The 65,450-nt window shown below is 37.4% G+C and overlaps 4 protein-coding genes across 5 annotated transcripts; 3 read left to right on the forward strand and 1 right to left on the reverse strand.

The window, feature by feature from the left end:
• The first annotated feature begins 32,638 nt into the window (after nucleotides 1-32,638).
• LOC109101688 (TNFAIP3-interacting protein 1-like) lies at nucleotides 32,639-44,016 on the forward strand. Its single transcript, XM_042769792.1, has 7 exons — nucleotides 32,639-32,885; nucleotides 34,641-34,791; nucleotides 35,780-35,923; nucleotides 40,586-40,717; nucleotides 40,804-41,010; nucleotides 41,973-42,098; nucleotides 43,143-44,016. Exons 1-7 carry the CDS (start codon nucleotides 32,794-32,796, stop codon nucleotides 43,368-43,370), a joined length of 1,080 nt encoding a protein of 359 aa, XP_042625726.1. The 5' UTR covers nucleotides 32,639-32,793; the 3' UTR covers nucleotides 43,371-44,016.
• A 1,252-nt stretch (nucleotides 44,017-45,268) lies between these two features.
• Nucleotides 45,269-47,544, forward strand: LOC109102062 (L-proline trans-4-hydroxylase-like). The gene is made up of 8 exons (XM_019102163.2): nucleotides 45,269-45,351; nucleotides 45,432-45,478; nucleotides 45,831-46,059; nucleotides 46,141-46,414; nucleotides 46,498-46,589; nucleotides 46,672-46,811; nucleotides 46,927-47,031; nucleotides 47,136-47,544. Exons 3-8 carry the CDS (start codon nucleotides 45,939-45,941, stop codon nucleotides 47,226-47,228), a joined length of 825 nt encoding a protein of 274 aa, XP_018957708.1. The 5' UTR covers nucleotides 45,269-45,351; nucleotides 45,432-45,478; nucleotides 45,831-45,938; the 3' UTR covers nucleotides 47,229-47,544.
• A 2,728-nt stretch (nucleotides 47,545-50,272) lies between these two features.
• On the reverse strand, nucleotides 50,273-52,704 carry si:ch211-153b23.5 (uncharacterized protein LOC321177 homolog). Of its 2 annotated transcripts, none has more exons than XM_042769794.1 (5): nucleotides 52,552-52,704; nucleotides 51,971-52,088; nucleotides 51,597-51,768; nucleotides 50,808-51,009; nucleotides 50,273-50,695 (listed from the first exon to the last, which is right to left on the reverse strand). In XM_042769794.1, the coding sequence occupies exons 1-5, from the start codon at nucleotides 52,665-52,667 to the stop codon at nucleotides 50,503-50,505; spliced, it is 801 nt and encodes a 266-aa protein (XP_042625728.1). In that variant the 5' UTR covers nucleotides 52,668-52,704; the 3' UTR covers nucleotides 50,273-50,502. The 2 variants fall into 2 exon arrangements, with proteins under 2 accessions (XP_042625728.1, XP_042625729.1); XM_042769795.1 differs by having other exon boundaries at nucleotides 51,971-52,083; nucleotides 52,552-52,669.
• Nucleotides 52,705-55,170: 2,466 nt separating this feature from the next.
• LOC109087984 lies at nucleotides 55,171-60,510 on the forward strand. Its single transcript, XM_042769796.1, has 9 exons — nucleotides 55,171-55,245; nucleotides 55,655-55,768; nucleotides 56,129-57,805; nucleotides 57,897-57,996; nucleotides 58,319-58,467; nucleotides 58,543-58,655; nucleotides 58,742-58,831; nucleotides 58,920-59,042; nucleotides 59,141-60,510. Exons 1-9 carry the CDS (start codon nucleotides 55,185-55,187, stop codon nucleotides 59,366-59,368), a joined length of 2,655 nt encoding a protein of 884 aa, XP_042625730.1. The 5' UTR covers nucleotides 55,171-55,184; the 3' UTR covers nucleotides 59,369-60,510.
• The last annotated feature ends 4,940 nt before the right edge of the window (nucleotides 60,511-65,450 follow it).

Below are 65,450 nucleotides of genomic sequence, written 5' to 3' on the forward strand. Positions count from 1 at the left end.
TCAGTTTCAGTGATTGAGGCAGGGAAAAGATCTCACTCTGAAGAAATCGTTAGAAACAGACTGACCTCCCCTTGAACCGCTCAAGCTAAATCTTTTTCAACATCAAGGGAACTGCTGACACCCTACCTGTATTTGTGTGTCAATCAGGAACATGCAGGTTATGCAGTTCAGTACTTTTTCTTCTACTTCAAGCACTGAGTGTACTGATAATAAGGGTTCACAAAATCTCTCTTGAAACTAACATGTCAAACCATTAAAAGTAGCAGTTTTTCTGACATAACTAGCAGTCTAAATTGCCAAAATAAATCAATTAAAGAGTATCCTTGAGCCAAGATGAAGCTGCACATCTTGTCGTGGGACTGGGCCACTTAAACATTACCCAGTCCTATCCACCCATATGTCAAATGAACCCTGTCAGCACCAAATGACAATGTCATGGATGATTCATAGATCAATAAGGATTTACCTCCTCAGGTTATTAAATATTCCACATTACCTGCTGATTTTATTTTTGCTGAGAACAAAGGTAGATGACTCAGGCCTTGGTTATATTCATTTTAGGTGCAAATTCCTGTAGGAGATCATTGCAAGACTGCTTGTGTTACAAATTCTTGCTGCTATGAATTTATGCCACAGGAGTAATAAGTCAATAGGCTGGCAATAAGCTGTCTAAGATCTGAGCCTTCAGCAGCGAGATGCTGAGGGATAATGATGACATATAGAGTACACAGCATCTGCTCTGAACAAAAAGATATATTTCACTTTCTTAATGTTCACTATTACTTTCCATTGGAAGATGATGACGAAATTTAAATGGAATTCAGCAGCTATTATATTGATGAAATTTAAATGTATTAAACATACACTGTATATATATATATATATATATATTAAACACAATTAAACACAAGGCTGTTTGTTTGGCAATAACTCTGGAAAAATAAATCGTAATCCAATCAGGACTGCAGTCAGGCATCAGGATGGAGGATGAACTGATGGATGAATTGAGGGACACTACTGATGCAGACACACAGACACAGCATTCCCTTTCCTGTGAATTTGTCTCCATATACTATGTGTGCATTAAAGAGACAATATGTGTTTTAGCCGGGAGAAAGATTATTTGCATCAATTTATTCTTTCGACCATGAATTAATAGTCGCCATATGGAAAGCAAATTATGTTGGCTCATTGGAAAAAAGTTAACTTATAGACATTGGGGGTGAAGCAGCAAAAGCCAGCTGAACCTAGTTAACATAAAACAAAATCATATTTGGCTGAATTTATTTCTTAAAGCATGTTCTTGGTTTTACTGTGCACAATCCATCAGTAAACACTATTTCAATGGAAGAAAAATACTTGCCTTTGTAATCTTATATCTAATTTTAATAACTGCATCACATTACGGAAGAAAAGTGTGTTACAAAGTCATTTTATGTTCATTTTAACAAGCTACTTGTTATGTTTGTATTATAAAATTAAAGGCTTAGTTGACATAAAAATGAAATGAAATAGATGGCTAACAATCACTCTGTTTTAGTTTAATTTTATGTTCAATTTAATTATGGAGCAAAAGTGAGAGCAAGAGCAAGAAGGATGAATGAAAGAGAGACAGCATGAGACAAGGGTGCAGGTTTGGTTTAACATATTTGTAAATTACTTTTAACACAAACCATACTTGTAAGTTACTTTTTGGACACTAAATAAACATATTCAAATAATACACATTAAAAGGGTCATATGATGCGATTTCAAGTTTTCCTTTTATCTTGCATAAAGAAGATCTGTAAAGTTGCAAAGACTACAGTCTCAAACCCAAATAGATATTCTTTATAAAGGTTAACCCCTTAGCATTCCTGTAAAATAAGCCTAAAATTGAAAAAAAAAGGCATTCCCAAAAGTAAATTACATGCTGTTCTTGAACCATTTGGAGAACATGCATGGCCTTGGTCTCTTTTGAAAGGTGACACTCTGACACTGTAAGTTTTACTGGTATTAACTAATTATTTTTTTTTTTTAGTAAACAAATGTCTGCAGAGAACTATAGCTGGAAAACACAATGGGATCACAGCATGAAGCCTTGTTGGCGGTCTGACAAAGACACTGATTGTACCTGCTGTGTGGATTGTATCTTAAAATGGTTTGCATCATTCGAATCCCAAGAATCATCTCAGTTACATATGTAACCCTCGTTCCCTGAAGGAGGGAACAGAGACATCACGTCGGTGACCAACAAATTGGGATCTACTTCGAGTGAAAACTAAATGAGCCAATGCACATTGGCATGCAATTATTGCATCTAGCTGCAGCTTATCACAGCGTGAGCATAAAAAGGCAGCAGGTGCAATGCATACCAGGTTTTCACCGAGGAGCCGAGCTGGTGACCCGGCTCCTCAGAGGTGGTACAGCAGCCATGGCAATGGGACACGTAGTCTTTGTTTATTCAGGGAACCACACAAGGGTTACATACAAAACTGAGACATTCCCTTTCAGTAGGTCACTCTCAACGTCACATTCTCACACTCTCACAAATTGGCATCCTCTACCAAAGTGCCATGGATGCTGGGGCTGGGGCTCACAACAGTAGCAATACCCATTCAGTAAGATTGGATAACACTGGGAAAACGTACCCATTCCATTTGGGACAGGGATGCTGCGGAAGCTCCATCCTTTCCGAAGGAAGTTTCGGAAGCAAATACGCATATGAACCTCCGTTTAGGTGCATATGGAAAATCTGAGGTGATTGTAACCCTCTTGAAAATAGCAGAAGTCTGCCAGGGAAACACGGGCTCTGAGGCTATACCATGGACTTTACACATATGGGATCCACTTAGTTTTCACATATGGAACCCAGCCTACTACCGCTTCTCAAGGATTTATCGGTTTATAGTTTTGGGCCCAAAAAATCTGTCACAACTGTCATCTCTGGATCCGATTCAGGCATTGCCACTGTCCCGGAGGGCGACAGTGCAGCAGAATCATCCTCAGAGAGCTCTTCCTCCGATGCAGCGATCGTGACCACGACCCGTCGCCATGTAACGACCGCATCCAGAAACACACTGGTGAAACAGCATATTTAAAAAGACGCTCCGTCATCTTTACAAAGACGCACCCGTGAAGCTCTTTTAGCGAAATTGCTTTTTCAGGGAAATGCTCTTTTAGTGCTGAGGCACACAGGGGAAATAGCCGCTTGCAGCACAACAGGGGGTAGTGCAACCTGAAGTGCCCAACCCACTCAACAAAGGAACGACCACCACTGAAGCGCCGTGCCGCCAACACCAGAAGCTTCCAAGAGCGTGTTGAACTCGTAGCTCACTGAAGATACTGGGCGGAGCAGAATGATATTGTTGCTCGGCTCTGAAGCGAAAAGCTGGTATGCATTGCACCTGCTGCCTTATGCTCACACTGTGATCAGCTGCAGCTGGATGCAATAATTGTTTAGTTTACACTCAAAGTAGACTGGTCTCTCGAAGCGAGATCCCAATTTGTGGGTCACTGACGTGACGTCGAGAGTGCTACAATAGAATCCTAACAGGTTCCATACAGTAAGTCCCATATTCAGTTTTGATTTTGATTAATTTATTCAACTAGGCTCTGATTTCAGAGTTGCAATGATATAAGAGCCTTCACGACATCTCCCTCCACAGATTTAATTCATGTTTTCAGAGTTGAGTCACTCTCATACTCTTTACCGTGAAAGTCATATTTATTATATTTATTTATCTGAAGGACCCACCCCTCCACCCCCGGAATACAATTTTAAATGTGGAAAGCAATCTAAACCGAACGCCATTTCAACCTAGCGCCACCCCTTAGATCTGGCTTATGCCACCACAGATTCAATTTGACCCCCTCCAACATGCCAAAATGCATCAATTTTAATCATTCAATGCGGACCATCAACAGATGTCTTTAGAACATTAAATGAATTACTAGCAGAAAAGACATTTTTTAAATACACAGTCATGTTTGTGAGTTTGTTAAATACACTGGTGTCTAGGGAAAGCGCCAATAATAATCCTTTCAATTAAAATCTTACATGTATTTTATTCATATAGGAACACGTTATGTAGGTAACTATAAAGTTCACTCTGCTAGTTAAACGGTGAATTACTTATGTATTTTGGGAGAAATGCGTGAATTTACATGTTGCAATGTTAAGCAGGAGAATCCAACTCTTTCCAGAGAACCCCCCCCCTACCCCAGACTTTTGTTTTGTAATGATTTTGCTTCTATTGTTTTTGTGTTCACTTTCTTTGTTCAGTTCCTGTTTGCCTGCGGTGACCAAAAGCACGATGGGAAACGACTTGCTGACGACACAGCTTAATGCTCATTGGTTCAAACGACTGTGATGTTGCGTCCTCTTCTAAAATGTTTTATTTTATATCTGATATCATGTGATTATGTGTTTAAATTATGCATGACTAAAGACTAAGACTATGCGATCTATGTGTGAGATATGTGATTGTTGTCATATTTCTAAAAAATTCTAAAATACAAGTTTGTATTAAAGTAAAAAATAGATGATAAAAATGTCTTTCGAATGGAATATAATATCAAGTATTTTGAGTGTGTTGTTCATCATATTTATTTTCAGAACTGACAGAACTGAAATTATATCCTGTTTATCAGCAATCACTTTCATGGTGAAATGTCCAGCGAGTGGCATTAAAGTTTTATCCAAGAATGAGAACCAGGTAAAGTTTTATGTCAGTTGTTGTATGTATCACACAGTTCAGAAATCATATGTCCATTAAGTGGGATAAAAAGGTTAATGCTGTATCACATTTGGCAATAATCTACCTCCCACACTAAATCTGACCCTAAACCTAACAAATATCGTTAACAGAAGCAAACGAGATAAAACAACAAATCTGACATAAAAATGACAAATTTGCTGAAGCAAATATGCTGTTTTAGCTTTTATCAGATCTTGTGTTTCACTACATCAGAAGTATTTGAGGTCATCACGGTACTGTGCAAGAAACCACACAAAAGACAGTCTTTATTAATATATAATCTCCCTTTATAGTCAGAATTTTGTGAAAAGGAAGGAACATTGTTAGTGTTTTACTGCCACTAGTTTTATTTCTAGCTGGAAACTGAAGTGAATTATATGTATAGGTACATTTTTTATAGTTTTGCAAAAATGTAGGTAGATGCATGCTTCCAATGAGCCTGGGTTGTCTTCCTCACTATAGAGCAATTGCGTTACAGGGATCAGGAAAAAATCTAGTATTGCTGGGCAAACACTAAGTAAACATCTGCAATGAGCCTCCCAAGGCCATTTGTTGGTAAATCAATTCCCTTCACCTGCCTCTGTGTGGAATGGGATTTGCTGTGGCATCCAGTCAGCTTATTAAAAGCATCGACTGGGCTGTCAGATGCACAGAGTGAGATAGCAGACATCTGCCGTATGAGATGCACGCCCATGCCTTTGAAGAAGGCTGGGATAAAACCAGTGGAAAATTCACAGAGCTGTACATGCATCCTTAATCTTATCTGATCTGATTAACAATCAAGAATTTAAATTGATCAAATGATTTTAACTTCCTCATCTTTCCTGGTGCTGGTGGGCTTATTGGTTTATGGTTCAAAAAAAGTTGCTGGTTGAATCCTAGGAAGAAATAAGCCATAAACTGTTACCATTGACCGAGAGCAATACTGATCAACATGCTGTTGATCCTAGAAGATGTCTTAATTGGCATGTGAGCTGATAAATAAAGATAGTATTCTCACTCAATATTTGTCATTTTAATTTCTCAAATTCAGAAAAACCCATAGACACTAAACAAAAGTGATCCTGAAAAGATCATATTGAAAACGATATCCACATAGTGAATGTCTAGCAATGAAATAAACATTCACAATGAAATGACTAAGAGGGACTGTCCTATGACATCATTGTGGAAAGACACCCTCGCAATATTTTACTAAAAGGTTAAGTCCAGAATCTCTCTTGACAGCACATTCAGTCAAAAAAGTGAAGTGGAACTGACACGGTGTGTTTCATTTGACTATTTCTATGCACTCACTACAGAATTGAAAACAGAGGCAAAAATTGTTAGAATGTGAATTTCTTCAAATTTTTTTTTTTTTTTTTTTTTTTTTACATGTATCTAGAAAACTGATTGGTAGTCGACCAAATCAAACATGTAATAATGTAATAAAGATGTAAGCAATGATAGGCATGATGCAAAGCTCAAAACCCCTAGAACTCATGTTGTGAGTATACTGTTCGGTTTCAAGCACACTCTACATGATTTATTTTGTATAAATTTAGTTATTGATTTTTTTTTTTTTTTTTTTTTTTTTTTTTATAGATTGAATTTAAATGTTATACTAAAAATTAGTTATATGATCAATAGACATTGAAATTTGAACAACTGGAGAATGCAAACCACTCATTATTCCACTCAACCACACAGTTCAGACCTAAAGACACTTAAAGAGATAGTTCAGCCAAAAATAAAAATGTTCTGTTGATTAACTTGCCCTCAGGCTATATAATATAGGTGACCTTTTTTTTTTTTTCAGTAGAAGAGTAAAGAAGATTTTTAGCTGAAACTGTTGTTAGTGCTGATTCATAAAATGTAAGTCAGCGGCTGCCCGTCTTTGAGAATTAAAAAAGCATATCAAGGAACACAAAATTAATATCTGTGGCTCTTATAAAATGAAACGATTGGTCTCTGTAAGAAAATGAACATTATTTACAACATTTTTACCTGTAATCCAGAGCCTCAGGGGAACGGGGAAATATAATATAATATATTTTTCGAGATATATAATTATATAAATATAATTTTTCGAGAGTTCACACCAAGGACCACGTTTTCAGCTAAAAATCTTTTCTACTGTTCTACTTAAGAAAAAAATTCACCTACATCATGGATTGCCTGAGGGTGAGTAAATTAACAGCAACTTTTCATTTTTGGGTGAATTATCCATTTAAGCAGAGACTGTATAGCTGAGACAGACCACTAGCATTTCACTGAATGGGAGAAACTGTAATGTCCAGTCCGCCTTAATTTGCCACATTGAAGAAAGATATTTACTTTGAATGTGCAAGATTTACAACTCATTAGCCACTATTGACAAATAATAAGAACAGGGGTTCTCAACTCGAGGTCCACTTTCCTGCAGATTGAAAGACCACTGCGAATTAAAGACAACTGAGAAATTTAGTTGAGGTCTTTATTGATAATAGATGGTTAAGGTAAGGTGAGTTTGATCAAGTTTGGAGCTAAACTTAGAATTGAGAACCCCTGAACTAGAGGAATAATAAAGTGCAGTAAATGGTAACTGTTTGCTCTACAAACAATTGTTTTCATTATCAAAATAATGTGATAACAAAATATAATTTTGCAATATTAAGCAACATAGACTGTTGATAGGCAAAGTCACTGTCTGCTCTTCATTGCATGTGAAACTTGCACTTAGCCTTTGCTCACTGCACATGACTTGACAAGTCTGAAACATGCAGTTTTTAAGCATTATTTGAGGTTAAGAAATTATTATAAGAAAAAAAAATATGCCTACATACTTATGTAGTAAATACATAATTGCACATTGTTTATTACATTATACATGCTGATTTGAAATATTTGTATGCAAGTTTGTTCAGTGAGTGAACTCACTTGCCTTAAACTTGATTTGAGTCATTACTCTGTGATAAAGCTCCCCTCCAGTGAACTGTTAACAATTAAGTTGTAAACTGCAATGGGGATTCATTCATTCAAAATGAATCATTATGACTTTGTGAACTGGACCGATTCATTCACTGATAAGATCCAATTCAAGAGAATGATTCATTAACAGATTCTCTCATGAATTCTCATTAACCTGATTTAAATGTTATGTTATGATTTATGATTATGATTCTTTTGAGTTTTATTTAATGTATTCTCATTAACACAGCAGTGAGAAGTGAACACACCGTGAACACACACCCGGAGCAGTGAGCACAATGGCAACTTTTCAGTCCTTGCAGGGCAAAGCTATTGTATGGTTCATTCACTCCCTCCCACCTACAACTCCTGCCACAAGACTCGAACCTTTGACCTTCTGGTTACAGTCCAAATCTCACATTAGGCCATGAAGACCATTCTCTCATGAATTCTCATTAACCTGCTGATGAGTTGGACTTTGTGTATATTTTTATGATTTTTGATTAACCTGGTGATTATTAGTCATTTTGATTGTTTTTAATATGGAGCATTTTTGTTATTCTTTTGTTGTTCACTTTATGAGAGTGAATTAAAATGACCTAATGTTTCATTTTCAGGTGAATCAACTGTTTCTGTGTTTTCCAAACTCTCAGCAGTATGAATGAGAGATTTCATGAAGTAGCTTCATCATTTTGTGGCTCTAGAAAAGAAATCTCGTCCATGAAGGATAAAAGCTATGATCTATATGATAGATGCCATGACGGACTCGGCTAGAATTTATCTTATTATGGCAACTCACAGATGCCACTGTGTGTTAGTGTTCATCACACCTCATGCCTGAGTGATTCATCATTTGTCCACACTTGTCCATATTCGTTCTCTCGATGCATGAAGCATGACATTCTTGCGCCAAGTTCCCATGCTGCCTCCATCCACTGTGAAGGCCAACACACAAAAACAAGCTAATATTCCACCGTTTCCATGAAAATGTTTTTTATTAAGAAATTAAGAATTATTACTGTCATTTTAACCAAGTATTATCATAAATATTTGTCAAATATCGAAGCTTTGTAATCTAATATTTCAAAGCTTAAGGTCAAATCACAATCCATATTTGCCTGTTGTAAAAATGTTTCTGTAACTGCTGGCAGAAATATAGTCTGTATATAGCTCCATCTGTGGTTTGATTTATTTTCAAGGGACGATTGTTAGCCCTTAATAGCCCTTGTGTTTTACTTGTATTTTGTCAGTCAGTCCCTGCGTTCCATTCGGAAGGGCTCATCCCTATGCCCTAATCCCTTCAAAGGTTTTACCCTCCGGAGTGAGAGCTTTGAAGGGTTGAAGGGTGTAGGGGACCAACTGTTTCTTGAAGTCCCCTTCTGCGTCATCATCATGTGCCCACACGGAGGCGGCGTCATCATGCAAAGAATCTGCTCAAAGGATCATGGGAACCCGAAGTGTCCATCAGTTGTACTCTTAGAAACCCTTCATTCCGAAGGGCCCTTTGAAGTGGCCAGTTTTGAGCACTTCGGTTTGGAACGACCCTTCAATATGGCGGCAATGATTGTTTTCATTCCAAAGTGCCCTTCGGAGGGCAATATATCCCATTTGGAACACACCGAGTTTGCTGTTAGTATCGCTTGTCTCCCTGTTCTCCGCGTTCCTCATTGTTTAGTTTGGACTTTCAATAAACTCCTTGCACTTTGATCCTCATCTTCTCCTGTATTAGTTGTTCCTCACATTACACAAATGCATGTAAAGAATTAAATGTGTTTGGATCTGACGCAAAAGGAAAACAATTGAAAGTAATAGAGTACCCTGTGCATAGAAAAATTATGCTAAAGGGGTACCCTGGGTAAAACGTATACAGTGCATTAAACGTAACTCCAAGTGGTCCTAACCAAGCATCCATGAGTTTGAAGTGAGATTGTGCTAAAGAGTCAGGATGACCAGGATCTAGAAACTAGAAACTAGACACCAGAATCATGTTTGCACAATCCCTGTCTGTATTTTTTTCTTTTTTTTTTTCTTCATTTTTTTTCTGTGCTCTACTCAATGTTACTGACCATAGCATTCTTAAAAGCTTCCTGTTTTTGTCAGTTAGTGAAAAAGGGACAATTAAAGTCTGGACATGTGGAAATACCTCTGCAAACCTTATTTCCGACAGCTGGCCTTTTACCTGATGCACTGCATGCTTTCAAAGCATTTGTTTGCTTACTAATCAAGAGCAAGGAAATAAAGCAAATGAAACTTTTTTGCAAAAGCAGTGCACTCTTATATTACAAGCCCTCAGAGGAAAACCACTCCTTTGGAAAAGAGGGAGCTGAGAACCACTTTTCCAATTAAAGGCCATGAATGAAATCTGCAGCAGCGCTCATTTGAAAGGCTTGATCTATGAGAGCTGTCTGTAGCTGGGGGCAGACGCTGTGACTCACTGCAGTCCAGCAGCCGCTCTGGAATTCTGAAAACAAACCTCGCCTTAAAACTGTGTCCCCTTCTTCTGTCACATATTACAATGTTTATGAATGCGTTAAATAAAGAGACTAAGGAGTAGCCTGTGGGCAGGTGAAACAATTGTCATTGAAATCTCATTTATATGCCCCATATTGCCACACTAAATGTTTCATTAATAATCCTATGCTAAATTTTTCATAAAAAATAGATTTTAATCTCATGGCTTTCATTTTTAGGATAGCTTGTCATCTCTCCTGGTAATAATCTTGCTTTCCAAAAATTTCACGCAGGCCTGATGTGGGCCGAATCTGGGACAATACTATGTTGATTTGATGACTAAATTGACCAATCATATCTTTACTTTAAATTGGCGGGCCTTGTGATCCATAACTTATGAGAATTTCTGCTGTGGAGATCTTTATGGATGGAAGCCACAAATAATGTAACTGAGGACATTTACTAGATCGCTGTGCCAATAATAATATTATTTTATTATAAACACTGCTTGTTTCGCATGAAGTGTCTGCTGCTAATTTGTTTTGCTGTGAGCACTGTCATGATGGGTCAGCTTAAACACATTTTACATTACATTTGTTGGTTTTGAGCACAGACCGATTGAGTGATGATGCATTTGTAATTAGGATTTTCAGTTGACCTAAATGTAGCCATGTATTATTTTGGTGAAATCCTTCACTCTTGCTGTGCTGTTTGCTTGTTGCATTTCTGAAAGACAGTCACACACCAGACGGGAAGCGCAGCGCCGCACCTGATCTAGGGCAACTCACATATGACACACCAGACGCATCACATTCAGTTCAAGATGCAGTCCAAAACATTGAATCTATTTTCCCTATAGTCAAAAGTTCATTTCAAGTGTCAATGAGTTTGAGGTTCTGTGATTGAGGAAAAAAAATAAAATAAATACAGAGCAACCAGAATGAGAAAGTGCGATCTTTTGCAGTCTGTATGAAGCACACACTTTATTAGAGCCACAGAAAGTACATCTTCCAGGCTAGGATGAAGTCATTATGTACATTAATAATAATCTGTGACAAATATAATGCAATTTAATGGAAAACGATGTGAGTAGCACTCTGTGGTCCGGCATGATTGTTAACCGTTTGTTTTTTCCCTCGATGTGGGTAGGGGATAGGGCCTAGGTTCGAGAGTCATGGTTCAGAAAATCTAAGGTCTTTTCCATTTGGGTTTCTATGTCATTACAGGATGTTTAGCCAAAATTGCATTTCTTCTAATGAATCTTTTCGTGTTGAATAATAACACACAGTCATATTAATTCTTCATAGAGGCATTAAAAAGCCCAATTAATGGGGAATTGTAAGTACTTTGTGATTAAGTCCAAGAATTAATAAAGGCACTGTCACATTAAAACTAGGCTGACCCCATTAGACTCTTCCTAACAGAGGAGCATTAGGCCTGAGCCACACTGAGCTATTGAGATAAATGAACCTCAAAGAGCAGAGACGAGACAAGACGACTGCTCTGCGTTAAGCTAAAATGATACTGAATGTCACTTCATCTGTGCGTCATTACATTTCTGCTCTTGCTGATTAAATGCAGAGATCTGTTACTCTACTGTACCAGCCACTGTTTAATGTACAAAAAAGAGCTACATACAACATGTGTCAACATCTTGAAATACAGCTTGTAAAATGTTTAGATAATGGTCAAGATAAAGTACCATGGAGGTATAATGGTGCTGTGATGGAATCAGATGATAACAGCATGCTATTTTTGATAAATATTCTGAAAAGCTATCAACGTAAAATTAATTTACAGGTGATCTAGTATAATTTTTTAAAGGGGTTCATATGATATGATTTCAAGTTTTCCTTTCTCTTTGGAGTATTACAAGCTGTTCGTGAATAGATAAGATGTTGCAACAACTAAAGTCTCAAACCCAAAGAGATTTAAAAACTTAGACTTGTCCATGCCCTCCTAAAACGCCTCGTTTAAACACACCCCCACATGTCTACGTCACTGTGTGGGAAGATTTGCATAACACCCCCCAAATGTTCACTCTGATTCTTGCTGGCGCCATGTGAATATGCTGTTTTGTTGTGAAAGCGAAAATACTTTGTTTGGCCTTCCAAAAGAGGACACAACTAGAAATCAGTGGTTGAGTTGTATTTACAACACTGTTCCAGAACAGTCCAACCCAAATATTCAGATGTGTGCAGCGCAATTTATGGAGGACTGTTTCCTGATCCTGGGAGTGTAAGTATGTTTTCATATGTAAAGGATTTGCCACTGATGATTCAAACCCGAGTTTTGAGCAGTGTAGAGTAGCGCCTGTTGTTTGTCGTTCCTCCAATTACAAATGCAGACATGGTTTTATGGTTGGGGGAGCTACAGGAACGTGGTTGGGAACCAATGTGTTAAGCTGATGATATCCATTTGAGAGGGCTTAGCATAGGTAAGTGCTTGGTTAAGTGATGAGCATTGTGTAGGATCAACCAAAATAGATTCTTACACACTGAAAACTGCAATACTTGTGTGGGCATGTGGCTCATGTGATTCAGAAAAGGTCAAGTGTAGGTTTGGACTCTACAAAGACTGTACTACAGTTCAATTTTAGGGTATTATTATTGCATGCAGAACAAGGCATGAATATGTACTTTATAAGTACCAATAAACAACCAATATGCTAGTAATATGCATGCTAATAAGCAACTAATTCATATTGAGAATTGGTCCCTAAACAAAAGTTTTTCTAGAATAAATAATAAAATTTGAAACTATAGCATAACCTTTTTTATTGCATTTCTGTGATAATAACTAGACACCATTGCTGAATAAAGATATAGAGAAAATAAGAAAATGTGACAATGTAGCATACTTTTTTAAATGTAGTATGCTGTAAAATGTGTACTTTTCATGTTTTATATTTACAAATTATAGGCACAGTTTTCAGTAAGAAGTACACTAGTGGATTAACACATTGGCCACTTTACCGTCCCAGTGGCCATGCTTCCTCTATTCATTATGACTGCTCGCCAGTCAGTGTATTGCTGAGCCTAGCATTAGTTAGAGCATTAGCTCTAGTCAGCTAAGGCTGAAGGGAGTGCTTTAGCAATGGCTTTATTGATTCAATGAGCTATCAGGACCAAGGACAAAATGTGCTCTGAAATGGAATGGCCTCCCTTCGCTCTGAAACAGAACATATCTGAAGGACAAGGATGATAACTGAATGTCATAATAGGTTTGCTTGTTATCTATGACCTTGTGCTTCCTCAGAGTCGAAAATCAAAGCCAATCAGAAAAATCCAAAGGCATTGTAATTTGATGAATGCAACAAAAACACAGAACAAGCCAAAATTAATAGCAAAATCTTGTGAAAATTATGTCTTTGCATTAAAATTATAATTTAAATTGTGTTTTGGGGTATAAAGGTCAAAATATGTTTTATTATGCTGAATATAAATTAAATGTATTTTTGAAATTGAAAATCTTTTGTTTTAACCTTTGTATATAAACATGCATTTCAGGGGTAAGAAAATACATTTCCAACCTTAGAGTAACCTATATTTAGGCTTAATTTAATATTTATTTTAATTCAACAAATAGACAACAAATAAAGTTTTTCTTTAAATGTGACATGTGAATGCATTTTCTTGGACTTCAATATATGGAAGGCAAAATTTATTTTTAACCCTCTAGGCGCCACAGTCGAGTTTACTCGACAAGATGCGGCACTGAATAAAACAGCTAATTTTGTCAAATATGGTGTCAAATTTCGTTCGACCTCCCCTCCACTAGATAGCAGACATGTCATACTTCATCTTTGACTCAAAATAAGTCATGCTTCTATTCAAAATCTTCGAGCTAGAGTGCATTGAATCAGTGTGAACAAAAGCGGAGCTAGTATGAGAGTGAGCCATTTTATCAGAGCAATATTGTCAATGTCAGTGAGTATTTGCATTAGATTATTATTATTATTATTATTATTATTATTATCTAATGGCATCAATAAAGCTTACCCGCAATGAAATGTTGGGACTTCTATTCGCGGACCCTGATTCTAAAGGGGAATATCTGCCTTCAGAAGGTGACGGTGATTCTGAAAGTGAAAGTAAAGCCCTACACCAAGCACAAACAGTGAATCCTTTGCCCAATGTAGATGGTCCTTTGCCCAATGTCAGTGGTGGGAACAATGTTTCCCGGGGTCGGAGTGTTCATCGCGAAGTTAGCAGGCATGTTAGTGTTGTGGGGAACGAGGCGGGAGATTTTTACCGCACTAGCCATGTAGCTTTCAAAATCGAGGCGACAGTACAACATGGAGGTAGGGTTGGGGAATCGCAATGACAATGACAGTAGTCCGAGCTGTGCACATTCGGCGTGCGCTGTCTGTCTCTCATCTTGTCTCATCATCTCACTCATGATCTGTGCCTTGGCGAGTGAGCTTTTAAACTAAACAGGACTTGTCTACTTGTGCTTGTGTGTCATATGAATAATATATATGTGCCCCATACATGGAATCAGAGTGCCTACTGTATGTAGTAAATGGAAAATCTCTACAGCAAAAGGCCAACCGTGGTGCATCAGCAGGTCAGGAGACAACAGCATATGGTCTGTTCCTGTTGGAGGTTTGACACTGAACTGAGGCTGTGGTGAGTGTTTTATGGTGTGCTGTGATGAGGTTGCTAATGGTGAACAGGTGCGGGTGATTAGTACTCTGCAGAGAGTGATCGTTGAGTGGTGGATGGGACCGGGCTTGACTGGTCCCTGACATTTACCCCCCCCCCCCCCCTCCAGAGTCCGCGCCAGTGGACCTTGGGCCCCGATGTCGTGGGGGTCTGCCGTGGGGTCGTGGAGCCGGTTTCCCTGGATGCTGAGCATGAAACTCGGTGAGCAGATTGAGGTCGAAGATATCATGACAAGGTACCCAACACCTCTCTTCTGGACCATAATCCTCCCAGTCCACCAGGTACTCGAGTCGTCCACCACGACGTCGGGAGTCCAGTATCTCCTTGACCGTGTAGATGGGCTCGGCTTCTATGGGCGGTATCGGGGGGTTATCGTCAGGCGCCGAGTCTGCAGAGGGAACAGAGACAGGTAAGTGATGGGGTTTTAGAAGGGAGACATGAAAGGTGGGGTGTATAAGATACTGAGCGGATAGTCAAAGTTGGTAAGTGACCAGGTTGATTTGTCTCTCCACAGGGAATGGACCGATGTATTTTGGGATTAATTTGCGACATGGTTGCCTCAACCGGATATAACGAGTGGAGAGCCATACTAATTGCCCGGGCTGGTAGGTGGGAGTTTGGCGGCGGTGAGTATCAGCAAAGTGCCGGTGGCGATTTACTGCCTGCTAAAGGTGGTGGTGTTCCTGGTTCCAGACCCTCTCACTGTCTTGGATCCATGCATTCACAGCGGGGACTTCTGATGGCTCACCGGACCAGGGAAACAGTGGCGGCTGATAGCCCAGGACACATTGGAACGGGGTCAGGTTTGTGGATGTCTGTCTGAGGGAGTTTTGGGCATACTCTGCTCAGATTAAATAGCGGCTCCAAAGGTTTTGGTTGGTGTGGGAGAATGTCCTAAGGAAGCGGGTAATGTCCTGGATTTTCAGTTTGGCCATTTGTCTGCGGGTGGTAACCAGAAGTTAAGCTCACTGTAACATTGAGGAGGGCGAAGAATGACCGCCACACTCTGGAGATGAACTGGGGTCCTCTGTCCAACACAATTTCTTCAGGGATGCCGAAGTTGTGAAACACGTGTTCAAACAGTAACTCCGCTGTGGCAAAGGCTGTAGGCAGGGCTTTCAATGGGATTAGCTTGCATGCTTTAGAGAATCGATCGATGGCCACGAGAATGCATGTATTACCGTCGGAGATTGGGTGATTGGTGACAAAGTCGACTCCAATATGGGACCAGGGACGATGAGGGATAGGTAATGGGAGTAGCTTCCTGGTGGGTAGCTGGCGTGGGACCTTGGTCATGGCACAGAGCGTACATCCCTGGATAAACGCCTTTATGTCGTCCTGCATGTTCGGCCACCAGTATTTCTGCTGGAGGGTAGAGTATGTTTTACTGATGCCGGGGTGACCTGTTCCAACAGACGAATGAGCGGAGGAGATGAGGGAAGGGCGGAGTTCTTCAGGCACGTGTACCTTGCCAGCGGGACACTCAGGAGGAACGGGTATGTGTTGGCGGGGGTTAAGCCTCTTGGCTTCCTTTAAATATTGGAGGTTCTTGTGATCGGTAAGTACAAGAAATGGATGCCTGGCCCCCTCCAACCAATGCCTCAATTCTTCCAGAGCGAGTTTCACAGCTAGGAGTTCCCGGTTGCCGATATCGTAATTACTTTCAGCGGGGGATAATTTTCGGGAGAAAAATGCACAAGGCATGGGTTTGGAGGAGTTTTTTTGGGTACTGCGATAGGATGGCCCCTATGCCGGTTGTTGAAGCGTCCACCAAAGATGAATCTTTTTTCTGGGTCTGGGTGCTGGAGCAGGGGAGCAGTGGTTAAGGCGGTCTTAACGTTTGAAAGGCGTGCTCCGCGTCTGGGGTCCAGTGAAGGGTCTTCGGCTTCTTTCCCCTTCAGGAGAGATGTTAATGGCATTGTTAGTATACTGTACCGGTCTATGAACCGGCGGTAAAAGTTTGCGAAGCCCAGGAACCTCTGTAACTTCTTGATTGACTTAGGAGTGGGCCAGGAAGTGATGACTTTGGTCTTACGGTCATCCATCTTAACTCCTCTCTTGCTGATATGGTACCCCAGGAATTCGATGGAGGTCTGATGGAAGACACACTTCTCTGCCTTTAGGAACAGGGAGAACTCTCTGAGCCGTTGGAGGACTTGGGAGACATGGCACTGATGTTCAGTTTCATCACTGGAGAAGATAAGTATATCATCAATGTAAACAAGAACAAAGGGGTTCAGGAATTCTCGGAGGACCTCGTCCATAAAACTCTGGAACACAGAGGGGGCGTTTACTAGGCCATACGGCATTACGAGGTATTCGTAGTGCCCTGCAGGGGTGATGAACGCCGTTTTCCATTCGTCTCCTTCTCGAATCCTGATCAAATTATAAGCACTCCTCAGGTCCAGCTTAGTAAATATGCGGGCTTCTCTGAGTTGTTCTAGGGAGGATGGCATTAGAGGGAGTGGATAGCTGAATTTCACCGTGATTTTATTTAGGGCTCTATAATCTATACAGGGGCGCAGGGCCTAAATACAAAATAGGCAGGGCCTCTTCGATGTACTTCTGCATGGCGGCTTGTTCGGGGATGAAAAATTTATAAATACGACCCTTAGGAATGGTTTCACCTGGGACCAAGTTGATAGCACAATCCCAAGGTCGGTGTGGCGGTAGTCTGGAGGCTGCAACAGGATTGAACACATCTGAAAAAGATGAGTAACATGGAGGAATAGTGACTGATAGACTTTCTTTGGGGCTTTCAATGGAAGTGGAACTCACTGAAACTGGTTCGGGTTGGTCGTCTGTTGGTTGGACGGGGATGGTGATGCTGGTGGATAGGCAGTTGCAACCCCAGTTCAGTATTTTACCAGATTCCCAGTTTATGGTAGGTTGGTGTCGGATGAGCCATGGGCGACCCAGGATGATATCAGCCTGGCTATTCTCAAGGATGAACGGGTTAAATAATTCATGGTGGGTATTCTCAACACAAAGGGTGATAGGTGTTATCTGAGATGTTACATACCCCTTGTTGATGACTTCGCCAGTCACAGGCATGGATGGAGTACGGCTTGGGGGTACTGGTACTTTTGAGCTTGAGAGTCTTGACGAGACCTCCTGATATGAAATTGCCTGCTGATCTGGAGTCCACGATGGCGGTGGCTGCAATATTGAAATCTTGCGACTTCAAAGTCACTGATATAGTTTATGGGGTTGCTACGGAATGTTGATGGAGAACTGAACTCAGCAGCATACGAGGCGGACAAGATGGACATGTCTTTAGTAAGTGACCTCCGTTCCCACAGTAGAGACACCGCTTCAGCTCTCGCTGACGGTTGTGTTCTGCTTGAGACAGCCTGTGGGTTTCTACTTGCTTCTTCTCTGATTTCGGTTCTGGGAATACTTCGTGTAAATTCTGATGGGGAACAGGAACTGATATTTGAGTGTCTCGATAGCAGTGTTCTGATCTTTGATGAACTCGGAGAGCTTGTTGCATAAATTTCTCTAGCCCCAAAGTGTCATCATAAATGGCGAGCTGGAGGCGAAGCGCTTGGTTTAATCCTCTTCGGTACACAGTAAGGAAGGCCTTTTCATTCCACCTGCTTGCCGAAGCCAGCGTTCGGGATTTCGGGTTGTAGTGAGTAATGGGTATTTGATCTTTAAGTTTGTGTTAAATGTGGTCGCTGACTGATGAATCGCCTACTCGACATTCAAACACTTTCTTTGAAATGGTTGATGAAACTTTGTAATGAAGAGGTGATTGCAGTCCCTTGAAACCACAGCGTTTCAGCCCATCTTAATGCTGCCCCGGATAATTGCTGGATGATAAACGAGATCTTGGATCTTTCCGTGGGGTATTGGTGGGCGTGTTGTTCAAGGGCGAGCGAGCATTGCAGTAGGAACCCATTGCAATCTTCCGCCCGTCCAGAGAAGGGCACTGGTCGAGAGACTGTGTTGGCGATATACACCAGCGTGGGAGCGGTGTTTGCGGATGCACTGTCTTCGGGCTGCGTTGGATTCATAGCGGTGTTGGTCAAACCTTCTGTCAGGATATAAACGAGAGGCAGAGGTAAGTGAATCCAATCACAGTGTTTTATTTAAGAATCACAAATGCAAGGAGAGTTTTCAGTGACTTCTGGTGCGGGTTCAGTGCAGATACTCAGTGCGGGGCTGAATGCAGGTGAGCACGTTATCTGTAGATATGTCAATGCCAAGCCGTCACAGTTGGTTAGTACTGGTCTCTCTTTCTTTCAGATGCGGCCACAACCAGGCAAGGCTCGGAGGGAAACACTGGGAGTTCAGATGAGCATCGGATCACAGGTAACAGGGGATTAAGCAGGAGTCCTGGAAGCAGGAGGACAATGACACAGAGCTTAGTGTTTCAAAGGTGAGTATACGTTACGTCCTTGAATCCGTGGTGCATCAGCAGGTCAGGAGACAACAGCATATGGTCTGTTCCTGTTGGAGGTTTGACACTGAACTGAGGCTGTGGTGAGTGTTTTATGGTGTGCTGTGATGAGGTTGCTAAATGTGAACAGGTGGGGGCAATTAGTACTCTGGAGAGAGTGATCGTTGAGTGGTGGATGGGACCGGGCTTGACTGGTCCCTGACTATATATATATATTGGTAGAAAATGTATTTACATAAATATATTTTGAAACATTTTTTGGTAAATATATTTTGTGACTTTTTTGTATATTTTAAAATCTATTTTAAATATACATTTATGTTAAATATAAATTATAAATAAATTAATCAATTAATAATAATAGATTTATAATAAATTTATACCTGTAAATTTAATATGTAAACTGCAAGACTCATCTGCAATCAGGACTCAGTTGCAGAGAAAAATAGAATCGGGATGATGTGGTCCACGACTACTCTGGCTGTGTCTTTAGCAAATGGGAGTTTGGGAAGGAGAATGAAGTAAACTGCCTTGATGAAGCAGTTCACCATCGGTAAGACCACAGTATTGCCACTGGATGGAGGGAAACTGGTGACGAAATCCAGGGCAATATGTTTCCAGGGTCAGGACAGAACAGGGTGCAGCAGACCAACAGGAGGTAAATTGGAGGCACAGACCAAGTATGCGCTCACAAACCGATGGATATCCTTCACCATGGCCAGCCACCAAAAATGCTCCAAAAACAGTCAGCACCAAAAACAGTCAGCACCAAAAAGGGTGTGAATTGGGTGGACTATTCTTTTCTGTGGCCAGCCACCAAAAATGTTAATGATCCAAAGTGAATCGACTCTGAAACATACAGCATACCTGCCGGAGAGCCCATAGGGACATCAACTCCATCCAAGGCCCACTTGACACAGTCCTCGATACCCCAAGAAACACCATGCAAACAATATGATAACAATATGAACCAATATGAGCTGGACACAGGTGGCGTACGCTAAACTGTGTCAGCCGCGCCACAAGGATACTATTTTGTATTTAAAAGTAGGATTTGGTTTGGTGGAGTGAAAGTTGATAAGTGAGGTGGTGCTGAGACTGTATAGAGTTCGTATTCTGTATAATGGTGATATTCTGATGTGTGGAGATACGGTGTTGTGGGGAGAGACAGTGAAGTCATTTATTTTTGTTTTCTTCAAAAAGTATTCTTGTTGCTTCATAACATTATGGTTGAATCCCTGATGGCAGATGGACTATTCTGACAATGCTTTTCATACTTTCCTGGACCTTGACACTGTTATTTATTTGCCCATGTATGGGACAGTCTCAAGCCTTCCGGTTTTCATCCAAAATATCTTAAATTGTGTTCCGAAGATGAACAAAGCTTTTACGGGTTTGGAACGAAATGGGGGTAAGTGATTAATGAAAAAAATTTCATTTTGGGATGGAGTGTCCCTTAACCCTTAGGGGCCAACATACTCAGATATGTGTTTTGTGGCATAGTCTCCTGATAAGGCCGAAAAGAACTTAAATTACACTTTCAGTTTTGATCGTACAGATAAGAGCAAAACATCAATCGAATCTGTAAAGGGTCTACTTTTATTTGTATACACTCCTAATAACAACAAAACACTGTGCTTTTGTAGAATAAAGAAAATAAACAGAGTGCGTTCTCTGCCATCTCGGTCTCGGTCACCTCTCTTCACAGACATAAATAAAACAACCCGAATCATAGCGAATACTTGCCTCAAAGACAAGATAAATATATGCATAGAAAGCTTGAAATGTCTACTTTTAAATTAACAAATTCAAGTCAAAAACAAATAATCTATTTTTATGTAATCCGTATGAAAGTAAGGAGTTGTCCGGTTGCTCCTGTATTGACTCATTATAGATAATGTGTTCCCGCCTCGCTCTGAGCGCGCTGTTCATATGGAAATGAACTGAGGTGATTCAGGTAATCATGTACACGCCCCCCAAAAATGGCATAAAATGTCAAGCTTCATCATAGAATTACTTACTTTTTCTGCGCGTTTGCATGATGGCATGCTACACAGGTGAAGAAGCACTTCTGATGATTCTGGACAGAGACAAAGATGCCACTTTCTCCTCAGAGGAAGAACATGACTCGGATGACGAATGTTGCGTTTTGAAGAACGTCTGGACCCAGCGAAGGATATAATTCCTGACGAGTAAGCCTTCATGATTTAAAATGTTGCTCAGCTATAGCCTATTTTATATCTAAATTTGGATGTTTTCAAACAGGCTAGTGTCAGACTGAAATCAGCTTTTCAGAGTAATATATATATATATATATATATATATATATATATATATATATATATATATATATATTATATATCCTTCGCACATTTCTATTGTTATTTATTTATTTTTTTTTACATTGGGGATTGTTTAGACAACATTTTTCCAAATGGTGAAATTGTACACCAACTTAGCTCTGATGTGGTAAATGTTTTAAATGCGTTATACCCGGCTATTGGCATTCGCGATTGTCTGTAAAAAAGCTGTAAATATCACCAATAAGTGGCCCATCGACAGACATATACAGTACAGGTCAAAAGTTTGGAAACATTACTATTTTTAATTTTTTTGAAAGAAGTCTCTTCTGCTCATCAAGCCTGCATTTATTTGATCAAAAATACAGAAAAAACAGTAATATTGTGAAATATTATTACAACTTAAAATAATAGTTTTCTATTTGAATATACTTTAAAAAAAATAATTTATTCCTGTTATGCAAAGCTGAATTTTCAGCATCATTACTCCAGCCTTCAGTGTCACACGTAACATCCAGTCTATCACATGATCATTTAGAAATCATTCTAATATTCTGATTTATTATGAGTGTTGAAACAGTTCTGCTGTCTAATATATTTGATGAATAAAGGTAAAAAGAAGCATTTATTCAAAATTAAAAAAAATTCTAATAATATATATTCTAATAATATATTTTCTTTACTATCACTTTTTATCAATTTAACACATCCTTGCTGAATAAAAGTATTGATTTATTTTTAAAAAAGAAAGAAAAAAAATTACTGACCCCAAATTACTGACCAGTAGTGTATATTGTTATTACAAAATATTTATATTTTAAAAACATAGCTTCTTTTTTTTTTTTTTTTTTTTTTTAACTTTTTATTCATCAAAGTATCCTAAAAAAGTATCACATGTTCTGAAAAAATATTAAGCAGCAGAACTGTTTCCAACTTTGATAATGAATCATCATATTAGAAGGATTTCTAAAGGATCATGTGATAATGATCCTAAAAATTCAGCTTTGCATCACAGAAATAAATGATAATTTTAAAGTATAATAAATGTAAAAACAATTATTTTAAATTGTAATAATATATCACAATATTACATTTTTTTTTTCTGTATTTTTGATCAAATAAATGCAGGCTTGATGAGCAGAAGAAACTTCTTTCAAAAACATTAAAAATAGTAATGTTTCCAAACTTTTGACCTGTACTGTGGCTATATATATATATACACATATATATATTATTATTATTATTATTATTATTATTATTATTATTATTATTATTATTTTTATTTTATTTTATTTTATTTTATTTTTTTACATTGTGGATTGTTTAGACAACATTTTTCCAAATGGTGAAATTGTACACCAACTTAGCTCTGATGTGGTAAATGTTTTAAATGCTTTATACCCGGCTATTGGCATTCGCGATCATCCGAGGTGTAAATGTATCAGAAAGCTGTAAATGTCACCGATAAGTGGCCCGTCGACAGACATATATACGCGTTCATTCTTATCAGCGATGCAATTTTTTATCAGTTATGAATCTTCTGCCAGGCATGTGATGTTCACTTGTGTGTTCAGCTGAAAAGGAACTGTTTCCTAGAGTGGCACAAAGATGTATAGCTGTTCAATTCCGTGTACTATGTGAGAAAGAAGGTTTGTGGGCTTCTACAAACCTTACAACCTTTTTTATCTTGCACTCTTCCTGTTTACTTCCTGTCTTCTTTTTTGTTATTAATTTCTTATTTTTTTTTTTTTTGTGGTTGTTTATATTCTAAATAAACTGCAAACAACAAATATAAAAAATTATTTTGTCCTCACATGCTTTCTTGTAACTCCCCTGTCAGTCACACACCTGCTTGAAAGGCTCATTATGCAGCTCATTATGTGGGCCTTTGTCTTTTCAGGTGTGAATCACACTCATATGCATGATAGTTGATGCCTTCTCGCATATACCCTTTCTAGAATTGTATTTGAAGTTTTAAATAGTATTTTTTTCTGTGAACGAGTAAACATTTTATGGCCTTATTCAAGAAATGTAAAAAATTTTATTTTCACCAACCACGCATAATCATTGCTTTCTCAAAAACACAATCATGTACATACATGCTGCTCACATATTATTGTAGCCCAGTTTGTGCTGATTACAGTGTTATTAGACTTTAGCCATTTATATGTTTATAAGCAACTGAAAAAAACACAAAAATCAGGACATGTCAAAACTTCTCTAGGCCCCAAAACACCCTCAGGCCCCAGCGGGTTAAATGCACCTGAACCACCTAATCAAGGTCTTCCAGGTCTTTTTAATGGTTATGCAATTCAGCCTGCCAAAATTGATGCAGGGCACAAAGAGCTGTCCTTCTTTTTCCAAAGAACAACCATGCTCCGGGCAGAGATGAAGAGTGACAAAGACACAAGAGTAACAAAGTGCAAGAGAAAAACATTCTTCCACGGCCGCCAGATAATCATGATACACCTCCGTGACTCACTAGGCCATCACCAGAACCATAATCCTGATCAAATTGGGACTAGGCGTTCAGAGACCCATGCAACCAGAGCATCGACTGTAAGGTCTGCAGAAACAGTCTCCAGCAAACTAGGCAGAGAGATGGCATAAGCTCTGGACACAGGTAATTTTACACACAGGGATTTTGACGGACCATGAGAGAGCAGATGACAACAGTGACAACATGCAAAACACCCTGAGAGTGAGCCTAGATATAAAGCGACTAATAATGAGGGGGAAAAAAGAGAACAAGTGTGAAGCCAATGAGTTACTCTGCTTATTGCCGAAGGCAGTCAATTGTGTGCAGCCACCAAGTAGGGAAATAAAAACAAAAACAAAAACAAAACAAGAACAATGTGAAAAGGACAGCTAACAAATCCAAGTTCCGACACCATACTTTAGGTTCTGAAAAACAAATTCACTATTAACAGTTTTCCCTCAATAAACTCCTAATTTGTTGCTTATTGATAAGTAAGGTAGTTGCTGTAGTAGTTATGTTTAGTTATGGGGTCAGATTAAGGGATCTAGAATATGGTCATGCATTTATATGTGCTTTTAAAGTGCTTATAATCAGCCAGTATGCTAGTAATACACATGCTAATAAGCAACTAGTTAAAGGGATAGTTCACCTTCAGTTGCTGGTCCCCATTGACTTCCATAGTATGAAAAAAAAAAAAACAGTATGCATATTAATGGGGACCATCAACGTGAACTATCCCTTTAAAACTGAATAGTGTTCTCTAAAGTGTTAGCTTCTTATTTGTTAAATAGGAAGTAGCATCCCGTGATATATATATATATATATATATATATATACAAAAAAGTTGGGACACTGTACAAATTGTAAATAAAAACAGAATGCAGTGACGTGGAAGTTTCAAATTTCAATATTTTATTCAGAATACAACATAGATGACATATCAAATGTTTAAACTGAGAAAATGTATCATTTTAAGGGAAAAATAAGTAGATTTTCCGGCCTCTTATTTCTACCTGTCCCAACTTTTTTGGAATGTGTCGCTCTCATGAAATCCAAAATGAGCCAATATTTGGCATGACATTTCAAAATGTGTCACTTTCAACATTTGATATGTTATCTATATTCTATTGTGAATAAAATATAAGTTTATGAGATTTGTAAATTATTCCACTCCTTTTTTACTCACAATTTGTACAATGTCCCAACTTTTTTGGAATTGAGTTTGAGTGTATATATATATATATATGTATATATATATATATATATATATATATATATATATATATATATATATATATATATATATATAATATGCAGATCAACATATCGCTCACCCACCAGAGCCACCCATGCAGTTTGACACCCCTCCTCCAAAGTGGTTGGAAGTTAAGCAGGTTGTGGAGTGAACCAGAGTTACTTCAGCAGCTGGACCAAATGTCATATCCTATAGAGCCCTTAAAAGTTTGTAAACACTGCAACGTCTCCGGGTGGGCGGGGCTTAGCTGGAGGCAAAAAGAGGCGCGGACGCAATGTTGACAAGCGTAAACTAGCACGTTTTAGGAGGGATTTATTAAACAGGTTGGATGCAGAAGAGTTAGCGTACAGTTATCAATAATTCGGAACTGGTCCGGTGGATAACATTATTTTGTCAAGGCTTATTGTCTAATTGTAACCTATCGCTGGGCTAACTATGATTAGCAATGTGGATTATTTTAAGAGACCATTCAAAGGATGGCACACACATCTATCGCTGTATGTTTGTTTTTAACATTTAAGCTAGCTAGTGCGCTGAAGGTTGGCGACTTTTCACCTATAAAACATAAACTTGCTGATTTGTACTAGATAAAACCAACACAGCAGTACATATGCATATATTATTTTACCTAATATGAAGTGTGTGCACTGCAAACATGAGCATTATTTATGATCATCTCTGTCTAGTCTGTACGCCCGTATTGCATTCAACCACAATTGTCTTCTTGATTTCTGTTAAGGAATGTCGGCCGGGATCCGGTTGAAACTTTAGTTTTGAACCAAAAGTGCTGTTCCTTCTATTCTGGCAGGCAAAAATCACAACAAGACGACATTTTAAAGTCAAAACCTCAAACTTTTAGCGCGCCTGCTATGAGTTCTTCCTTATGTTTTGCCTCCAGCTAGAGCGGTGACGTCACAGTGACGTAGGCGATTAAGGGGTCTATAGGGTATGCCCCCTGGTCATGAAGCTGTTGTGGACACTGATGGGCATTGCCTGGAAATCCACTTTCATCCCAAAAGAAAAAGTCTCCTGCAACATCAGCCAGTTCATAGGCATCACTCTTCTGACCGTGGAAAGGGAAGATCTTCTTCTAGGTGATAGCAAAATGAATGACCAGTTACCTCCTGGAAAATATATATTGACACCAGTTGCCAGAAGGCAGGTGTTCCAGGATTCCCAGGCTGTGTAGAGCAATCTTCAATGACCTGGGAACAGATTTAGTGAGCTAAACGTAGTAGTGGTCTGGCTGGATCTCGCAAATGCCAATGGGTCCATTCCCACCAGCTTATAAAATTTGGTCTCGACTTCCATGACCCCTTATGCATCCGGAGCCTCATTACTAGCTACTTCGACAACTTCCACATCTGCTGTACATCCACAGAAATCTCAACTGGATGGCACCGGCTTGAGAAAGGGATAGCAATGGGTGCTCCATCTCTCTCACCTTTGAGAATATCTTTACAGATGGTCAGATGAGTCAGATCCCAGTCAGGGTCAGCGAATCCCGACTATATGAAGCTATATGGATGATGTCACCACCCTCCTCTGGACAGCAGCATGTGCCTCCAGGCTGCTGAAAAGGTTTGAGGAACTGCTAAACTGGGCCAGGATGAAGATAAAATGTAATTTTTGCTTAATTTTTGCCACCCTGATAAAGAAACGATAAAGGAGCTATAAAGAAACATGAAAAAAATTAAGCGTGGACATGCTTGATGGTATTCAAGTAAACAGTAGGTTGTGTCTTAAGTGAACAAGACATTAGAATGCAATTCACATTTATTTGTATCACACTTTTCACAATACAAATTGTTGCAAAGCAGCTTCACCGAAAATTAAAGTTTATACATTATATTTAACACATATGTGATTTTCAGTGGGATGTTAACTCCCAGAATTCAAACTGCACTTTGGCTGAAGCTGAGCCAGAGATTGACACGCTCGGCACTTGTCAAATAATCACAACTATGCAGTGTTTTTTTAACCACATAATGTTTATTTTAGGTTTTAGACATTTAAATGCACGTAAGTACTAGTAGGCTAAAACAATACATTTAGAGTTTGTAAAATACACACTGATGTCTATGAAAACAACAATAACAATCTGTTCTAATATAATTTGCCAACATGTTTTAATCATGACTGATACACACAATATAAGTACTGTAACTATAAAGTTCACTTTATTGTTCTCCCAGTTCGCTTACTTACATGTATTTCAGGAGAAACTGATGAATTCACGTGCTGTAAATCTGACTGACAAGACACTCTGAACTGTGGCAAGTTTGTGAACACTTTGAATGAAAATGAAAAACAAAATAAAAGTGATACATCTGTCATACAGTGTTATTGTGGCTGTGGTGTGTCCCGTGACAAACATGATGCGTCGCCATGGAAACAATAAGGTATAATGGTTGCCTTAAAATATATTATAAAACCTTTGTTTGTTAAAAATATATTATATTATATAATATATTATATTTGTTTGTCGTTGTTTGTTAAAAATATATTATAAAACCTTTGTAAGTGCTGGATCCAGACTGAAACTTGTGTAATAGTTACCTCAGAGTGAGGCAGACACAGAGAAGCAAATAGAGAAAAATTAGCGTAGCTGCTCTTCAAACCAAGCAAAAAAAAAAAAAAAAAAAAAATGTGTTCAAACCAAGCACAGAATGATAATGTGCATTTGATCAGATATAACCGAAGTACAAGGTTATGAGTTGTATTATGTGAATGCTTGGCTAAAGATATGTGCCTTTAATCTAGATTTAAACAGTGAGAGTGTGTCTTATGGAAGTAAAATAAAGACAAATTTCTTTGAAACAAAAAAGCATGTTGAAATGCACTAACTGAAAAAAATATGCAATGCATTAAAGGGGTCATATGATGCTGCTAAAAAGAACATTATTTTGTGTATTTGGTGTAATGAAATGTGTTTATGCGGTTTAATATTAAAAAAAAACAAATTATTTTATTGTAATAATTTATTTTATTTTTTTTCATATATGTGATGAATTATGATATTGATTATTTTTTATTGGGCTCATCGCTTTGAAAATCGAGGGGTGCTGTGATTGGCCAGCTATCCAGCGCGTTGTGATTGGCCGAATGGCTCAAGCGTGTGACGGAAATGTTACACCTCTTAACATATTGTGATGCCTTGTCCGGCCGGAGTGATGTGACAAAAAAATAAAACGTTTATTATAAACATTATAAACGTCATATAAACATGAATTCTAGTCGTGTTTTCTTTTGGAAGGCAAAAACAAAGTAGTTTTGCTTTCTCAACAAAACAGCGTCACACAATGCGTCCTTGAGTGAGCGGAGGCCTAGAGATAAACTTAGTAGAGCTAGAGTGGGGGGCGGCTTGATAGAGTGTGCAGAGGGGGGATTCTTGGGAGGGGTGTAGCTTGGTGTTTCTGCGAAGGAGTGTGACTTGGTTTTGCTGGAATCAGATTTGGCCACGGTGAAAGCAGATTCAGCGATCCACAGTGCAAAGTTGATGTATTTCCTCAGCAACCAGCACAAATCAGCTCCAGGCATGACGAAGTGGATATCGTCCACTTTTGGAAGGCCAAACAAAGTAGTTTCGCTTTCACAGTGAAACACACAGCGTCTATACTACATGGCGGCGACAGCAACAACAATACTACAACGAGAATAAAAGGTATGCCTTCTTTCTTTGCGTGAACATCTGGGCGGCGTTATGCAAATCTTCCCACATAGTGACATAGAGATGTGGGGGCGTGTTAGAATGAGGTGTTTCAGGGGGGCGTGGACGAGTCTCAACTTTTATAAAGTATATCTCTTTGGATTTGAGACTTTAGTCTTTGCAACTTCACAGATCTTCTTTGTTCACCAAGAGCTTGTAACAATCCAAAGAGAAAGGAAAATTTGAAATCGCATCATATGCTTGCATTTTTAGGGGCTGAAATGTAACATAGTTGTTTATTTAAGCTGTCGATATTTCAATTCAAAACATTTCACACACATTTTCATAATTAAAAATTCAATAGGCTAATTCATATTCACATTCCAGAGTTCACTTCCGAAATATTAAATCTGTTTAAAAATACAATGTTTAATATTCAACAGGCAATTTTCAGTCCATTTTATTTCACTTTACAAATTTGCTTCCACAAATTCAGTGGTTCAAATTCGGCAGAAAATTCAGTATTGCACATCTAGGAAATGCAGGAATAGCAGTAGAGTAACATGCATGCTCTGCATCTGCTGTTAGTCACTCACCTGCAGGTGGCACAAGACCAAAGCAACAGACAGAGCAAGTCATTCATTCACAAAAACTGATCTGCAGAAATAGAGCAAGTGGTAGAAGTCACGATTATTAGGGCCAGTATGTATTTGAGGAAAAGCTGATTAAGACTCAAGAGCTGTTATGTTTAATTCAGCATCTTCGCTGTTACTGGATTCCCCGTGAACCCACATGTAAGCAGCTTTCTCTAACTAAGTAAATTATTTTACCCAACGCTGATATACAGAAATAACATTACATAAGGGTTGCTTAGTTTCCTTAACTCTATATCAAGGCTTGTGTGAGCTGAGTTGTAATACTGGGGTTTCCCTCTGATGTCACACTCCAGGATTCTAGCGCCTCAATGAACTAATAGAGTGACATAAACAAGACCCCAGATCTCAGTATACACCTTACTGATGATGCAAACTATACAGGCAAGGACTTTAGTGGAGTATCATTCGCATAACAATGGAAACTAATCCCATACTTTCTAATTATATTACAAAGGGACAACATGTACAGTACAGACCAAAAGTTTGGAAACATTACTATTTTTAATGTTTTTGAAAGAAGTTTCTTCTGCTCATCAAGCCTGCATTTATTTGATCAAAAATACAATGTAAAATGTAATATTGTGATATATTATTACAATTTAAAATAATTGTTTTTAAATGTATTATACTTTAAATTATCATTTATTTCTGTAATGCAAAGCTGAATTTTTAGGATCATTATCACATGATCCTTTAGAAATCATTCTAATATGATGATTCATTATCAAAGTTGGAAACAGTTCTGCTGCTTAATATTTTTCCAGAACATGTGATACTTTTTTTAGGATACTTTGATGAATAAAAAGTAAAAAAAAAATAAAAAAAAAAAAAAAAAAAAAAAATGTAGATATATTTTTAAATATTTTGTAATAACAATATACACTACTGGTCAGTAATTTGGGGTCAGTAATTTTTTTTTCATTCTTTTTTTTTAAATAAAAATATTCAGCAAGGATGTGTTAAATTGATAAAAAGTGATAGTAAAGAAAATGTATATTGTTAGAAAATATTTTTATTTTTTATTTTGAATAATTGCAGTTCTTTTTAACCTTTTATTCATCAAATATATTAGACAGCAGAACTGTTTCCAACACTCATAATAAATCAGAATATTAGAATGTGATAGACTGGATGTTACATGTGACACTGAAGGCTGGAGTAATGATGCTGAAAATTCAGCTTTGCATCACAGGAATAAATTATTTTTTTTTAAGTATATTCAAATTCAATTATAGATAATATTTCACAATATTATGTTTTTTCTGTATTTTTAAATAAATGCAGGCTTGATGAGCATAATAGATATTTCACAACATTAAACTAGTAATGTTTTTTTCTGTACTGTATTTTGATCAAATAGAATGCAGGCTTGACAGATCCTTGCAGAATTCCATACTGGTGTTTAATTGAGATCTTTTAAAAAAAATGTAAAAAAAAAAAAAAAAAATAGTGACAATGTTGAACAGGTCCAAACATCTAAAACCTGTGGTTGAACAGGCAGGATCTAAACCATCTAAAAGCCTGCTCAAGGGGGAAGGGATGAGATGTGGGGCTTATGGGGATCCTACGGTTGGCTGCTTCGGAGCCTAGCTGCAGGGGGAGCATATATATATATATATATATATATATATATATATATATATATATATATATATATATATGTACAGTATGAATGATTTCCTGAAATTATTTGTCTCATTTCCTTTTAGCCATGTCTACATTTCTGCGCAAGTGTAGTAGCCAATCCTGGTATCTCATGCATTTAGAAAACTGTGCACAGTAATCTTTTTAGTCTATAAATAATAAGAATATTATAGTAGTGTGAACATACATGGTCATTGTGTCAACACTTCTGTTCCAATCAGTACAGCTCTCTTCACTTTGCATACTTGCAGTGTACAACGTATAGCTTATTACAATAAACAAATTTAGTCCTGTCATATCACACCATTCACATGCAGCGTAAACATGGTGTCCGTGTGAAAGCTACAAGAAGATGTGCACAATCTACACTGGATTTCACTGACGCTTAGATTTCATTTCATTTTTGTGCTGTATTGTTATTTTTTGTGCTTTAGTACATACAAATTTTATAATCACAGTTTCCGCTAAAATACCATGAGTACTACAGTTCCTGTTAAGGCCTGTTCACACCAAGGATGATAACTATAAAGATAATGTTCTAAAACTTGTTCTCAATATTAAAGAATAGCAGCATCCACACTACAACTATAACGATAAAGGCACAGAGAAACAATATCGTTGGAATCACTTTCAGAACTATTTTTTTCCAGCTGATGAACAATAAAAACATTGACAGCCAATCAGAATCAATCCTGCTATGATGAGCTTGAGAATTTAAAGCGGCAGACGAGAGTGCGCTTAGAATGAACAGACAATATTATCCGCTAGTGAGGACGCTAATATTGTTATCTTTATAGTTATCGTTCTTGGTGTGAACGGGCCTTTAGTGTGTTGAAAACTATAAATTGTCACAGGGGAACACTGTATAATCCAGGCATTTTGGTGTAAAAATGCAACTATTCATGAACAACTTGGTATTTTCCAGTACTAAGTCATAAAAAAAATTAATAATAATAATATTACTTCCCATATGAATTTCTAACACTACTACTGTAGTAACAGTTACTGCTGTAAGCATTTTGGTGGAAAGTATGGTTACCATGGTACATTAGTTAACAGTACAAGTAAACAGATATTCTGGAAGTGAAAAACAACCCCCCCATTGTCCTTTCACTCATGTGTTAACAGTTCGACATTGTGGTTTGGTTTTTAATAGTACTGCTTTTAGCAGTCTTTCAGAAAGCCCACAGAGAGCAGATGATGCTGAAGCGGAAATTCCCTGCTGCCTACTATCAAATCACTTCCTCATTTTGTATCTCAATCTAGTAACCCTTACAATGTACTTTACCATCATAAAATCACCCTTTCAAATAATACATAATAAATCACACCCTAAAGCTAGGTATTTGGCTAAATGAGTTATTTCCATTATATTGTAATTAGTTTGTAAAGGTAATACAGTTAGGACATGTTTATTATTGTGGCACACTGAGCATCATTTCCTACTCTGTGATGTCTTTCATGTCAGTGGAGGGGTTTATATTTGAACTTCCCCTCCAGTGAATAACATCACATTAGTACGCTGCTGTACACATTACATCGCCTGGATCTAGAAGTGAAATACTACAAGAGGATTAAAACTCCAGCTATTATTCAGTTGAATTCAGATTTGAAAGAGTAATGGAAGGAAGTCCACAGTCATCACTGTCAGAAGAGGACCCTTCAAGCAAAGAGCGCTCTTTACCTGAGGAGGAGAATGACCTTCAGTCTGAGTGTGTATTATTTTACTGTCTTTCATTTGTTGTTTAAATGGACTTCAACAACAGCTATTAGTAGTGTTGCTGTATAAGGTGTGTGTTTGCAGGGCTCTGACAGTACAGTCAGTTTGTTATAAAAGAAGTGTAAACAGGAAGTAGGGAATCTTTTAGTAATAATTTACCAATAAAATGGGTTATTTTTTGTATAGCAGTACAGTATGTGATTCCAAAGAATCACAAGTCTGGCAGTTAAATGAGATATACAATGGCTCGGTATAAATACCACATTCACAAACCATGATATTTATTTATGATACCCAAAAGTACTTATTTGTTAGTATGCATAATCTCCTGTGATTTTTTTACACTGTACACATATATAATATATTAGTGACCATTTCACCAATGAGTAAATGCAGAATTATACTAACCATTAACTTAATAACGTATTTTGGCGCACACCAGTTTGGGGACCAATTCTCAGTATTAACTAACTATTAACTAAGATTTTTGCCTCAAAAACAAAAAACTCAACAGTTAGTAAGGTAGTTGTTACGTTTTGGTATGTGGTCAGATTAAGGGATCTAAAATATGGTCATGCAGAATAAGGCATTGATATGTGCTTTATAAGTGCTAATAAACAGCCAATCTGCTAGTTATATGCATTATAATAAGCAACTATCGTGAGAATTGGTCCTTAAAATAAAGTGTGACCGTATTTTGATATATTTGTGCGATGTCCTGAGGGAAAATTAAAAAAAAAAAAAAAAAAAAAAAAAAAAAAAAAAAAAAAAATTCCTTCTCTGAATAGTAACAGAAACACCCCAGATCAAATTTCCCAGAGATTTTATAGTCATTTTCATTTTCTTTTTATTGGGCCTGGTGATGTGTTTGTGAAACTTTTAGTTCATACTTTGTCACAGCTTAGCATGAGTCATTCATCATGAGGCTGTAATGAATTATGGGAACATTTGCATAACATCTATGACTTTATTTGTGTTGCCTCAGATTCTCCATCTGCCCATTACTGTATTACAATGACAGCACAGTGTTGTTCCCTATGGCTATGAAAGAACAAGGCTGTCTGGAAAAATAGGTTTTAGCTTTAAAGGTTTATCTGGATTAGCTTCTTTTCCATTCAAACTCTCATGTTACAGTGTAATTACCAAGGTGTTTGGTATTGATAATGAATATTATGTATTTAATTTGTAATTATTTTGTGGAACAGCGTCACACATTGTTATTGTAATTACTGCAGTCATGACTCTTTATTAACATGTAATATCTGTGGTTTGGCCGGTGTCATGTAAGGTGACTAATTGTGCTGTTCTCAAGAGGATCTTCACAAGAATAACAAAACCTCAAAAAATCCCAAAAAGCAATTAATGTACAATTGTCCCTATGAAGAAGATAACATCAGAAAGGGTCTTGATAAGGTTTTTTTTTTTTTTTTTTTTTTTTTTTTTTTTTTTAATCTTAAATATGCCAAAATCTATATTTAAAGGTTATGGTTAGTCTAGTGTAAAAGCAACCTACACAACAGGAAGCTTGTGATAAAACAAAGTTCAAAATGGGATGAAATATTATAAACATGCCAAAATCTGACTGTGAAAGGTAGAGTGAGAGGTGGTTATTATAATAATAATAATAATAATAATAATAATAATAATAATAATAATAATGACGACGATGATGATGTGAGATCCTAAAATTGTGTATATGTGTGTGTTTGTGTGTGTGTGTGTGTGTGTGTGTATGTGTGTGTTGTAGGCAGGTGGAGGAGGTGGTGCAGGGGGAGTCAGTCCTCTCTGGGGAGGAGCAGTTGACCCTCATCACAGAGAGCATGTCAATCACCTCCTCTGATGAGGAGAAGCTCCAGCTCCTCAACAAAAACACTGAACTCCGGAGACTCAACAAAGAGGTAGAACAAACCACCGGCTGTGAAAACACCCCTACAACTCAATTTTAAGAATCAACTACATAGTGTGTCTAGTTTATAGTACTGTGGGGGGGGGAAATAAAGTTATAAAGAGATTTAAAATCAAGATTTTATATATATATATATATATATATATATATATATATATATATATATATATATATATATATATATATACAGTGGGTATATATATATATATATCTATATATATATATATATATATATATATATATATATATATATATATAGTTTTAAACCATAAGCTATTGTAACTATAGACTATTTTACTATAAACTTTCTCACATGTTGTATCTATTTGTCAATTAGGTGACACATACAGTGATAGTAATTAATTACCATATTCACGAAGCATGATATTTATATGAGAGTGAAAAGTTCTTTTTGTTATTGCTAGTAGTGCTGTATAGTCTGAAATTCACCTTACATAGAAAATAATAAGATATTTTTTTAGAATTACAGCAGCATGCTTTCTGTTACACGATTTCTCCAGAAGGTGTCACATTTAGACCTAATAGAAATAAAATAGTGACCCCCCCCCCCCCCAAATCTGCAAATGAAATTATTTTTAATTAAAGAGTCCCTTTATTGTATCCATATGATATATTCATTACAGAATGTAACTGGTTTTTATGTCAAGAAAGTAAGGTGCTGTTGTTACAAACAATCTATTCAAGTGTTTTGTGTAGGGTCAGATTTTGTTGTATTTGTGGGGATTACAAAATGATATTAATAGTACAGTTAGCCAATGACGCTTATATGGACAATAGATTAGTAAAGGGACTTAAAAATTATGTAATGAAAAACTAAAAATGTAGAAATATTTCTGTATGAGTTTAGGGGAAGTGTAAGGTTAGGATATGGAAAATACAATTAGCTCAATTTGAAAACAACAAAGTCAGTGTAAAGTCCCCACACTGATATAAAACTGCAGCGTGTGTGTGTGTGTTAGCTGATGAAGCTGAACGAGGAGTGGGATCACATCTACCACAGCACGAGTGTAGGCCTCCAGCAGCGTGTGGCGGCTCTCGAGGAGGAGAGCAGGGCCCTCAAACAGCTCAACAGCCGACTGCTGCTCAAAGTAGAACATGAACAGGTATGTGGGTAGAAGCACGCTCTCAAACTGTTACAGCACAGATGCTTTAAAGGCCAAGTGTGTATTTTTAGTGTCGACTGTCACTAAACAGAATTGGAAATATTGTTAGTTTACCTAGAAACACAGTCTACCAATGGTTGAGCAAACAGTCCCACTCTGAACCCACACCACTGGGTAGACATGTTTTTTTTTTTTTTTTTTTTTTTTTTGTGAAGCTATTTCTACCTGATCTGGGTCTTAATATAATTTGACACCTTACTAGAATAATCTGAGGTAGTCTGAGTTAGTCATTTCAAATAAAATGTATTTCAAATTATTTTAAATTGTTTTGTTTTGTTTTTTGTTTGTTTTGTTTTGTTTTGTTTTGTTTTGTTTTGTTTTGTTTTGTTTTGTTTTGTTTTGTTTTGAATGTTGACCATGATAATACCAAAGTGAAAGTAATGAAATCACAAATTAAGCAAATTAACGCTGAATCACAGTCTGGTTGTCAGTTTTCTTTCATGTGCAATTTTTAAAAACTAAAATGATGCTGCTAACAAGTTTTGTGAATCTGTCTCAAAAACACACTGTAATTATAAAATGCAATTACAGTAATAAATAGAACAGTGACATTTTCTAAACAGGATAAAATATAAGTCCATTATGCAACTATGCCACATGATCCTGGATAAGCATCCTTGTTGGTCCTGCAGCAACATTCCCAGTACCAATCAGACTATTTTTGTTTAAGGTTTTGGTCAAGGAGTTATGGTTTAAAAACGATGTGGAGCCACATTTAAAACTGCATAACCTGATGTAAGGTGCACAAACCCTGGTTCTCTGAGAGATGTGAAAAGCAATGTGTGTGATGAGTCACCTCTCACCTGATTTATTACATCTGGATGGCTTAATATTTAGAGAAAGCCAGAGGATATTGGAGTAATTAGTTCAGATGATTGCTCTGCATGGTCGAGAGGCAGGAAGATGAGGCTGTTTTGCAGATTAACCCTGATCCCAGGACTCTCAATAACACACTGGAAAGGAAAGCTCAATAACTCACTGCTAAAGAAATTTGAGGGTGGATTATGAACGAGGCCCTTGAGGTCTGCTACTGGACAGATCTCATCTGCAGGGGGTTGTTTTGTTGGACTGGTGGTTAGCCAAGTGTTGGTCATGTTAACCCAAGTTGGGAAGTTAGTTTGTCAGTTACAAGTAACTTAATGGTAGAGGGGGTGAAAACTTTTATACATTGAGACTTATGGTGTATTTAAGCTGTCTATTGATAGCTTTCACTCACAATGGGCTCAAAGACCTGGAGGGCAAAACATCCATAGGACTGCAGCACAAGCCTGTCAATTTTCCCTCTGTTTCACAGCCGCAAATATTTAGATCACCTCTCAAAAAATAAAACAAAAGTATGTGAACAAAATGTACATTTTGGCCATTTGCAATCCATATGAAAGCACCCGCGTCAATATTACAATCATTAAACAGTGCGACAAACGTTATAAAAAAACAAACAAAAAAAAAAACCTTAAAGTGCGTTAATGTATTTAAAACAGTAATATTAAAAGATCAAATTCAGTAATCACCTTATTAATGATGCATAGTTTACATAGGCAAGCAGATGAAGTCAGAATATGAACGCAATCCGCTTAATGGTTCAGTGTTTCCTTATAATGGTTTTCTATGGGAAACCATTTAACATGAAACTTTGCACATTGTTTATATTCTGGGTTCATATGTTTGCCTGTACAAAATATACATTATCAGTAAGGTATTTACTGAATTTCAACTTTTAATATCAGCGTTTTACTGTATTACTACTTAATGCAAACTGCGTAAAAATAACTGGAGCAGAGCCTCCAGGTGGGCGTTCCTATGAGTGTGTGTGACGTCATGTGAAAACTATCAATTGCTATAGCAAAGCTTAATAACTCCCTACTGAGAAAAAAATAAATAAATAAATAAAACCAGCCTAAGCTGATTGACTGCTTTGGCTGGTCTCCCAAGCTGGTTTTGGACACTTTTTTAGCAGGCCAGGCTGGTCTTAGCTGGGTTTTAGTTTTTTTTTTTTTTTTTTTACTGAATCCACTGGTTTTAGCTGGATAAGCATAGAAACATGCTAACAACATGCTAGAAACTTTCTAATCATGCTAACATAATGCCAGTAACTAATGGTTATAAAAATGGTTGTAAAGTTTTTATAATGCTAGAATGCTTGTAGGTATTTTTATACATATTCTAAAAATATTTGTATTGTTGTGGTAGAATTTTGTTATTATGTTAGAATCATGCTACCAACATGCTAGTAACATGCTAATCATGTTAACAACATGCTAGTAACTTGCTAATCATGCTAGAAACATGCTAGCAACTTGTTAAACATGCGAGAAACATGCTGGCATCACGCTTTCAACACCATAATCATGTTAGAATCATGGTAGTAACATTCTAATCATGTTAGAATCATGCTAGCAACATGCTAGTAACATGCTAATCATGCTAATGACATAGTAGTTACTTGCTAATAATGTTAACAACATACTAGTCATGCAAGAAACGTTAACAAAATGCTAGTAACTTACTAATCATGCTAACAACATGCTAGTAACTTGCTAATAATGCTAGAAACATTCCAGCAAGTGGTAAACATGCTAGAAACATGTTAACATCATGCTAGTAACATCCTAATCATGCTAGCCATCATTAAGCAAATGCTAGTAACTTGCTTATCATGCTAACACATGCTGCTACTTGCTAATAATGCTAGAAACATTCCAGCAAGTGGTAAACATGCTGGAAACAAACTTAACATCATGCTATAACATCCTAATCATGCTAGAATCATGATAGCAAAATGCTAGTAACTTGCTTATCATGCTAACAACATGATAGTAAATTGCTAATAATGCTAGAAACATTCCAGCAAAGTGGTAAACATGCTAGAAACATGTTAACATCATGCTAGTAACATCCTAATCATGCTAGAATCATGATAGCAAAATGCTAGTAACTTGCTTATCATGCTAACAACATGCTAGTAACTTGTTGCTAATAATGCTAGAAACATTCCAGCAAGTGGTAACATGCTAGAAACATGTTAAATCATGCTAGTACATCCTAATCATGCTAGAATCATGATAGCAAAATGCTAGTAACTTGCTTATCATGCTAACAACATGCTAGTAACTTGCTAATAATGCTAGAAACATTCCAGCAAGTGGTAAACATGCTAGAAACATGTTAACATCATGCTAGTAACATCCTAATCATGCTAGAATCATGATAGCAAAATGCTAGTAACTTGCTTATCATGCTAACAACATGCTAGTAACTTGCTAATAATGCTAGAAACATTCCAGCAAGTGGTAAACATGCTAGAAACATGTTAACATCATGCTAGTAACATGCTAATCATGCTAGAATCATGATAGCAAAATGCTAGTAACGTGCTTATCATGTTAACAACATGCTAGTAACTTATTAATAATGCTAGAAACATGCTAACAAAATGTTAGTAACATGCTAATCATGCTAACAACATGCTAGTAATTTGCTATTCGTGCTAGAAACATGCTGACAACTTATTAAACATGCTAGAAACATGTTAATCATGCTAGCAACATGCTAGTCATACTAGAAACAGCCTAGCAACCACCCAGTTACCCTAGCAATATGTTTTATACTTGTCTGTTTTTCTGAAAGCATTCAAAACATTCAAACTTATTCTTTAAAACTATTTTAACTTTCAAACTACTTCAAACTGAAAACTTTCAGACTGCAAGCCTTTCAAACTTTTTCAAACTTTCTAGCTAGGGTTTTTCAAGTCAACTTGAAGTTTGTCTACAAACTTTTTAATCTATTTTAATAATAACATTAACCAGTGAAGCCTGTTACATGCATCTATCTCTGGTGGGAAACTAGTATAATAAAATCACCAAAACTAGTCTCTTTATGTTAATAATGAATGGTACACAAACACATTTCCAAAACTGTAAAAGCCTATTTATGCATTTAGAAGAAGCTTTTAACGTCTTACAAAAGAGGAAAGCATGTCAAAAGTCAGTCATAACACAATGCCAGGTTTATTAGACAATAATAATAATAATAATAAAGTGCTAAGTTTATCACAAATAGCCTAAACACAAGATTTTGGCGCACATCATTCTTATTACATTGTATTCCACCCCGTACCCGCTACAATTGACAGAGAATCACTGTGTTTGTGATTGTGTTATGACTGACTTTTGAGTCTGTGAGTACAGTTTACAAACCCATGGGAACGGATTGCGAAAGCATGAGCATGGATTATGAATTTGTGGGTACAGATTGAAATACCAAATGTACGGTTTACAAAATCAGAGTGCACGGATTTGAAATTTGTGTGTACGGTTTATTAATTGCAAAACCGTCGCCACAGATTGTTTTTGTTTTTCCTATAGGTGACTTCTCGGGCTCTAAAAGTGACTAAAATATGATAGAATTTTATTTGTGCAACTTAAAAAAGTTTACAGTTCTAAAGTGATTTGGTCCTAAAGGAACCTTTATTTTTCTAAAAATGTGGCACATTTGGTCTTTTTTGTGTGGTGTGACTGATGTTTTGCTGTGGATCATTCTGATTTAGAAGCAGATCCACAAACAGACACTGAGACTTTTGCATGTTTGTATTTGTGTGTGCAGAACAAGAGGGAATATTATGAACAAACACTGATGCAGGAACTTAAGAAAAACCAGCATCTGCAGGAGTATGTCAGACTGCTGGAGAGCCGACTGCACCAAACAGATCTTCAGCAGTGGACAAGAGGATCTCAGGTGAGCTTACAGCATCAATCAGACCAGTTACAGTATGTTATGACTATCCTTTAACATCTTTATTGCCTTTTTTTTCCCTTTGGAAGACCCCAGATATCAGTGGCTCCTCAGACTCTCAGCTAGTGCAGAGCTCGTCTAAGCTGTCCCTGGACGTACAGTCGACTCCAGCACTTCCTCCGTCACTGGGCACAAAGTCCAGTCTCAGACTGGCTAGTATGAGATTTGAGATGCAGTCTGACCCTGTGACAGAAGTACGAGATCTTAAAGAACAGCTGGAGGCGCTGCGGTGTCAGGTGAGTTCACGTGTGATCAAAATATTCAATGTAATTACAAAGGTAGAGTTATAAATATGCCTACATTAACCCTTTAAAGAAAAAAACAAGCAAATTTGACATATTCGATCAGGATTTTGTGGCTCATATAGTATAATAAGGAGCTCATACTTCATTTATATTTATACATTTTTAGAGACTCAAACTGAGCCAAAATATGTGATTTGCTGCTGTTGCAGATATTTATATGGCCAAAAAGTAAGATAAAATTCTGAAAGCTTGTACATATGTATTATAAATCATCATTCCATATCTGCCAATAATATGTCTTAGTAAGATCAAAACATATGCAATCCACTGATGATTGAGAGATGAATAAATAAGCGCTCCTTTTCTAAAAAAAATATTTATGTATAATCAAGTAAAGCCATGCTGACTCAGTCCAGTAAGTGTTCGTCTGGAAATATGACTAACAATATAAAAGTTATTCTTCTGTTTATTTGACACCATGAGATCAAGGTGGATGTTTTTACAATTTTCTTTTCTTAAAATCAAAAGTATGATCTATTAATCAGATGACAGAGGGTGTGCACTGTGTGCAACAGGTTTTGTCATGTTGATCATTTAAATCCCTTAGAAATTTGCATATCAAATATGACATAGTTGGCTTTATAGAGTTAAACATTAAACATTAATACAGTAGGTAAACAGAAGGTAATTTTTTTTTTACATTTACATTTATTCATTTAGCAGATGCTTTTATTCAAAGCAACTCACAAATGAGGACAAAGGGGTATAATATAAGTAATTTAATATAAGTAATAGTTTAATGTAAGTAATTTAATTAGCACTTCTTTACCATTATGTATATATATCTGCTTCATAGATGTTTTTACAAAAACAGTTTACCTTTTAACAGTACCACAGTAAAATAGTCAAATCTCTGTTGTAGGTGTAATAGATTTGACTTTATCCATCCACAGACTCAAATCTACGAGGCTGATTATAAAACAGAGCAGAAGGATCATGAGCGCATGCTGCAGGAGAATAAGCGTCTGCGGCGCAGAGAGGCAGACATGCGTCAGCAGATGGCGCTGCTGCAGGAGCAGGTGAGCACCAGAGCAATCAAACACCAGATTCCACCACTGGGTGGCACATGATACTAGCTGATCACTGGATCCTATCAAACACAGCTTCCTCTGTCTGGAGGTCGATTCCTCCAAAACATGTGCTAACGATTCAGACATTCTACTAACTATAAGTAACTCTGCAACTCCATGTCAACTAGCAGTCTTTAGAGTATTAGTAGACTGTCTGCTTAATATCTGGTGACACTTTATTGTGATGCTCCACAAACTGTCTATAAGTAACTTTGCAAGTACTTGTCATCTTATTCTACTCACCCTAACCCTAACAGTCTACTAATACTCTAATGAGAGTTAGTTTACATGTAGATGCAAAGTTACATGCAGTTGTAGAAATAAAGTGTAAACAAAAGGAAAACACTGTCTGTGACACTGTCAAATGTTTGTTTCAGCATCTAATATTGACTCAAAGTGCTGATTTAGTGTTTGACTGACCAATGGCAGACAGCAGTTTGCTTGTTTCACTTGCCCGAATAACACACATTGCTTTTAACAACTACCCTTTGAACTAATGTAAAGATGATTGAACACAGAAGTCAAATATTAGACATGCAGTTCACTCAATGAAAAAAAAAAAAATGCAGTTAATATTTGCTACGAGGAAATGAATCTGTATTTTACAATGCAGGTCACATTCAAATATTTGCATTGTTTTATCTTTAAAGAATATTCATTCAAAGGGAAGTGAGGCTCGGTGGTTTCCAGTGAAACTTGTTGTGATGCCATGAATATGTCATAAGAGACGATGCATCTTGCACACTTAAAATAGGCTTCCTGTTTCACAGGAATCTTGTTAATTATCTTCTCTTATCTGACATGATCTGTTTCTATGGACCGACAAACTGAACACATTGTCTTAATCATTATTTGCAAATTAATTTCTGTATCATTATAGTCTGTAATGCAAAAGCAGAACAGGTATCAACTGGCCACTTCTATTGTATCAAAGGCATTCTCAAAGAAAAATCTCATATGTTCTAAATGATAAAGTCTTGTTTGTTTTCTCAGCTGAAGGTGTATGAGGATGATTTCCAGAAGGAGCGCTCAGACAAACGCATTCTCCAGAGACTGCTGATGAAAAAATCTCCAGCCGAGAAAGACCCGGTTCTGGTGCATCGCTGCAACAACGAGCAGGACCGGCCCAGATCAGACAAGAGGAAGCCCAGAGAAGAGCAGCGCGGCGGATACGTCTGTCCCAAACACTGTGAACATCACAGCCAGCCGGACTTCCCCTGAACACCCTTCTGGGTCTTCCCCTGAAGAGCCACAAGACAACACATTCATTCATCATATAAAAGAAACGTACACAAGCTAGTTTGTATCTTTAAAATAGTTACTTTTTAACTGCTTTATTTATATGAGGATCTTATTTTTCATTGTATTATTCTTTTATATTGTTGAAAGGATTGTGTTTGTACAATGTGTGGAAACTGTGCACTTTTGTCTCTATATAAATCAATCTGAAGCCCTTCACTGCCTGAAAACATGAAACTTAAACAATCCGTGTCAGACAGTAAATCTTTATAATCTACAGTATTTGGTCTTGTTAATGTCAACTGACCTGTTACAAAAAAACAATACTACGAGGAAATGATTTAAAAAGTTTCTGCACCTTTGACTATAAGGAAGCCATTGGAAATCCCTATATTGAGCTCATTTCTAGTGACTAAGTAATTTGTTAGTTTTTTTCCAGGAAATCTGCTCAGTTGCAGATTTATTCAGTGATGTCCATCTTTGCACTTGTGCTCTCAATGTACATAGCCCATGTTATATAGGTCAGGGTTTTTTTTATTATTATTATTATAATGCATTAAAAATGTCCTTATAATTACTTCAATTAAAGTTCAACTACATTGTTTTAATAAAATATACATTAACAATATAGATGTTTGTCTCCCAAATTCTTAACCATACAAATTCTTTGATTACTCATAAGAACAATTATGCATGCGTGTGTGTGTGTGTGTGTGTGTGTGTGTGTGTGTGTGTGTGTGTGTGTGTGTGTGTGTGCAAATACATATCTATTTTATTTTATATAGTTCTTTATGTAGATAGATAGAAATGAGCTAATAACTGTATAGCAGCTCTTCAGATGTAATTAAATATATAGTTAACACTTTACAATAAGGTTCCATTAGTTAATGTTAATTGATGTATTAACTAACATGAACAAACAACTAACAGTACATTTGTTACAGTACTTATTAATCTTTGTTAATGTTAGTTAATGAAAATACAGTCGTTCATGTTAGTTCACAGTGCATTAACTAATGTTAACAAGCACAACTTTTGATTGTAATAATGCATTAGTAAATGTTGAAATTAACATTAACTAAGATTATTAAATGTTGTAGAAGTGTTGTTCGTTCTTAGTTCATGTTAACTAAAGCAGTTAACTAATGTTAACTAATGAACCTTATTGTAAAGTGTTACCAATATACGTATGTGACCTGTGTTGGCAAAATGAGTCAGAAAATCAACAAGGGCTAATTTTGAGCTACAGAAACAAAAATGTCTTTATAAACTGAAATATTTTTATAAATTGCACATAATTTTAGCATAAAAATATTCATTAATGCTATAAAAGTCAACACAAATAGAATAGTTAAAATATTCAAAAGATAGAAATCTTTATAAACAGTAACTTTTTAATATTTTATTTTAATAATGAAGGCATTATTTTGTTCACACAGTCAGGGGTGTAGGGATGATTTAAATAGATAATAGCTAAATAAATACTATAATATATAATAAAATATATAGTACATTTGTTCATGTATGTATAAATGACTTATGCTTTATAATAAATGCTTTACCGTAATGATGTCACCAGTAAGTGACAATGCAGGTCGAGTTCAGCACGTGCTGACAGATATAACAAAGACAATGTGATTTTTGATGAAGTATTATCTGGTTGCAGATGAACAAAAAGAATCTTACTCACAAAAGGAAATGCTCTTATGACTTATTGGAAATTTTCAACATCATCAGCATATTGCAACATACATTGAGCATACAATACCTACACAATCTAGCATGTATGAAAGGGTGGACAAAAATATTTTATTTTTTTCCCTAGAGTCTAAAATAGTAAAGTATGCGAGTATGATGTCACCTTGGAGGAGGAGCCTAAGCCTTAACTTATTATATATACACACAGTTTGACAGTGATGAGCAGGACATCTCAGGAGAAAACCGCCTGAAGAGCAGAGAGCAGGTATCGGTTGAATTAAATATGATCCATTTTCCATACTTTCCTCCATAGATTTATAATTGATCTTTCAACCTTGTCTTCAGCTTGGACCAAGACCCAGCACAAAGAAATCAGCATCTTTCTGACTCAGGTGCGTGTTTTTGTTGGCTGCACTGCACACACTCAGTGAACTTTAGCAATGTAAATGAGCCTAAACAGATGCAAATGCCTGCATATGCAGTCTAGCTGCTTACTGTGGCTCAACTCCACCTTCGTGTGCTTAAGAGCAGCATGTTTTTCCTGTTTATTTGCTCATGGACCATTGCTTTAAGTCACTACAGACCTATCTGTTCCTGCATAAACAACCCAGAATAAATTTGCCATGAATAAGTGGGGAGCCAAGACAAGGAGGTTTTCAGAGGTCGAAAAGGGAAATGCCTAAGTCAGACTGAAACTGGACACAAGTTTTATTTTCCATCTTTCTCTCTGGGTTATAAAAACAGGTTCTCTTTCCCTGTGGAGTTTGCCCAGCTGAGGCTTAGCCCTTGAGAAGCAAAGTAAGCTTTGCACATCTCCAGCAGACAAGCAGAAGTTTCACTGCATTTGAAGACATGAAGAAAGAGATTCAGGCCCTGTACGAGCAGCAGGGCTACCTGTCGGCTCTTCCTATCCTCAGTCCAGAAGAACTGCAGCAGGCCCGGGATGCCTTCGCTGAGCTGGAGAGAAAACATGGTGAGCTTCGGTGCTGCTGACTTACATAAAAGCCTCTGAATTTAGGTTTGGAGCTGAAATAATGCCGTTATTCTTTTACAGGTGAAGATTACACTGCTTACAGCCTTCATAATATCCACACGGAGTGTGACTGGGTGATGGCCCTCGCCAAGCACCCTAAGCTTCTGGAGGTGGTCACAGCGGTTCTGGGGCCTGACATCATCCTGCTGGACTCCAGATTCATTTGTAAATATCCAGTGTGTAACAAGCCTGCTAAGACACGGGAAATCCAACCGAACAATACCTGTTCTAAAGAAAAGGACGGCACTGAGAAGACAGACGCAATGCCGTTTGTGGCCTGGCACCAGGACATGAAGTAAGCACAACTGAAGTATTTTGGGTTTCTATTTTCTCATGTATCCATTCCAAGTGTTGCAATCATCATGTGTTGATCTTCAGGTACTGGGGCTTTGATGGAGGTCCCGTTCTGTCTGTCTGGCTCGCTCTGGATGACTCACTTGAGGACAATGGAGCACTGCAGGTTATTCCAGGTATGAACACGGTCTCTGTTTGCAGGAAGGACTGTGTCTGGTTTGTAAGGTGTCTAAACTGTCCTTATTTATTTTCCAACAGGAAGTCACCACTCTGGTCTCCTGCCCCATCACCAGTCAAAACGATCTGGCAACATGCTGAGTGTCAATCAAGAGATCCCGGAGGAGCTGGTGGAGACGGAGAAAGCCATCTTATGCCCTCTTCAAGCTGGTCAGATGTCTGTGAGTATGAATACTTACCATGACTTGCCACGAATACAGACAACCACTCAAAACCATGGAACAAGTCAAAACAATCTTACATTTTCCAAGCATTCATTGTATAAATTCTATTCAGATCCATGATGGACTTCTGGTCCATGCCAGCGATCCCAACACATCTAATAGGAGGCGCTGTGGCTATGTCATCCGATATGTGCCTACATGCACCTATCCAATCCAGGTAAATATCTCGCTCAGATTACAAAATGATGACATTTAACATATATGTATCTGCAGATGTTCAGCTGGAAAAAGCTTATAAATGTGTTTGTGTTTTCCTGACAGGACCCTGAGCGTCCCAGGACTTTTCCTGCCACAGTGCTGGTCAGCGGTTTTGACAAATACAACCATTTCTCCAACAAAACCTCCAAACTGTGACCGGCTTATGCTGACCTCTTTATTTAAGACAAGGGTGCTTAACACTTTAACGGTGTGTGTTTCAAGTTAAACAGTAGTATATAATATATCTATTTTTATATTATTATTACTATTAACAATAGTTAACATTACTTGTGACAAAAAAATTATAATTTGAAATGTTATATTTATATTTATTAGCCATGGGGGGTATTATGTTTATATATATTGGGGGGGTATCTTTCAGGAAACCATGTGTTTTAAAGTGTATGATCTGATGTGTCCTCTGACTGAATATGTCACTGATTTGAAATATCCAATAAATTGATCAATATTACCCCTGGCTGTTTAAGTCATTTGCAACTGATTCAACAAATAGAGAAAGGACAGAGCCAGAACAATACCACATAATCGTGCACAAATGAGCATCTACTGCAGCCATCATGACCGGTGCTACCTATAGGAGGAGCAGGCAATTGCCTAGTTCAGGGGTCTCAGAACTCAGCCCTGGAGGGGCGAACTTGCCTAAAAACACCTGCCTGGACGTTTCAAGTATACCTAGTAAGACCTTTATTAGCTGGTTCAGGTGTGTTTGATTAGAGTTGGAGCTGAACACTGCAGGACAGTGGCACTAGCAGATGTAAATTAGGCAAAGGTAGGCAACCGCCTTGGGCCCCAAAAAGCCAAGGGTCCCCTAAAATGTTTTTTCCATATATGTATGAGATGTGCGTTCAGCCTAGACACAATCGGTATTGCATAAAGCCCTATAACAAAAAAAAAAAAAAAAAAATGGTGCTCACTCGTTTCTGTGATGGACCCAAGAGGACGCATGCACAGTTACTTTCCACACAGGCACACTTCATGTTTGGTTGAAATAATCCTTAAGCGTAAATGTATAATTTCCTTCAGTTTAATTTACATTTGCAATTAAAATAAATAAAAAATAAATGTATTTTAAAGTTCAGAATTAGACAGGCTTGCGTCGTGTAGACAATTGCTTAATGAAAATTACCCCAAAGCACCACTAGTGCCCAGCCTACTCTAATACTGTTATAACCTGTTTAAATGTGAACAAAGGGTCTACAATATGAAGGAAATCCATTATTTATAACGTACATGAAAAATAAAAAATAAAATGGACACAGCTATGGAGTCATGTGGCAGCGAGCATCAGAACAGTCAAAGAAACCTCAAGGTTGTAAATGTGTGCAAATGTATAGGGCCCCATTCCTGTATTTTGCCTGGGCCCCCATATCACAATTAAGAATTTATTATGAGTTTTAAAGAGAGCGAGCGCCGTTGACACGCCCAGACGTGATGCTTTGAATTTGCGCACACACAATCAATGACATCACGCCGGGAGCTGAGTAGTTAAAATAGCTACAAAAGTAAAAGCAAAGAAGTTTGTATTCAGAGTCAAAAAGCAAACACAAACATTTTTGCAAAGCACCGATGCTCATTTACTGAAGTGGTATTTAGGAACTGTGAATAAATTACTGAACAATTTACTTAAAAATAATAATAATAATATCATGGCTATAATAACATCCTCAACAAACAAAAAAGAGATTACCTTAGATAAAGTTTGATTAATATGTACTGGTAAAAATTTTGGACACATTACTATTTTTAATGTTTTTGAAAGCAGTCTCTTCTGCTGACTAAGCCTGCATTTATTTGATCTAAAATACAGAGAGAAAAAAAAAACTGGAATATTCAGCAAGGATGTGTTCAATTGATAAAAAGTGATAGAAGAGACTTATATTGTTATAAAATATTTTTTTTCTTCTATTTTTAAACAATTTTTTATCATCCAAAAAAAAAAAGAAAACGGATAAAAATGTCACAGATTATAAAATAAATATTAAGCAGCACAACTGTTTCTAACACTTTGCCTAGGGCCTCCAAATGTCTAGAACTGGCCCTGGCAGCCACGTCCAGTGCAATATGGTTTAAGTTAAGTAATGTCAAAAAGTCAAAAGAGGGTTTGCACTGATGCAAGCCGTTAATTAATCTGGCTCTTGGCATTGAAACCTCTATAGACCACATAGAGACATGGTCTTGGTCTGTGTCTAGGTTTCATTACTTTGTGTCTTGCTCTGGATCTAGATTTATGATGTCAAACATATTCTAGGGTGTCACTAGTCAACACAGTATCTTCATGTTCAGTTCTCCTGAAGACACTAGCCGTTGGTGGCAACGTATGCGAAAATTGTAAACATTGAAAATAAGGCGGAAACTACAATGGATATGAGTATCTGAAGTGGCTTTCTACTAGCTATAAGTAACATTGCAACTACACTGTTGTTCAAAATTTTGGGATCTGTAAAATTTTTCAAGGTTTTTTTTTTGTTTGTTTTGTTTTTTTTGTTATTGTTTTGCTTTTTTTGCTCATACATCATCAGCCCGTAGCTGATTCTGTGTACAACTGTTTGCGCAAGCTAGATTAAAGTGATTATTACGTTTTGAATATGGATATTTTTCTTACAAAAATGCATCGATTCACTACAGGAGGCCTTTGTTCAGCCCCCGGATCCGTGTGAGACTTTTTTTATGGATGGGTGCTTTTTATTTCATTTCTTTTGGACTGAAGCACTGCAATACCCACTGAGTGACATGAAACAGCTTAAAAGATCAAAGACAATTTTTAAATAACTCCGACTGGAATCGTCTGAAAGAAGAAAGTCATATACACCTAGGATCCCTTGAGGGTGAGTAATTTATGGGCTAATTTTCATTTTTGGGTGAACTAGTCCTTTAACAGCGGTATTGATTATATTAGTGGGTAATTTGAGGGGGAGGGATGTTATTTACTATCACAAATTCTTACTTGAAATTGATATGCTTTATAATATAATAAAAAAATGTTTTTGTTGTTGTTGTTGTTGTTTTTTCAGGTTCAATTTAATGTTGCCAGTGTTTGGGGAAGTGTGCCAATCTTAATGAAAGAAAGAATAAGTGTAATATAAACCTTAAAATAATACATATTGTTAAATAATACTTACTGAGCTTGTCTATCATGACATAAAAAACTGCACATTAACAAACCAATGAGCAAGCAAATGTTTAAGATCAGTTCAATTTTATTGATAATAGGCTACCACAAATACACAAGCATTGACAGTAGGTTCGTCCAGTTTTATTGAAAAGGAACTGGTCTCACCAGGTTTCTGATATATAAATTTGTATCCCCTATTTAACTTTTTCTGGGATTAGTGGACAACATCTTTATTTTTTTATAAATAAATATACCTATTTATTGATGTAATAACTTTGAGACAGTGAAATGACAAAGTTAGGCTAGTTTGAGAACTTCTTTGATCATGACACCCAGTCCATCAAAGATCTCATGGATAGGAGCGTTGCACATGAACGCACTTGTAGTCACCAGTTTGTTCTTGGAATCGATGTGCACCTCACCGACATTCTTATTCAAGTGTTTGCAGCCCAGTTCAGCCATGGCTTTAGCCACCTGAGCGTACGGCCACCTGCGGTCACAAGAATGACAACACTGAGTTCAGAACCAAAACACCTCTCAACCACTGATCTCATCAGGGTCCAGTTTCAATAAATCTAGTGCCTAAACCTGCCCAAACTCACTTCTCACACTCCGAGTCGTGGCCGACGGTCAGCTCACATCCTGGAATAGCTTTGGCTGCCAGCACAGGAGAGATGCAGCACATGCCCATGGGTTTCTTCGCCTTATGGAAAGCTTTAATGATCTTATCAACATCAGGTTTGATTGAGTAGTCCTTGCCTTTGGTAGCCCAGTCACTCAGGTTTTTAGCCACTCCAAAACCACCTGTACGGCACATTAAGAGTTAATTCACTATTAAAGGGGTCATGAAATGAGTAATCAAAATTTCCTTGATCTTGTGACATATAAGATGTCACTATACTATTAATAAAAACATTTTGTCATGGGTTCAGAAATCAAAACTTGCAAAAAAAAAAAAAGAAGAAGAAATCTGCAAAACGTTTGTTTTAGAGTGTTTGCTCATCTGCAATACGACTATAGGATGTTATCAGATGTCAAATAGTCTCTAAGATGTTTAAAATTTAGAATGCATGTAAAACTGATATCTTAAAGACGTCTATCAAACTTTGTACACAGAAGATGCTTTCCAGATGAAGCGCTGTGTGTGTACTGTACAGTAATTGCTCTGAGCTACAGTGATGCGGTAGCTGCTTGAGTAGTAGTAGTAGCCTTTATTGTCACTGGTTACAGGTACCGTGAAATTAGCCATCAACCTGTCCATACACAACATACATATAATATGACAAGGGGGTAGACAGGACAGGAAGACAGGGAATTGAGGAAGAAATACAGCATAACATGAGGAAGGGGAGGAGAAAAAAATAACCCCCCAGACTGTGCTCCTGAATCACCTGGAATAATGAGAGCATCAAAGGCGGTGACATCCAGCTTGGCCAGGTCAGTGACGTCACCCCGGGCGATGCGCGCGCTCTCCTGCAGCACGTTCCTCTTGTCCGTCACGGGCTTCCCTTCACAGTGGTTCACTACATGCATCATCTCAACATCAGGCGCAAACATCTGGACCTACAAAGAAAAGCGAGCTGCGTTAACGCCAAAGTTGAGATTCATTAAAGTTTCGTTTTCCTTTTCATCTCACGTTATAACTTTTCAGGTTCATTTCCAGGTTAAGTTAAATGAAAACCCAGATTTTCAGAGTGTTCTTTTTCAAAGCCCTTTTTAGGTTTTGTGTCGTGTTGCCTTATTTGTGTGCATGCACGTGCATTACCTTGGCACCTGCTCGACTGAGGTGCACCATCACAGCAGACGCCTCGTGGACCTCTGTGCCGTCATACACGCCACAGCCGGACAAAATCACCGCCACACGCTTTGCCATCTTGCCTGCACTTAATAAACACGGAAATGAACTATTAATGCTGGCCTTGACTGCAAGTATTCATTCCAACAATATGTGACTGTTGGCACTGAGAAAAGATATGGCAAGTAAGCAACAGGTGCCAATTATATTGGCAGAATTAAATATTTATAGCACTAGCACCCCTAGAGAGTCCTGCCCAGGTAACGCAAGATCTGTTTCCAGGGAGTCAATGTAAACACACACTGAACAGAAACTGTATTCAGGGAATTTTTCTTTATTGCAAAACTTTAGTTACATAAGTGCTATTAGTGCAATAGTGCTTGTAGCATTAAACACCAACCTTAAAAACTATCTGATATATACAGAATATACAGAACTACAGAAAATACTGATAAAACACAATGACGTTTTAAAATGTTTCAAAGTTCACCAATCTTAAAGTATTCACTAAATCTACAATTGCAGTTGTTTCAAAGCATGCGGCAGCCTACCTGGTTAGAGGAGTTGAGTTGAGCAGTGAACTGAAGTGCTTTCCTTCTGAGTGTTTCGCTTGAGCAAGACAAAGACAGGCGGACTGCTGCTTATATTCAGTCACAGTCCCTCCCATGAAGGCGGGTAACAAACTGACTGCCAGAGCTTCCTGGAAGGAAAATAAAACTGTTGTCTCTGTTTTCCCGTATAGGCTGTGCTTAGTCATGCTTACCTTTCTTTCATTCTGAGCTCACCTGTATTTATATTGGTGCCATATTAACCTCACTGCAACAAAGCTGTGAGATAAGCTTCAATAAAAGAGGGCATTTTGAAGCACTGTAGAGTATATTAGGTTATAAACTTTAGTAGCTTATATATCTTTATATAATAATTTGAAAAAGAAAGTAGTCTATCAAAGCAAGTGTTTTTTTTGTAGTTGATGTATCAAGTCAGTTCTCCTCAGATTCACACAGGTGACTAACCTCAGGAGTATATCACATTAATTATGAACATAGGCTATTCCATTACCATCTGACAACCACAAAGTTTCATAATACTTATCTTCATTTTGAGCTCTAAATCTATTAATTCTATAATCAATTTGAAATTATAAATTATGATATTACTCTAACTCTAAATTTAAAATTTTGTAAAATGTTTCTGAAACGTGTTTAAAAGAAAAATGAAAAGAAAGAAACTTTGCATTTATACAAAATCCACATTTTATGTACATAAAATTTACTTTTCAATTAATTAAACAAAAGGCTGATATAAATTACACTGCCTCGGTCCCTAACGACTTCCATCCTGTCGCACTCACCCCCATCATTGCCAAGTGCTTTGAGATACTGGTTGCATCCCATTTAAAATCCTGTCTCCCTGCTACATTAGACCCTTTCCAATTTGCCTATCGCCACAATAGGTCAACAGAGGACGCCATCTCTATGGCACTTCACTCTGCCCTCACCCACCTGGACAGTCAAAACACACATGTGAGAATGCTGTTCATTGATTTCAGTTCTGCATTTAATACGGTAATCCCCTCCAAGCTGATCTCCAAGCTCAGCCAGCTTGGAATCAGCACATCCATCTGCAACTCAGTCTGTTAAGTTAGATAACCCCTCCTCCTCCATCATCACCCTGAACACCGGTGTTCCACAGGGCTGCGTACTGAGCTCTCTTCTGTACTTCCTATTCCCCCAAGATTGTGTTCCTGTTTATGGCTCCAACATCATAATCAAATTTGTAGATGACACCACGGTGGTAGGTCTGATCAAGGAAGACTATGAGTCAGCCTACAGGGATGAGGTGCAGCACCTGGCTGTGTGGTGTGCCACCAACAATCTGGAACTAAACACCCAGAAGACATCATTGTGGACTTCAGGCGGACTAGGAGTCATGCACACACACACCCATCTACATCAACGGAGCTGTAGTGGAGCGTGTGTCCAGTTTCAAGTTCCTTGGCATCCACATCTCTGATGACCTCACCTGGTCCCTAAACACTTCCACCCTGGTCAAAAAGGCACAGCAGCGCCTTTACTTCTTACGGAGCCTTAAGAAAGTTCACCTGAGTCCCAGGACCCTTGTGAAATTCTACAGATGTACCATTGAGAGCATACTCACAAACTGCATCTCAGTGTGGTACAGCAATTGCTCCGCATCTGACCGCAAAGCACTCCAGCGGGTGGTGAAAACTGCTCAACAGATCAACGGCACACAGTTAACTTCCATTGAGAACATTTATCACAAGGACAAGGAACATCATCAAGGATGCCTCTCACCCTAACCATGGACTTTTCACTCTCCTTCCATCCGGCAGGCGTTACAGGAGCCTACGCTCTCGTCTCGCACTAGTAGACTCAGGAAGAGCTTCTTCCCCGAGGCTGTGACACTTCTGAACTCCACACCACCAATCTAACCTGCACCTGCTCTCTTTCTGCACTGGTCACAGTACTTTACATACATGTATTTGCACTACTAATATTTTGCACGGACTACACATTGTTCAAGCTATCCCACTGTAAACTATCTAACGTTGTTACTGTACATAGCACATTAAACTATTTTTGTAAAAATATCATTGCACTACTGATTACTGGCATAGAATACATTGTTTAACAGTACTATTGTACACTCAAAATGCTGTATTTATTACCACTGCTCTTATGTTGCTGCTGTTCATAATGTACATATAATCCTACATTGCATTCTTATTTATATTCTGTACATTCTCTGCTTAATACTGTATATAGCAACTCCACTGTACATTCTGTAAATCATAGCTTCACTTACTCTGCACTTATATGTACAGTATATAAAACACTATATTCTTGCACTTCTGGTTAGATGCTAACTGCATTTCATCAGCTCTGTACTTGTACTCTGCATAATGACAATAAAGTTGAATCTAATCTAATCTAATCTAATAATAATTACTTAAGGGAGCAAACAAAAGTTATATGACTGAATTGAATTTTGCTTTGTATTAGAATAATTGGAGTAAGTATAAACGATGGAAGCAGAGGTATAAAGGATGAGGACACAGGAAAGAAGGAAATAATACGGCTTTTGTAAGCGCATGTCTGACGTCACCGCGCATGACGTCACGCGCGTGTATAAAGCCCAGCGCGTGCGAGAAGAGCGCGTCTGAATGAGAATGACGGAGTCCGAATCACTGCACTTCTCCATCGGAGTCCTGGGCATCTCTGGGGGTAGGTTGAGGAAAACAGAAGAAAGATCTTTTAGAGCGTACAGATCTATTATCGAGTAATTAAAATGATTGTCTCTGTTGTCTACCTCGAGTTTTAAAATAAATAAATAAATAAATAAAAGTACAAAATTAAATGTCGAAATTATAAATTATTATGGATATTTATTGTAAATGTTTATTAATAGGCTACATATAATATTCTTACGTGTTATTTTAATATTTTGTTTCTTATTTATTATTTCCCTAACGCCAGTAGAGGGCAAAACTAACGTGTGTACTGTGCGATAACTACACCGCTGATGTGAAAACCCTTAAGATGTATATCTTGATAGATTCTGTACATCGCTGGTCATCGTTCCCCTCCTAAATAAGATAGTAATTCTCACAATAATAATAATAATGTCTTATAGGTTCTTTGTTGCTTCTGGTGAACAACTATGCGAGCTCTCCAGACGAACCTCTGATCACAGACACAGCTTTAGGAGTTCTGCTCCTCATATTCGCTGCTCTGCTGGCTTATTCAGGTATGTTTTGCACACAGAAAAAGTACTTTTTTATTGCCATTAGTTTTATAGTCTTAGTTTATTCTCTTAGCTTTATAGTGTCAAAAAGTCTCAAAGTCTTTTTCATTAGTTACTGTATTAGATATCATTTGTTTGGGGCGGAGTTAACTGTTTTCCAGTTGGAGACAGGGAACTTATTTGTTCGAGTTTGTTTGTAGGCATTACACATTACACATTTAAATATGGTCTAACTAGTAATATATAAATGAACTTTGTTTAAAAAAAATAATAATAACAATTGTTCACATACAGTATATTTTTCATCACCCCATGTAAACTTTCTCTATCTTTCATTCACCATCTCACTGTCCTTTTATCCAGGTGTTCGACGCAGCCAGTCCCACAATGTACTCTTTGGTAGTCTGTGCCTGACAGTGTCAGCCCTATGGTGTGGTTCGGGTTTAGTACACATACTTGCAGGTGAAAACATAATAAATAGCAGCAGAGGGCTGAGAGACGCCATGGTGCCAGGCCTTGCAGCTTTCACTCTGGCACTGCTTGTCATTTGCATTGTGGCTGTTTTATGTCATGAGGTTGTCCTCTCATTCATCGCCCTGAGCATATGTCTCGCGTGTGCCCACCAGATTGTAGGTCTGGCAGACTCGGCCTTCGGACAGGCAGCCACCGCTGTCTGCTACCTCATGGTCTGTTTTGTGGGCGCTTACTTCGGAAGTGGCCGTTTGTTATCGTACATCACACAGAGAAAGATTGTGCTACCTGGAACATTTAAAAAAGATAGCGTGAAACCGATGCAAAGTCAAGAGGTTAATGATATTGTGACAGTTGGAATAATTATGAACTTGTTGTCAGCTAGTGTGCTAGCTTGTCCTCTGCTTGGCGTTGTCCCTAATCTTTTCTCTGGCCATGTGCCCTGGCTGTGGACCGCTGGCGTCTTCCAGCTGGGTGTGTGTGTTAAGAGCTACAGATCTATGGACACCCTGGCAGCCACTTTCTATGGCTTCACATCCATCCTGCGGTTCACTGAAGGGTACACCGCGCTAGTGGTGCACTTCACAAACCAGGTGCCCTATTCTCCAGTGCCATTCCCAGTTGTATTCTCAGTGTTGTTTTTCATCCTGGCCTTGTTTAACTTGCAGGGTGGGTTTGTGAACACCATCTACCAGCTGTTTTTTGTGGCATACTGTATAGCAATTGCATCCGAGCCCCAAAGCTTCTTTCAGAGGGGAACACAAGGTGTACAGGCTGCCATATTCATTGCCTCCGCTTTTGTGCTCTTTATAACCCTTTATAACATGGCTTCCTCAAACGAGATACCTACAGGTGCAGGCTTCCTTAAGAACCTGTTGGCCCGCAGTAATAGATTTGTCTTACAAACCAATAGCAAAGAGCTACACGCTCCCTATCTGGGCTACTCTAAATATGCTGATGCCGAGGTGTTGGGCCACGGCTGCAGTGTCCTGGCCGCATTTTCAATCACAGCCTCGTTTTCTAGTGGAAACCCCTTGGCTATTCTGATCCTGCCTTGGGCGGTGGTCTCCGGTGGTGTGCTGCACCTGATATGTGGCTCTGTTGCCTTCGCTCGAGGAAAGACCCTAGAGAGTTCGACTTTCATCCTTTACGGTATCATGTGGACAGTGTGGGGACTGACACGCTTCGGAGGCCTCTATGGAGATGTGCGTGGCCTACACCTAGCTGTGGGAATCATCAGTTTCATGCTCTTCAATGTGTTAGTGACAGCAGGGGCCCTGTTTCTCAACAAAGGCGCGTTCATCTACACCTTTACCTTCCAACTCATCCTCATTAGCTTCTTACTGGATGCAGTAGGCGCGCTGCCCTACGGCTACGATATCGGGGTGACCATTATCCTCGGGCTGGTCAGCTTCTACATGTTCCTGGCCAGCATTTTCAACTGCACCTTTAAAAGCCCACAAATGCCTTTCGGCGATCCTTTCATCAAGTTGAGCGGCTTTGGAGGAGGCAAAGACAGCTGCCCTCACCTTCCAGCCAGGAAGTCCTCATCCGTTCAGCAAATTGCAGGCGAGTCATGATAGCAAAAAAGGCTATGTACTGGCATTGCATGAATGCATATGTGTCTATACCAATTATATTTTCCTTTCTTTTATGACAGAGATCATGAAGAACGGGGGCATATGTGGAATGCCCACAGACACCGTCTATGTTCTTGTGGCAGCTTGCAATCGCCCACAGGCTGTCGAAAAGGCATATAGGTCAGTTACCTTCCCTACTGATAGCCTAAACTTAAAAAGCAGAGTCGGTGACACTTTAGTTCAAGGAGAAATTCTCAGTTTTAACTAGTTGCTTACTAGCATGCATATTACTAGCTTCTTGGCTGTTTATTAGTACGTATAAAGCACATATTCTGCATGAGCATATTCTACATCCCTTAATCCTACACCATACCTTAACAATTACTTTATTAACTATTAATAAGCAGTAATAAGGAGTTTATTGAGGCACATTTTGTAGTTAATAGTGAGTTTGATTCCTGCTCCACCAGTGTATGCTAACCATGTGATCACACCTCTGTAGGGTAAAGAAACAGGCTAAAGAACGACCGATGTCCTTATGGATTTCGTCTATAAAGCAGTTGGAACCAGTCAGGGAACAGATCAGCCCTCTTCTCTGGGACTTTATGGAAGCTGCTTGGCCATCATCCATTAGCTTAGTTATAGCTAGAGGTGGGTTATGTGATATTCACATTGTATCTGACAAATTTAATCCAAATTTAATCCAAACTTCTCCATTGCTTTTAGCTCCATGGATGGAATTCTTTGGATTGGGCGACTCATCCAAATATATCGGCACACCACAAAGCATAGCCATAAGAAACCCAGACTGCACTGTTGCTACACACCTCATAAATGCAGTATGTGTTGTCATCTTATTCTCATGGGGTTGTTTGACTTTATAATAGTCCTGTACTGTACAAACCATGCTTTCCTGTTTGACTAGGTTGGTCCCATTGCAGTGACCTCTGCTAATCCGACCGGAGAGGCAGATACTACCCATCATAACCAAGTTTATGCAAAACTTGGTGACAAGGTACAGAGGTGTTTTTTGTTTTGTTTTCTGAAGATTCATATGTATTACCCATTTGGGGAATAAAATGTAATTTGCATATATTCTACAGGTAGATGGGGTGCTGTGTGATGGGCCGTCGCCAGAGAATATCGCCTCCACAGTGGTAGACTGCACCAAAATTGAGAGTGGCCAGATTGGGTTTTTCCGTGTCGGTCTTATTCCTAAATCTAAGGTAACAATTGTCATTCCAGCATGGATGGCTCGCTATTCACAGACTTATGAAGGTGTCTGGAGTTAACGGCAAATCTGTTTTGTTGTGATTTTCTAAAGGTTCTTCAGATCTTCGAGGAGATTCAGAAGAAGCACACGCATGGTCAAATGAATGCAGCTTTTGAGACGGATATCACAGATCCTCACAGACATCTCGCAGTCTCTCAGAAAAGCCTGTCAGTGACTCAAACAGACTCTGGGCTTGGTCACATGACCCCTGCCGACTCACAGAGCTCTCTGGACCTCAGCCAACATGAGCGTCATGAGGAAGAAGACGAGACTTTATAGATACTGCCAAACACTGAATGTGTTAGCCACTTTAATTACTGAACATGTACAGTACAGCCTTTTAGTGTGTTACCATCAAGTATTTTGAACAGATGGGCCAGGAAACAATAAAATTACAATTATATGAATGAATAAAGATGGTAATAGGCCTAAATATTGCAAATAGACAATATTAATGTGTTTGGTGTTCTTTACCATATTAGTGTGCTTATTGTTATCTTACTAGTAATTTTAAACCCTTTTCTACTTATTTATTAATGTTATAACATATTAAAATGTAACACTGTGTATATTATTAATTTGTCAATGTGTAGTTTTATATTTGTAATAAAGTGTAGAGTTGTATAAAATATTGAAAATGAAATAAATATGGGCGGTCTACTGAAAACCTGTCACATTAGGGTCAAGCACTGAAGGTGTGTAACATCTATTGTTTTTCTGGATGGCGATGCATCAGTTGATAAGGGAAACAGTTAGCACAAAATTGTGAGGCCTTCTTAACATTTCTTTCAGCTGCTGTGGTAAGATGGCCCTGCAAATTTGTACTGTACATATTTGTCATTAATGGGAAATGTACAAATCTTATACCATCTTAAGTCTATAATTTTGGAAATCCTTGGCTTAAAATCATGACTCTTCTCTGCTTGGGATATACAGAGTGCAAAAACACTTGTCTTTCTAATACTGCCAATTATTTTACCAAACTGGAGCCTTAACTTCAAGCTGAAACAGTGAGAGTCATGAAGCTGTTTCAATTCCTTGAAAACACATTGCTATAAAACCGCTTTGCATGTTGTTTCAAGCATGCACAGATGACTTTAATCTTGCTTTATTTAGGCTATATTACTGAAAGGAAATATTTTTATTTTTCATTTACTATCTTAAAGGCAAACTCATCCTCCAGCAATCATTCAGGTCATGTTCAGATTAAGATTGTCAAGATTGCTTAAAAGATTGTTAATACTGCACACTGTTTTCCTGAAACATACCAAATGTTTTAGTGCCAAAGACCTCAGAGAGAAAGTGAGATTATGCCTTGCTAACATTTTGGCATTTGAAAATAACTTGAGACCATAACAAAATGCCATAAGAGAACCATATACATTTACAGGAGCCACTTACTGGTCAAATAAGTATTGCTTTAATCAGATCAAATACAATGTTTTTGTCAATAAAAGCTAATAATGTTCAATCACATGTGATTTTATTCTGATAGTAAATTATTTTGTATTTTATAAATCAATAAGAGGTATAATATTCTGACCACGTATGTTTTTTCACTCTGTTTGTCCTCTTAAAATTTGAGAATATTGTTTGCCTGAGTAAAATTTGTTAACTGCCAGTCATTTCTCTTTTTAACTCTCTTTTGATTCTGTTAAGAGTGAGAGAGAGAGGGTGGCTGACGGATACACTTAATATAATAAATAACCAATTATCATCAGTTTGTCAGCCAATTTTTTTTATATATGTTGCTGTTGAGCGTCATGAGAGTCTGTCTGTGCTTTGCTTCAAATTAATTAATCAGTAGTGAAGAAGGACGCAAATGCAGTCAAGGTTTGATCATTATGTTTGCTCCGTTAAACCGGACACGTCATGCTTTCACATAAAACACATGAAGCAGCTCTTGTTTTGTTTTGGGACTTTTGTATTTCTTCCTTCCTTTCATTTACTTCCTTCACTGTTAGTAAAACGATCTGATTTCTCAGCACTGAAGAACTAACAATTAAAAGTTGCAAATGAATGAAATCTGATCATATAATTACAACTGTCTGTAAGAACCTGGAAATGTCATTCAAGGAAAACTATGAAGGAACTGTCTTACTGGGTGCAAGCAGATAAAAGCAAGTAGAATCCGAAGAAATGACATGCGTGATTATATAACAATTATATAACAAGAGTGATTATTCAGTGGTTAATGCTGTTTTCGATTTATTGATCATTGTTAATTCATTTTTGTTCGTGATACTGTACATTAACTCTCACATACTAATGAGCTGATGAGTTGAATCAAGTGAGTTTGATGAGGGAGACAAACTAAATGAACATTCATTTATGTCCATTCGTATAACCTGTGTTAACATGTACTTGAGATAGTTTTATTCCAAAGACAGACTCTCTGAAATAAGAGAGTAAATATATAAATAAAGTAAAAAGAGAAGTAAAACATTTAAAATATTTTTTGGATCAAGCGATCTAAAATATTGGCATTCAGTATAAGGCATTAATATGTGCTTCATAAGTACTAATAAACAGCCAGTATGCGTGCTATTAGTGAGAATTAGCTCTTAAAATAAAGTGTTACAGAAGAATTTCATCTGGCTTTATTTAGGCTATATTTCTGGAAGGAAATAATTTTCTTTTTTATTTATTATTATGGCTTTCAGAGTCTTATAATCAGATTTCTCAAACAGCTTAGGGAAAACAAGGAAGTAGTGAAGTTAATTATAGACAAATGGCAGCAACAACTAGACGTCTTGTCGGCTTATAGATTTTTCTGTTTGCTTTGTTCTCATTTACAGGGTTACTTGATAGCAACTACAAACAAAGCTCAGTCTCTTTTAAAATAAAGAAAGAACATAAGGAGGACTTTTTTAAGTTAAACATTAAATGGACACTCAAAGGTCTATTGTGTTCTATGGGCTAATACGTGAAGAAGCCAAATGACAGCCGTAATAGGAGTGGCTTCCAACAGTTTCTATTACAAGAAGGGGTTTCTTTCCAGGAAATCTGAACGAAAGTAAGACTCTGGTGTGTCAGGCAATATGAATGTGTTTTTGTGTGCTTATTTGGGCAGGTGAACCAATGACCCTGCCTTGTCAGTTTATTTTATTTGCCTGCCCGTCTATGATGGGCACAACCTGCTCTTTGAATTCTCAGATGTGTCACGCAGCTGGCACGACATCCCAGGGCATCCTGTTTACAGCAGCATGAAACCTAGAACATGATTGAGGTGCAGTTTGGGTGGTACAGTGCCTTCATTCTTATTTTCAACCCTTTCATGGACTCAGCCCATATTGTGTGCTATGCAGGATGAGCAATTTCTCAATTGGAAATCAAGCATCAAACCCATATCTATTGAACACACATTGCTTTTATTTAGTCCTTATATTGTAGAAGGACAGAGAAAGATTAACAAAAGTACATTTGGCTGGAAATCCCTTTCTGACAGTGGCAGAAGTTGCGGTTATAATGCTAAAAAAGCTCTAATAGCAATAAATTATGAAGTTATGAGAGGTAGAATCTACCAATGAGTGAAGTCTCTATTGAAATAGAATGAAGCATGCATGATTAGTACAGTAAGAGGTAAATGATACAAAAAGGCAATATATAGTATATAGCAATTTGATGCTTTTGGACATTGTACCATTGTGTCATGGTAATATCATGAATCACGCTTCACTCTGGAAAAAAACTGACATCTAAAAAAAAAAAATGACTCATACTTTCAGTCACTTGTTTGGTGACTTGCATTTTGGAATGACTTCTCTGTTAGTGAAGAAGGAAATATACTGGATATAATAGTGAATGTGAACTTATTAGTCGGGTATGTGTGTGTGAAGTATAATTTTGGGTAGATACACTGTAAAAAATAATAATAATAGTTATTGTTGAAAAAAGTTCAAGTCAGCTTGATGTGCAACTACTGTCAAAACTTGGTTTTGTCAGTTTGAATTGGTTTGTTCACTGAATAACAAATGCCTCATTCAGCCAATACATCCAAAAAGACAACAATAGATTGCTCAAAAAATTCATTTAGTAACATAATACATCCATTTATTGTTTCGATAGCAGGATATGCAGTTTTATTGGACATTTAATATGACATTGGACATTTAATATGACATTTAATATTAATATTTAATATGCTATCTTTGTTTGAGAAGGAACAATCATCCTACAAAGCATAGATATCCAGGGTATATTGTACATGGGTGAACATACTGTAGGCTTGACACACAAACCTGTGACAAACAACAAATGTAGAAAGATGAGCTTCTTACATCACCACATAACAAATAATTAACAAAAATGACAAAATAACATTTCAATGAAGTCAAAAACAGCAACATGAAATTCTTTTAGACTGTGTTTGATTAGTTGGGGCAATAACTGATTAAAGTGATTGAAAAATAATAGATAAATAAATAAACGCACTAGTATTTGAGACTCAAAATATTTCATAGACCAGAAAATGTTTGCTGTTTTACACTTATACTGTATGTATAATATCAATGCCTTTAACATTATACACTTGCAAGCTCCACCACAATGACAAAAGGTAAATTGAAAAGCTCAAAAGCCATTACTGATATTTGATTATGATGCACAACAATACAGTTCAATATAGTAAATCCATGTAGTACATTATAATGACATTATAATAGCCCAAATCTGACTCAGGTTCAAAAGAGACCAATATATCAATGAATGAAGTAGAAAAACATCACTGTTAAATAATAATAATAATAATAATAATAATAATAATAATAAAAACATGAAACGTCACAAAACTGATCAAAACGTTCAGATTACAGGAGGTATTGTCTTGTTTGACAACCCAGAGCTTTGAAATCTTTCCATTCTTAGTGAGGAAGAAGGAAATAGACTGGATAAAACAGTCAAATGGAACATGTCAACATGATCTTTTACGTGACACGTAATTGTAGTGCACACATTTCTGGACATGAACTGATAGTATGTATAAAATCAGTGTATTTGAGTAGCGTTTGAAGTTGAAGTGGTCTACAGTTTTACAATACCTTAAATTAACAAGTCAGGATTGTTTCAAAAAATAACCCTACAGTAACTACATGTTGTTAATTAATATTTCTCAGTACACTACATTTTACACTTCAACCTTAAAATAAAGTATTAACCAATATTTTCCTTTCAATACACCTGCATGTTTTAATCATTGAGAAAATCACATTAATTACTGACAGGATCAAGACGGAGCTTGCAGCACGCTATTTTCCCCTCTTTATAATTTCTTTATAACTCTGATTCAACTTCAAATAACTAATTATGTTTTAATCAGTGAGTAAAGTAGAAAAACATCACTAGTTAAAGAATGAAGATGACTGGAATAGAACACGCTGAGAGGTAAATGATGGGCTAATTAGAAAATTAGGTTCTGGACATCTATCATAGTAATACATAATGGTCCTCTACAATATTTTGTCAATCTAAAAGTGAAAACCAATTAATCAAACACACGTTTAGGGGTGTGGAGCCAAAACTCCCCCTTACAAATTAAAAAAATTATAATAATATAAATAATAATAATAATAATAATAATAATAATAATAATAATAATAATGTTTATTCAAGTGTATAATTAGTATGCGTCTTTTAAACTAACAATAAGAAATGACACTTTCAGTTTATGTACTTCTCGAAAATATACTTATTTCACTACTGTTTACTAAGGTTTTACTACTGTTACATAATGTATACTTAAAAGTACACTTTTATAAACTAAAAAAGGGCCAATTTATTCCCATGTAGCATTGAAATAGTACACTTACAGGCATACTTCTAGTACATTGATATTAGTATACTTAAGTATACAAGTATAATTAAAATATATTTGAACTTTGCTTAAGCTTACTTAATAAAATTACTTGAGGTATCCTTATATTTATATAAGTTACATAAGTATATTTGTACTTATTTTATATTTGTAAGGGTAATTATTTACATTTACATTTAATCATTTAGCAGACGCTTTTATCCAAAGTGAGAACAATAGAAGCAATCAGACCAACAAGAGAACAACAACAGTATACAAGTGCCATGACAAGTCTTAGTTAGTCTAGTACAGAACACGTAGCCAGTTTTTTTCTTTTTTTTAAGAATATGCTAGACAAGAAAAGAAAAGGTAAGTGCTAGTATTAGTTGGTTAAGTGCCGGACGTAAAAGATGAGTCTTTAGATGTTTTTTGAAAAGGAGTAAAGACTCAGCTGTTCGAATTGAGATCGGGAGGTCATTCCACCAGCCGGGCACAGTCCAGGAAAAGGTCAGTGAGAGTGATTTTGAACCTCTTTGGGATGGCACCACAAGGCGTCGTTCACTTGCAGAG

Source organism: Cyprinus carpio, chromosome A14, assembly GCF_018340385.1.
Source record: "Cyprinus carpio isolate SPL01 chromosome A14, ASM1834038v1, whole genome shotgun sequence".
Taxonomy (NCBI): Eukaryota; Metazoa; Chordata; class Actinopteri; order Cypriniformes; family Cyprinidae; genus Cyprinus; species Cyprinus carpio.

Bases quoted from the DNA above. Each gene is read 5' to 3' on its own strand.
- LOC109101688 (XM_042769792.1), top strand. From the start codon at position 32,794: ATGGAAGGAAGTCCACAGTCATCACTGTCAGAAGAGGACCCTTCAAGC. The intron at 32,886-34,640 runs GTGTGTATTATT...TGTGTGTTGTAG, and splicing joins GAGAATGACCTTCAGTCTGA to GCAGGTGGAGGAGGTGGTGC. The intron at 40,718-40,803 runs GTGAGCTTACAG...TCCCTTTGGAAG, and splicing joins AGTGGACAAGAGGATCTCAG to ACCCCAGATATCAGTGGCTC.
- LOC109102062 (XM_019102163.2), top strand. From the start codon at position 45,939: ATGAAGAAAGAGATTCAGGCCCTGTACGAGCAGCAGGGCTACCTGTCG. The intron at 46,415-46,497 runs GTAAGCACAACT...GTTGATCTTCAG, and splicing joins GCCTGGCACCAGGACATGAA to GTACTGGGGCTTTGATGGAG. The intron at 47,032-47,135 runs GTAAATATCTCG...TTTTCCTGACAG, and splicing joins CATGCACCTATCCAATCCAG to GACCCTGAGCGTCCCAGGAC.
- si:ch211-153b23.5 (XM_042769794.1), bottom strand. From the start codon at position 52,667: ATGGGAGGGACTGTGACTGAATATAAGCAGCAGTCCGCCTGTCTTTGT. The intron at 51,010-51,596 runs GTGATTCAGGAG...TGTGCCGTACAG, and splicing joins TGATGCTCTCATTATTCCAG to GTGGTTTTGGAGTGGCTAAA. The intron at 50,696-50,807 runs GTGAGTTTGGGC...TTGTGACCGCAG, and splicing joins CACGACTCGGAGTGTGAGAA to GTGGCCGTACGCTCAGGTGG.
- LOC109087984 (XM_042769796.1), top strand. From the start codon at position 55,185: ATGAGAATGACGGAGTCCGAATCACTGCACTTCTCCATCGGAGTCCTG. The intron at 55,769-56,128 runs GTATGTTTTGCA...CCTTTTATCCAG, and splicing joins TGCTCTGCTGGCTTATTCAG to GTGTTCGACGCAGCCAGTCC. The intron at 58,468-58,542 runs GTGGGTTATGTG...CATTGCTTTTAG, and splicing joins TAGCTTAGTTATAGCTAGAG to CTCCATGGATGGAATTCTTT.